This window comes from Oncorhynchus clarkii, chromosome 26 (genome assembly GCF_045791955.1).
Source record: "Oncorhynchus clarkii lewisi isolate Uvic-CL-2024 chromosome 26, UVic_Ocla_1.0, whole genome shotgun sequence".
Lineage (NCBI taxonomy): Eukaryota > Metazoa > Chordata > Actinopteri > Salmoniformes > Salmonidae > Oncorhynchus > Oncorhynchus clarkii.
This window is the reverse complement of record NC_092172.1, coordinates 27,944,441-28,016,529: the sequence shown is the minus strand read 5'-3', so window position 1 is coordinate 28,016,529 and position 72,089 is coordinate 27,944,441. Positions and strand designations below refer to the sequence as shown.

General features: G+C 45.7%; 1 pseudogene; it reads left to right on the top strand.

Annotated features, from left to right (window-relative positions):
* Nucleotides 1–26,903: 26,903 nt before the first annotated feature.
* LOC139385313 (U7 small nuclear RNA) lies at nucleotides 26,904–26,953 on the top strand (annotated as a pseudogene).
* The last annotated feature ends 45,136 nt before the right edge of the window (nucleotides 26,954–72,089 follow it).

Genomic DNA, 72,089 nt, shown 5'->3' with positions numbered 1-72,089 from the left:
TGATTCCTTTGCTCTCTTTATCATAGAGGGTGAGTTATGGAGGGGCTGGACGGAGTGTGCCTGATCATCCTGCAGTGAACTCGACACACATACACACATGCACACACACACGCACGCACACACACATGCACACACACACATGTACATGTACATGCACACGTACACACACGCACACACAAGCTCAGCTCCTCCATTTATTTTTCTCTTCTATGAAACGAGTGGAGGTTGAAAGGAGAACAGGATAAATGGAGAAGGGATAGCAGTGTGAGGCTTACTAGTTCCTCAGGGACAGAGGCCTGTGTGTGGCCCGGTTCGTCTCTTCTGGTGAATTGAATTGCATTCATTCCTGTTATCATGTTTCCTCATGGTTATCTCTTGGCCTGTGTGTGTGTGTGTGTGTGTGTGTGTGTGTGTGTGTGTGTGTGTGTGTGTGTGTGTGTGTGTGTGTGTGTGTGTGTGTGTGTGTGTGTGTGTGTGTGTGTGTGTGTGTGTGTGTGTATACAAGAACCAAGACGTGATATGATTTAAAGCAACACCACTCCAGCTGTAGTCGGTTTTTATTCTTTGGAGATTATCTACATGACCAAAACCCCAGAATAGAGAAACAAGTTCAAAACGTCTATCTTTAGAGTCAAGTTATTGAAAGGAAACCTCAATAAAGACAAGCATTTTTTCTTGTTCCGTTTCCTATCGCCATCTGTGTTGGGGCTTTGTCTGCCGGCCCCTGACAGGGTGCTGCGCTGTGTGTGTTTTCATTTCAAACGCTCACGTCCATCAAATCACCAGGGGTCTCTCCCAAAATACATACCTGCCGCCGGAAAATAACGTGGAGGGAGGGATGGAAGGGTAGTTGGGGGAGAGGTGTTTAGGGCTACTGACTGGCCGCCCATTCCCGTGAGGCTCAGTGGCAGGTAGGCTTTCTGTCGAGATCCTGCTCAGCTCTCACTGAAGCTGAAATAACAAGAGTTTGTTTGAAACCACAGAGGGGGGAGGGGCATCGTCCGTGTGAGCCAATGCAGTAAATCTCTGAGACCCCCCCCCCAACACACACACACATACACACACACACTTGGTGACATGGCGTACCCCACACTCTCTCCCACTTCAGCCGGTGCTGGGGTCACTAAAGCAGAACATCATGACGGATGCTAATTGCAAAACCAAACCTCCAAAATCAGGCGTTTGGGCAACCGTCGAGAGGCGTCATGTGGGAATTGCAGGGCTCCCAGGGGAGTAGGGTGAGCGGTGGAGTAGGTTGGAGGATGGAGGGGGAAGAGGAATGCAAACACAAAATCCTGTGTCCTCATTAAGAAGTTGTGATGAAACCTTTGAGCTCAGTGTTGCATGCCAGCTTGTGCCAGCCAGTGAACGATCTCAGCTGAGATGCCATTTTAGGAAGAGGCCTCTCCTGGTGAACTTTACTGTAAGTCCCCATCCCTCAAAGACATACTGGCTGGAGAAAACCTCTGGGTTTCACATGGTGGTACAACAGTAATGTGTTAAATCATCATTCCACCTTTCATTTTCATGCTATGACCTCGTGTCTCTTCTGGGTTCCCTTTTGACAGAGACCGTATGTAGAGATCAGATCCAACAAAAACACTCCAAACAGCCTACCCGACCGCTCGGAGGCCTCGTTTTGTATCACATTCCAAGGAGAAAACTGGGGGAGGACAAAAATGACATTTCAGAATGTGGGGGGGACATGCCCCGTCCCCAGTGAAAGTTGCACCCCTGGATCCTAGATCCTGTGTATCGACCCCACTGGCCTGTGTACATGTCTCTTTTATTCAGTAGGCTTTACCATGGTGTTTATCTATTGTGTCTCTATTGTGGCACATACACCGACTGACTTACAGTGAAATGCTTACTTATAAGCCCTAACCAACAATGCAGTTTTTTTTTTAAGATTAAGAAATAAAAGTAACAAATAACTGAAGAGCAGCAGTAAAATAACAATAGCGAGGCCATATGCAGGGGTACCGGTACAGAGTCAATGTGCGGGGGCACTGGTTAGTTGAGGTAATTGAGGTAATATGTACATGCAGGTGAAGTTATTAAAGTGACTATGCATAGATATTAACAGAGAGAAGGAGCCATGTAAAGGGGGGGGGGGGGGTGCAATGCAAATAGTCTGGGTAGCCATTTGATTGGATGTTCAGGAGTCTTATGGCTTTGTAGAAGCTGTTTAGAAGCCTCTTGGACCTAGACTTGGCGCTCCGGTACTGCTTGCTGTGTGGTAGCAGAGAGAACCGTATATTTTTATTTATTTCACCTTTATTTAAAAAGGTAGGCAAGTTGAGAGCAAGTTCTCATTTACAATTGCGGCCTGGCCAAGATAAAGCAAAGCAGTTCGACACATACAACGACACAGAGTTACACATGGAGTAAAACAAACACAGTCAATAATACATTAGAAACAAGTCTATATACGATGTGAGCAAATGAGGTGAGATAAGGGAGGTAAAGGCAAAAAAAGGCCATGGTGGCAAAGTAAATACAATATAGCAAGTAAAACACTGGAATGGTAGATTTGCAGTGGAAGAATGTGCAAAGTAGAAATAAAAACAATGGGGTGCAAAGGAGCAAAATAAATAAATAAAATAAAATAAATACAGTAGGGAAAGAGGTAGTAATTTGGGCTAAATTATAGGTGGGCTATGTACAGGTGCAGTAATCTGTGAGCTGCTCTGACAGCTGGTGCTTAAATCTAGTGAGGGAGATAAGTGATTCCAGTTTCAGAGATTCTTGTAGTTCGTTCCAGTCATTGGCAGCAGAGAACTGGAAGGAGAGGCAGCCAAAGAAAGAATTGGTTTTGGGTGTGACTAGAGAGATATACCTGCTGGAGCGCGTGCTACAGGTGGGTGATGCTATGGTGACCAACGAGATGAGATAAGGGGGGACTTTACCTAGCAGGGTCTTGTAGATGACATGGAGCCAGTGGGTTTGGCGACGAGTATGAAGCGAGGCCCAGCCAACGAGAGCGTAGTCTATGACTAGGGTGGCTGGAGTCTTTGACAATTTTTAGGGCCTTCCTCTGACACTGCCTGGTATAGAGGTCCTGGATGGCAGGAAGCTTGGCCCCAGTGATGTTCTCGGCCATACGCACTAATTTCTGTAGTGCCTTGCGGTCTGAGGCTGAGCAGTTGCCATACCAGGCAGTGATGCAACCTTGATGCAACCAATGCTCTTGATGGTGCAGCTGTATAACCTTTTGAGGAACCTCTTCACGACTGTCTTGGATTGCTCGGACCATGTTAGTTTGTTGGTGATGTGGACACCAAGGAACTTGAAGCTCTCAGCCTGCTCCACTACAGCCCCATCAATGAGAATGGGGCCTCTTTTTCCTGTAGTCCACAATCATCTCCTTTGTCTTGATCATGTTGAGGGAGAGGTTATTGTCCTGGAACCACACGGTCAGGTCTCTGACCTCCTCCCTATAGACTGTCTCGTCATTGTCGGGGATCAGACCTACTACTTTTGTGTCATCGGCAAACGTAATGATGGTGTTGGAGTCATGCCTGGCAGTCTTGAGTGAACAGGGAGTACATGAGGGGACTGAGCACACCCCCCTGAGGGGCCCCCGTGTTGAGGATCAACGTGGCGGATGTGTTGTTACCTACCCTTACCACCTGAGGGCAGCCCGTCAGGAAGTCTAGAATCCAGTTGCAGAGGGAGGTGTTAAGTCCCAGGGTCCTTAGCTTAGTGATGAGCTTTGAGGGTGCTATGGTGTTGAACACTAAGCTGTAGTCAATGAATAGCATTCTCACATAGGTGTTCCTTTTGTCCAGGTCTGAAAGGGCAGTGTGGAGTGCAATAGAGATTGCATCATCTGTGGATCTGTTAGGGCGGTATGCAAATTGGAGTGGGTCTAAGGTTTCTGGGATAATGTTGTTGATGTGAGCCATGACCAGCCTTTCAAAGCACTTCATTGCTACACACCTGAGTGCTACGGGTCAGTAGTCATTTAAGCAGGTTACCTTAATGTTCTTGGGCACAGGGACTATGGTGGTCTGCTTGAAACATGTTGGTATTACAGACTCAGACAGGGAGAGCTGCTTCCTGTGCTTGGCCCTCCTATGTTGAACATAATAAACGGCTCTCTATCCACCGGATGTGTACCAACCTCACTAAAAGTGGCAGTAATAAAGCCTCTCTTGAAAAAGCCAAACCTTGACCCAGAAAATATAAAAACTCTTGGCCTATATCAAATCTTCCATTCCTCTCAGAAATTTTAGAAAAAGCTGTTGAGCAGCAACTCACTGCCTTCCTGAAGACAAACAATGTATACGAAATGCTTCAGTCTAGTTTTAGACCCCATCATAGCACTGAGACTGCACTCTTTATAACACTTTTAATGGCATCAGACCAGGGCTCTGCATCTGTCCTCATGCTCCTAGACCTTAGTGCTGCTTTTGATACCATCGACCACCACATTCTTTTGGAGAGATTGGAAACCCAAATTGGTCTACACGGACAAGTTCTGGCCTGGTTTAGATATTGTCTGTCGGAAAGATATCAGTTTGTCTCTGTGAATGGTTTGTCCAAATCAACTGTAAATTTCGGTGTTCCTCAAGGTTCCGTTTTAGGACCACTATTGTTTTCACTATATATTTTTCCTCTTGGGGATGTCATTTGAAAACATAATGTTAACTTTCACTGCTATGTGGATGACACACAGCTGTACATTTCAATGAAACATGGTGAAGCACCAAAATTGCCCTCGCTAGAAGCCTGTGTTTCAGTGGATGGCTGCAAACGTTCTACTTTTTACTGACAAAACAGAGATGCTTGTTCTAGGTCCCAAGAAACAAGGAGATCATCTGTTGAATCTGACAATTAATCTTGATGCTTGTACAGTCGTCTCAAATAAAACTGTGAAGGACCTTGGCGTTACTCTGGACCCTGATCTGTCTTTTGACGAACATATCAAGACTGTTTCAAGGACAGCTTTTTTCCACCTACGTAACATTGCAAAAATCAGAAACTTTGTGTCCAAAAATGATGCAGAAAAATGTATCCATGCTTTTGTTACTTCTAGGTTAGACTACTGCAATGCTCTACTTTCTGGGTACCCGGGTAAAGCACTAAATAAACTTCAGTTAGTGCTAATTACAGCTGCTAGAATCCTAACTATAACCAAAAAATGTGATAATATTATTCCTGTGCTAGCCTCCCTACACTGGCTTCCTGTTAAGGCAAGGGCTGATTTCAAGGTTTTACTGCTAACCTACAAAGCATTGCATGGGCTTGCTCCTACCTATCTTTCTGATTTGGTCTACACGTACGCTACGGTCACAAGACGCAGGCCTCCTAATTGTCCCTAGAATTTCTAAGCAAACAGCTGGAGGCAGGGATTTCTCCTATAGAGCTCAATTTTTATGGAATGGTCTGCCTACCCATGTGAGAGACGCAGACTCGGTCTCAACACTTAAGTCTTTACTGAAGACTCATCTCTTCAGTAGGTCCTATGATTGAGTGTAGCCTGGCCCAGGAGTGTGAAGGTGAACGGAAAGGCTCTGGAGCATCGAACCGCCCTTGCTGTCTCTGCCTGGCCGGTTCCCCTCTCTCCACTGGGATTCTCTGCCTCTAACCCTATTACAGGGGCTGAGTCACTGGCTTACTGGTGCTCTTTCATGCCGTCTCTAGGAGGGGTGCGTCACTTGAGTGGGTTGTGTCACTGACGTGATCTTCCTGTCTGGGTTAGCGCCCCCCCCCCCCCCCCTTGGGTTGTGCCGTGGCTGAGATATTTGTGGGCTATACTCGGCCTTGTCTCAGGATGGTAAGTTGGTGATTGAAGATATCCCTCTAGTGGTGTGGGGGCTGTGCTTTGGCAAAGTGGCTGGGGTTATATCTTTCCTGTTTGGCCCTGTCCGGGGTTATCATCGGATGGGGCCACAGTGTCTCCTGACCCCTCCTGCCTCAGCCTCCAGTATTTATGCTGCAGTAGTTTATGTGTCGGGGTCAGTTTGTTATATCTGGAGTACTTCTGCTGTCTTATCCGGTGTCCTGTGTGAATTTAAGTATGCTCTCTCTAATTCTCTCTTTCTCTTTCTTTCAGAGGACCTGAGTCCTAGGACCATGCCTCAGGACTACCTGGCATGATGACTCCTTGCTGTCCCCAGTCCATCTGTTCTATCCTGCCGATACAATGTAAAACCCACTAGCTGTATGTTGTTCATATCGTCATTCAGCCACAACTCAGTGAACATAAGATATTTCCGTTTTTAATGTACTGTTGGTAGTTTAATCTTGCTCGTAGGTCATCGATTTTTATTTTCAATGATTGCATGTTTGCCAATTGAACAGATAGCAGTGGGGTTTTATTCGCTTGCCTACAAATTCTCAGAAGGCAGCCTGACCTCCGCGCCTTTTTCTTCTTCTTCTTTTCACTCAAATGACAAGGATTTGGGCCTTTTCCCGGGAAAGAAGTATATCCTCTCTAGGGTACGTGAGATGGTAGCGTCCCACCTCTTCAACAGCCAGTGAAACTGCAGGAAGCCCATAATTAAAATTCCTCAAACATACATGTATTTTACACCATTTTAAAGTTACACTTGTTGTAAATCCAGCCATAGTGTCCGGTTTCAAAAAAGCAAACCAAATGATTATGTTAGGTGAGTGCCAATTCACAGAATAACACAGCCATTTTTCCAGCCAAAGAGAGGATTCACAAAAAGCAGAAACATAGATAAGATGAATCACTAACCTTTGATGATCTTCATCAGATGACACTCATAGGACTTCATGTTATACAAGACATGTATGTTTTTTTTCGGTAAAGATCATATTTATATCCAAAAATCGGAGTTTACATTGGCGCCTTATGTTCAGAAGTCACAAAACATCCTTTGATTTTGCAGAGAGCCACATCAATTTACAGGAATACTCCTAATAAACATTGCTAAAAGATACAACTGTTATGCATGGAATTATAGATCCACTTCTCCATAATGCAACCGCTGTGTCAGATTTAAAAAAGCTTTACGTAAAAAGCAACCCATGCAATAATCTGAGTACAGCGCTCAGAGCCCAATCAATATAGCCGCCATGTTATGCAGTCAACAGAAGTCAGAAGTAACATTATAAACATTCACTTACCTTTGATGATCTTCATCAGAATGCACTCCCAAGAATCCCAGTTCCACAATAAATGTTTGTTTTGTTCGATAATGTCCATCATTTATGTCCAAATTCCTCCTTATTGTTCTAGCGTTCGGTACACTTTCCAAACTCACGATGCCCGGGCAGGTCCAGCGGAAAGTACGGACGAAAAGTTTAAAAAGTTATATTACAATTCGTAAAAACATGACAAACTAAGTTTTGAATCAATCTTTAGGATGTTTTTAACATAATTCTTCAATAATGTTCCAACCGGAGTATTCCTGTGTCTTCAGAAGTGCAATGGAACAGAGCTCGCTCTCATGTGAACACGCATGGTCAGAGCATGGTCACCTCATGGCAGACCTGACTCATTCATCTCTCCTTCGGCCCAGTTCACAGTAGAGGCATCAGACAAGGTTCTAACGACTGTTGACATCTAGTGGAAGCCTTAGGAATTGCAACATTACCATTATCCCACTGTATCTTCAATAGGAGCTGAGTTGAAAATCGACCAACCTCAGATTTCCTACTTCCTGGTTGGATTTTTTCTCAGGTTTTTGCCTGCCTGATGGGCTCTGTTATACTCACAGACATCATTCAAACAGTTTCAGAAACTTCAGAGTGTTTTCTATCCAAATATACTACTAATATGCATATTCTAGCTTTTATGGCTTTGTAGCAGGCCATTCACTCTGGGCTTGCTTTTCATCCAGAATTGAAAATACTGCCCCCTACCCCAAAGAAGATATGCTTTACATCGGACATGTCAGACTAGTTAAAGGAAAAAGCTTCTACTAATTCCTGGTGAGTAATCGCTGTTCTGATGTCCAGAAGTTATTTTAGGTTATAAGAGACGGTAGCAGCAACATTATGTACAAAATAAGTTTAAAAAATAAGTTACCAACAATGCAAAAAATGAATTAAATAACACAGTTGGTTTGGAGCATGTAAAATGTCAGCCATCCTCTCCGGCACCATTCTACAACTGTAGATGTATGGCTCATCAGGCTCAGGTAGAATTAGGCTTTAATTTTCATGCCGATCAAAGCTCAAATCAAATCCAGACATGTTTATATGCTTTAGACACATCCGGGTTTTGTAGGGAAATACCAGGGAGAAAAGTGATTTATTTGTAAAATACCGGTAAAATATTAAACCCTAGTGAAGAGCCGTGCTCCTAGTGAAGACCCGTGCTCCTAGTGAAGACCCGTGCTCCTAGTGAAGACCCGTGCTCCTAGTGAAGACCTGTGCTCCTAGTGAAGATCCGTGCTCCTAGTGAAGACCCGTGCTCCTAGTGAAGACCCGTGCTCCTAGTGAAGACCCGTGCTCCTAGTGAAGACCCGTGCTCCTAGTGAAGACCCGTGCTCCTAGTGAAGACCCGTGCTCCTAGTGAAGACCCGTGCTCCTAGTGAAGACCCATGCTCCTAGTGGAGACCCAGGCTAGATTATTTAAGGCCTGATGCTCAGCAGAACAGACTGTTAATTCTCCTGTAAGCCTGTACATACACATATTTAACAAACACACCCGTATGCATGGACACACACACACACTTACACACACTTACACACACTTACACACACTTACACACACACACACACACACACACACACACACACACACACACACACACACACACACACACACACATGTCCAGCATGACGTTGGCAAGCCCTCTAACTCATTCTTTATAACGGTGTCACCAGAAATAATGAAAAGATAATACGTTACCATAACTCCTGTGGTTTGTATTGAAGAAAATCTCTCTAATGCAAAAGCTTAGCACAGCCAAATGGCATGTTATTGCAATGTGTCAGTGATTAATTTCTTCTGTAAAAGGAGCATTTATAAATGGGAGTTATCCTCCGTCACTTAATAGTGTTCAATTAATCACCGTCAGAGCTTAGTTGCTACCAAAATAATGACAATTTAATAACACTAAGTACAGGGGAGCAAGAAGACCTAGTGTTTATAAATGTCAGTGGTCTGGGCCGTAATCCACAGTGAAACATGCGCTAGGCCCAGCAGTGTCTGCTTCTATGTAATGCACCATCCCCATAGTGAGCAGGCTATGAATAACTGTGATAATCACACAACAATGGCTTCATTTATCAACCTACAGTATGAAGAGTGCTAATGTAGTAGCGATTAGGTTGCCTGCCTGGTCTGCCTGCCTTTCTGTTTTCTGGTCTGTTCTGGGTTCTGTTTCCTAGGGCAGGGAAGACGGGACAGGTCAGAACAGAACAGAAGGGGACACAACAGCCTGCCTGTCTATCTGTCTGCCTGCATGTCTGTCTGCCTCCGTGTTTTCTGGTCTGTTGTAGCGTTAGTTTCAGTAGGCAGGACAGGAGAGTCTGTCTGTCTGTCTGTCTGTCTGTCTGTCTGTCTGTTGTAGGGTTAGTTTCAGTCGGCAGGACAGGAGAGCCTGTGTGTCTGTCTGTCTGTCTCTTTGTTTTCTGGTCTGTTGTAGGGTTAGTTTCAGTGGGCAGGACAGGAGAGTCAGTCTGTCTCTTTGTTTTCTGGTCTGTTGTACCGATGGTTTCAGTGGGCAGGACAGGAGAGTCTGTCTGTCTGTCTGTCTGTCTGTCTGTCTGTCTGTCTGTCTGTCTCCTTGTTTTCTGGTCTGTTGTAGGGTTAGTTTCAGTGGGCAGGACAGGAGAGTCAGTCTGTCTCTTTGTTTTCTGGTCTGTTGTACCGATGGTTTCAGTGGGCAGGACAGGAGAGTCTGTCTGTCTGTCTGTCTGTCTGTCTGTCTGTCTGTCTGTCTGTCTGTCTGTCTCCTTGTTTTCTGGTCTGTTGTAGGGTTAGTTTCAGTGGGCAGGACAGGAGAGCCTGTCTGTCTGTCTGTCTGTCTCTTTGTTTTCTGGTCTGTTGTAGGGTTAGTTTCAGTGGGCAGGACAGGAGAGCCTGTCTGTCTGTCTGTCTCTTTGTTTTCTGGTATGTTATAGGGTTAGTTTCAGTGGGCAGGACAGGAGAGCCTGTCTGTCTGTCTGTCTCTTTGTTTTCTGGTCTGTTGTAGGGTTAGTTTCAGTGGGCAGGACAGGAGAGCCTGTCTGTCTGTCTGTCTGTCTCTTTGTTTTCTGGTCTGTTGTAGGGTTAGTTTCAGTGGGCAGGACAGGAGAGTCTGTCTGTCTCTTTGTTTTCTGGTCTGTTGTACCGATGGTTTCAGTGGGCAGGACAGGAGAGCCTGCTTGGTCCGATGCCTACAGGATGATGTCAGAGGTGTCATCGAGGACCTCTGCTCTTTCTCACTGTCTGTCCGTCATGCACACTGACACACACACACACACACACACACATACACACACACACCCACACACACACACACACACACTCACTAGTATTTTGGAGGCATTGTTTAATCAACCCTCTTCATTACAGTTTGACAGGAGACGCCTTGCCCATAAGACAATTGACTGTAACAGCTCTTCCTGTGCACCTTGCAGCCCATCATGTTTTAAGTGTAAGAGTGTACTGTATGAGGCCATCTCCTTCACAGTGTAGGTCCCCAGCAAGTCCGAGTGGAACAGCCCATCATCTGTCAGGCCCATGACAAACTGCTTCCCTGTATTGTACCAATGACACAACTACAACAATCCCTTAAATGATGAAAGTGACTTCTGCTGCCCTAAACAATGCTAACAGCCACACTGTAACTATGAATAGATGTGATGATGGAAAGGGATGACTCCCATCCTAAGGGGAAAAGGTGTAGCTGTAACTGTGATACTTTATTTAGATATTTCACCATCCCTGTTATGTAGTATCTCTACCGTTGTGTGGAACGTTCAGAATGCAATCTGGTAGAACATTGTGCAACCAATTAGGTATTAATTATCAATGTTATGTTAACTTGTTAGCAACTGTACAGCAGAAGAGAGAAAATAGGAACTATGTGAACTGTTTGTCTGGCCTCTCCATCCTGGGTATGACCAATAGCTTGGCAAATGAGAGAGGGAGAGAGAGAAAGAGAGAGAGAGAGAGAGAGAGAGAGAGAGAGAGAGAGAGAGAGAGAGAGAGAGAGAGAGGCTTGTGGGACATGGAGAAAGGTCACATTGAAATGGAAAATCATTCTCCTCCCAGCTACCATGGTAATATCCAGTAATATCCACTGACATCCTGCTCCATGCTTCAAAAGGATGCTGGGTGCAATAGGATCTCTGCTCCACTGACCAGAGCACCCACTGATGGGAGCGGCCATTTGTATTGTCCTTCTATTGTATTGTTGTTGTTTTAATAAAAATATGTATATTTAAAAGAGGACCTCTGCTTCTATTACCATGATTGGGTGAATGAATAAATGAAAGACTGAGCCTCATGCTCTGGCAGTAGAAACACTTATTGTCACGACAGAGGGATGAAACATCTGAAGAAGAGAGATGCTGATAGGTTGGTTTATTATTGATATTTACATTAAGGTTGTCTGTGGAGGAAAAGGTGTGGAGGCTCTGTGTGTGAGGCAACTGTTCTACCACTGGTCGAGCCCAAACACAAAGCACCAATCACACCTCAATCTGAACCAATCACATTCTCCATATCCACACGACCTCTTGACCCTGGTGTAAATAACACAACTTTTAAAAAGCCACAAGCAAACCCACTGTTTTCTAGCCCACTCTACTAACATCTCATGCTTGGTGGGTTCTGTTACGTAAGACAGATTGTAGGGCCTGTGGTTGTAGAAGAAACTGGTGAACTATACCCCAGGCTAGATTACTTTGTGTGACATTAAAGGGCCACTCTAAAAGGTACAACAGTGTGGTAAATAGCCGGCATAATGTAAAGTGTTTAACAGAATTGGCTCTCATTTTCACTTTCACGGCTGGTTGAAGGCACTCAGGCAGTCGAGAGGAGCTCTTTCACATGTTAATCATTGATGGGGACTGTTTAAGAACAAAAAACGTTGTGCAGGACAAGTGTAAAGGGCAGACAAAGCCCCCACTGAACTATTCCCAACTGACACCATGATCATAATAATATTCTGGGCTTCATAAGATTGGCTGTTTGTGAATGTGGCTTTCGGGGAGAGTTTACAAGGGCTGTCTTGTTGTTATTTTTGTGTATAAGCGCAGAATGATTATGTGGCGTGTTTATTCTGGTAACTAACATGTGTTTGTGTGGGCTGGGGCTGTAAGAGGCTGTAAGGCACCACATCTGTTGCTTCCCATTTTGCCTTATGCGACAGGATTTGCAATCATAGCCCTCCTTAGGGTGTGTGTTGTGTGTACACCATCCTCTTTTATTCACGTTTTTATATTCATAAAATATAAATACAATTTAGAAAGTTGCCCAGCCTGACCATTATGGAACATTTGCTGCCAACTATCCAGAAAATGTGTTTCTGGTCTTTTGCTCCTTTAGGGTTTTCACCAGCAGGGAGGAGACAAGCTTGGCCGGGTCCCTGATAGAGATGTATACAGGTTTCATGGGTGTATATGTACAAGTGTGTCAGGTTTATTTCCTACTTCACTGAGAGAAAGTGGGGGGAAAGTAAAACATCAGGATTTTTGGGGTTCCACGTCCCCATGTTCCCATAAGGGTGGGTTAGCGTTTCAGTGCCTAATGCTAATTACAATGAATTCTCGCCACTAACCCTCAACGATGGGTGGAAGTTTGAGGTAAATGTTGGGGAGAGAAGGTATTTGTGACCTGCTGGATTGAAACGGAGACAGATTGCAGCAGCAAGGTGTTGATAATGCTGTAAGATTAATGCCTCAGCCACGCATAATCGCCCTTATCCCCCGTTCTCCCCTCAGCAGATAGAATTGTTCAACTTCCCTGACTCCTGCCCACAGCAAGATGGATGGCACACGTGGTGCTGCTGTCAGAGTGGACACACACACACACACACACACACACACACACACACACACACACACACACACACACACACACACACACATACACATACACACATACACATATACACACACACGGTCATGACTATAATGTGTGTGTGACAGACACAGGGCCCACTAGGCTTTGGAGAGACTAGAATCATAGGAGTCAAGGTTGGCATCTGGACAGCGAGTCACACACACACACACACGCACGCACGCACACACGCTCGCGCACACGCACACACACAGAGTGAAACCAGCTTTCATTCAAAGTGCACTTAATCCCGCCATCTCTCCTCCAGTAATTTCCATTCTCCTCTTTTCTGTTGTGGATCTCTCTGCTCCTCTCCTCCCCCCCTGTGTTTCTCTAATTCACTATGGTCTGGCTTTCTGACATGCGTGCAAATTGGCAAATTACAGGATGGCGGGCTGTCACTAGGCAGATTCATGTGGTCACAAGAGGGCTGAGGGAGGTGTGGAGGCTGGGAGGTGCTAGCGTGGAGGGTTGACACTATGGGGTGGACGTTAGCCCTAGTTGCCCTGTCTTAACATTGTTAACGTGGGCTGGTCTGATTGACACTGGTGATTTGAAAGGGCCAGCCCCCTGTCTCTCTTCTCTGTGTGCTATAGGGATCTAGGAGGGCCTTCCTCCCCTTCCTCCCCCATCCTCCCCACAGTCTCCCCATCTCTCCTTTGTGTCCCCTCCTTCATGTTGTTCTTCCCCTCCACTTCATTTGCCTCAGAGGCACATGCAGAGTTGTCATGGTAGAGGGGAGAGAGGAGGGCACCATGGTTTTCACTCAGGCAGAGTAGAGACACTATATATACAAAAGTATGTGGACACCCCTTCAAATTAGTGGGTTTGGCTATTTCAGCCACACCCGTCGCCTTCATGCAATCTCCATAGACAAACATTGGCAGTAGAATTACTTTACTGAAGAGCTTAGTGACTTTCAACGAGACACCGTCATACCTTTCCAACAAGTCAGTTCGTCAAATTTCTGCCCTGCTAAAGCTATCCCGGTCAACTGTAAGTGCTGTTATTGTGAAGTGGAAACGTCTAGGAGCATCAACGGCTCAGTCACAAAGTAGGACCGCCGATTTCTGAAGCGTGTAGTGTGTAAAAATCGTCACCAGAAATACTGGTGTGCAAAAGAGCTGAAAAGTAAATAAAAAACAATATGGGGATGAGGTAGGTAGATTGGGTGGGCTATTTACATGGACTATGTACAGCTGCAGTGATCGGTTAGCTGCTCAGATAGCTGATGTTTAAAGTTAGTGAGGGAAATATAAGTCTCCAGCTTCAGCGATGTTTGCAATTCGTTCCAGTCATTGGCAGCAGAGAACTGTAAGGAAAGGCGGCCAAAGGAGGTGTTGGCTTTGGGGATGACCAGTGAGCTATACCTGCTGGAGCGCGTGCTACGGGTGCGTGTTGTTATCGTTACCAGTGAGCTGAGATAAGGCGGATATTTACCTAGCAAAGACTTATAGATGACCTGGAGCCAGTGGGTCTGGCGATGAATATGTGGCGAGGGTCAGCCAACAAGACCATACAGGTCGCAGTGGTGGGTAGTATATGGGGCTTTGGTGACAAAACGGATGGCACTGTGATAGACTGCATCCAGTTTGCTGAGTAGAGTGTTGGAGGCTATTTTGTAAATGACATCGCCGAAGTCAAGGACTGGAAATGTTTAATATGAGTCTGGAAGGAGAGTTTACAGTCTAACCACCTAGGTATTTGTAGTTGTCCACATATTCTAGGTCAGAACCGTCCAGAGTAGTGATGTTAGTCGAGTGGGCGGGTGCGGGCAGCGTACGGTTGAAAAGCCTGCATTTAGTTTTACTAGCGTTTTAGAGCAGTTGGAGGCCACGGAAGGAGTCTTGTATGGCATTGAGATGAAGGGGGAGAGAGAGATGGAGGCACGGAGAGGGAGATGAGGGGAGGGAGAGGGAGATGGAGGTAGAGAGAGAGAGAGAGAGAAGTTTCACCGACTGGTTGTGTGACTGTGAACCATGGTGAGGCCACACAATGTGCTTGAAATGAGTTTGTCAGCATCACTGCTGAGTCTATTCACTACAACCACTGTACTTATCCTCACCCCTACAGTATACTCAGTCATTCATATTTTGCAGGCTATAGGCTAGGCTATCCTTGATGTTTGCTATAATTAAATATATACTAAAAACAAAACATGTCTATTTTCCCTCTGGACAAACCCCCCTCTTGCTCTGCAGTGGTTGGAACATGATTTTAGACTGATTCATTATGCCCCTCACAGGCCGTGTGTACGTGTGTGTGCCTGTGTGTGTCTGCCATCTTAATGGCTAGTGTTTAAGGTGAGAGTGGAGGAAGTGGTGGTTTAGGGATGGAACCCTTGTGGAGTTGTTTTAATTAAGGTGGAGACGACACCTCTTCTCCCTTTTCTCTCCTGCTCATCTTTCACCTGGGAGACACAGGGGAACTGTGACACCGGCCCTGCTGGCATGCCTCTGATTAAAGCAGGGCCTCATTTACCACGGCCCGCTGTCAACAAAACACCACTAATGGCATTAAGCCCAGGCCTGGGGGCCAACCGGGGCCACGGTACCGAACCCGTGGCTCAAATGAGAGAAAACAAATTTAGCCTAATCTCTGATACGAGAGCCTAATCTCTGATACGAGAGCCTAATCTCTGATACGAGAGCCTAATCTCCCACTGATATTATCTTGTAGGAGGACTCATATGTTATGTTACGTTACAGGGAGCATAGCCTGTGTGTGTGTGTGTGTCTTGTGTGTGTGTGTGTGTGTGTGTGTGTGTGTGTGTGTGTGTGTGTGTGTGTGTGTGTGTGTGTAGGTGTGTGTGTGTGTGTGTGTGTGTGTGTGTGTGTGCGTGCATGTTTGTGCAGGGGCTGAGGGAGAAGCCTTAAGCAGATAAAGGCTTTTTTTTTTCTCTGGGGCCTGGCATTTTGTGGTGAGGTTAGTTGGTTTGTCTACGATGCTTTTTATGAAGGTGATTTAGACTGCTTTGTGGTAGGTGGATGTTCTCTGGACAGTCTACCTTTCTTCTCAGAAACCTGTCACTGACGCCTCTCTGTCAGATCAGACCTCTTTCCTGTTCTGTCACCACCTGAGGGGGACTGGGCATGAGCCCTGTTCAACCCGGTCTCTCCGTTCCCCATTCTAACTATGACCTCATACATGTCCCCTACTCTTCATCCATCACTTCCTCTATAGTGGCAGGGAATCGGACATTCTACAAATAGCTGTGTTAACCCTTTGAAGGTTAGGAGAACAAGGCCTTTGTGTCCTTAAACACTTAGAGAACACTCAGAGCTGGAATCCTGACCATGAGGGTTGTGTCAGCCCGTCTGTTAACACCACAGCTCCTCTTGTCCATGTCACTACTGTGTGTTAATTTGCCCGGGCACACACACACACACACACACACACACACACACACACGAACACACACGCACACACAGACACACACAGACACACACACACACTGGGCTAGGATCGCTACACAACCCTACCAACCATCGGTAACTCTATTGGCAATAACTCCCTCTCCTGCTGGCCACTGCTCCACCACGGCTCCCACTACACATTTCGAGACGTTACATATTTAACATGAGCAGTAGGGTAGTATAAAGTTTAATGCTAAAGCGAGGTCACTTCTCTTTGGTGCTCAATGTGCTTTTTACAGTCTTCTTATTAGTCGGCCCAGCGAGGAAAACTTCACTGCAGTCTTTTATTGATTTATGTCAATAGCCATTAGGTTGGCATTGCCTTTTCCTCTGTTTAATAGCGACATGCATCAGGCTGGAGGCTGCCTTAGAAGACCCAGGGATAATAATGTGATGATTAATTAGGAAAGTTAGTTTCTTGTAAAGTGACAGCTCTTCTTTAAGCTAGGCTGTAAATTTTTATTGGAGCATACAGCTGACCTCAAATTGGAAATTTGTGTTGGAAGCAGCCTGTCTCTCTCACCATTACTGCTCCTGCCTGTTGTTCATTTTATATCTGTCTATAAAAAACAGTGGGAGGGAGGGGCTACGGGAGGGCAGGGTAGGGGGGCGTGTTCTACACGCGACAACACTCTCCCACTCCGCCCCACTGTCTCCCCCCTCTGGCCCAGTCGATGAGGGGCTCCCTAAAGTTGACCCACCATGTGGAGCCATCAACCCACCTTGGTCATCATCTTAGAGACACATTAAATATGTTCTAATCAATACATTTCCACCCAATGATTTCATCCAGAAATACAGAAACCTCATCCAGAGGTTCTTGTACTACACTTGATTTTCAGGAGTCCTTTTTTTTATGCACACATACATTTCCAAGCAACTATCTTGATGAAAACATCCACTCCTTGATGCTAAAACAGCCATGGGCATGTCAAAGGTATCCCTTAGTGGTGGAGTAACATCAGTATTAGCTGTGCTAGGCTATGGCGCTAACGCTATGCTAAAACACTAGTGCTAACATAGGCTATGTAGCTCCACTCTGTACGGTTGGACCTCTGCCTCTCCCTGACACCACTAGTACTCCACTCTCCACTGCAGGGGTGGCCCTCTCCTTGGGCCTTCCCAGTGTTTATAGAGAAGCCAGTGTAATGTGAAGAGGCAGAGGAGGAAGGGCACACTGTGGCTCCTTGATTACCACCCTGGGGAGCTTTAACCGTGGAACCACTTTAAAGATAATGCCCAAATTATGTTTTCAAACTCCTGGCCGCCTAGTTGGCTGAGTTGAAACAAAATCACTGATGTGAAGGAAATGGGACTTGAATGGCACTGTTTACAGTCGTTGGATGTTCACACATAATAAGCAAATTCCAACATAAACATCCACTTAGTGCATGTAAATCTGAATGCTATTAATAAAGCCCTTTTATCTTCTCCTCTGGAGTGTGGCCCCTGAGGCCGCTAGGGGTAATCTGGCCCTCACTCACTAGCTGACTAACTCTCTCTCTCTCTTCTCTCAAGCTATCCATTTTCTCTTTCACACGATCTCTCTCTCTTTTCTCTCATTCTATCAATTTTGTCTTTCACACTTTCTTTCTTTCTCTCTCTCTCTCTTTCTCTCTCTCTCTCTCTCTCTCTCTCTCTCTCTCTCTCTCGCTCTCTCTCTCTCTCTCTCGCTCCCTCTCTCTCTCTCTCTCTCTTTCTCTCTCTCTCTCTCTCTCTCTCTCTCTCTCTCTCTCTCTCTCTCCTCTGTGTGTCATTCTGGCAAAGCCCAGGCCTCTGGGCCACAGATTCTTATTCCCAAATACCCCATTTGCTCTCTGAGGCCTCTTCTAGAGTACTGAGAGCTCATTCTAGCCCTCCTTTTTACCCTTCCATTCCCCAGACTGTTGTACACACCACAGAGATGTTTGGCCCTAGTAAAACCTGTGATGTCCCCATGGTTGGAGAGGGTTTCACTGCTGCTTTCCTTGGCTCTCTGCAGGCTCTCTCCATCTCTGTCCCCTTCTCTCATGCAGAGGACAGTGATGTTCCTATGGTTCTCACTTACATATTGTTGCTCTACTGATAGATCAGTTCTGACAGAGTGAAGGCCTGTGTCTTTCTCATGCAGCCAGCCGTGTGTGTGTGTGTATCCGTGTGTGTGTATCCGTGTGTGTGTGTGTCCGTGTGTGTGTGTATCCGTGTGTGTGTGTATCCGTGTGTGTGCGTACTTCAGTGTTCAAGCGAAGCTGCTTTTATGTCAGTGCCAAGTGTGGAGAAACAGTATCCTCTTATGAAGGACTGCCTCTTGTGCTGCTCTGGGGTTCCCACTTTCACTCAGCTCTGAAGAGCCAAAAACCTCCATCTGATGCTCAGATTTCTGTTATTTGTCCATGAAACTACAACTGAGAAAAGCCTTACCTGAGGGACCAGTCCACTCATCTCCTCATACACCATGTGGACACGTCAACATGAAGGGCCAGTCTGCTCCTTTGCTGTCCTAAACTACTCTTAATTTATTGCCATTGACCAGCGTCTGACTTTACTTTGCTTCTCTTTGTAAACAAAATGTAGTTTGGTTTCATAAAGTCTTATACAGGAAGTCTGTATGTACAATATCCTGTTTGGGCCAAGGTAGTGCGAACTGAACTGTCAATCTCCCAGAAGCTCCATGTCCCACCTAAAGCAGTTCCATATTTCAGCCCTGAGTCCTTGAGACGCAGAGTAGCAGCTCAGCTCTCTGTGTTGCTGTGTTGGTGTCAGGCGACCATCATAAGTGTGTGTGTCTCGGTCACTGTTGTCTCGTGGTTTGGTCCGGTCTCCAAGCAGATGGCGGCACAGTTTAGTGCGAGTCACACACAAGCAGCACACCGTGGCACAGATTTTCCCATCACAACACATCTTGTAAGGCCTCTGACAGACAGCACACAGGCTCTCTCTCTGGCCTTATCCCCACTTGTCACACGGACGTGCCTGACCTCATTCACATAGGTTAGCGCTCTCCTATTGCCAGAGCTTGACATTTCCTCTGGATACCTCCACTTTCCCTTCTACAATGGCTTTGGTTTAAAGATGAGGCATTTAACCACTTTAAGGTGCTGTGTACCACCGACACGAGCCCTACAGCCGAACGACTCTGATTAACTCTGAAGTGTAATGTTCATCAGGACTTAAGTTTAGCATTCATGTTTTTTCGATTCATTTTATTTAGTGTGATAGCCGATAGCCTTTTGGCTTTCATGAAACAAAATGGCCACCTTTGCATCACTTCCTGCATATGAAATCCAATACGGCTGTGTCAGAAGGTGCTGCAAACTTATTATGAGGTCTGTGGTGTTAGCTCTTTATCACAGCTCTGTTGCTTCATACTCAACACGGAAATACATCATGGCTGCAAGAGGTTGCTTTGAATCTGTACTCTTACTTTTTATTATCACAACACTACACAGAACATATCTAGACACTGGAAATAAATATTTATTAAATAAAAGTTACTTTTCTCTCAATAGCTGCATAGAATTTGATATAAATGGACAAATTCCAGGAATTGTTCTTTTTTATTTAATCTTGGAATACAGCATCACCTTCAGGGGTAAGTGATATATATATATTTTTTTTACATAAAATGCAAACATGAGCTGTGTTATTATATGAAGTAATAGAAAACATCAAATACATATGTAAATAAATAGTGGATATATGATCATACAGTATTTTTACCTTTCTATTATTATGTTAGAATAAGCTGGAATCAACAAAAAGTAACATACTGTATTTTGTAAGTACTGGCAACACGGTCTCATTAGAATATGTAAAATACTAGATACGTAAATAATCACAACAAACATAAAGAGTGAATTCCTACCTTTCAACTGTCACCTTTTTCTTAGAGTACCATATCTAAATGGATGTGTTTTTATAGAGGCCTCTCCCTGAGTCTTGAAAAAAACTATTGTCTGACTGTTTGATTGACAGGGGCGGCATTGGATCGGGCTGGCCAGGACAGAGCCCATATCCTTCACACCAGCTGGAAGTAGAGTAGGGGCCGGCTGGAAATGGCATCTCCCGGGAAAAGCCAACAACTGGCCATCACCTTGGCCGTTCGTCTTCATCAATCAACCTGCGTTTGTTGACCAAGCAACATGATGTCACTATTAATTTCATGCATTTCCTTACGGGGTCCGAGAGAGATGGGGGGAGAGCACTACCCTCTCAGTAGGCATTTCCTGTCCCCTGTTGCATTGTGGGATATGTCTGTTTCCTCTAAAGTGATCAGTTGTACTTGTAATTTCTTCATTACTTCATTCCTGTCTACCCCCCCCCCCCAAGAAAAAATATATTTGCTCTGCTTTGTCAATAGTTCTGTTTGTGGTAAGCAGCTTGTCTGTGTTTGTAGCCTTCTTATGTGAATACTAGTAATGATTTCCATTTATTTTGCGGAGGTATACACTGAATTGAATATACTGAACGGTTTGATCAAATCTCAGATTTGGTGAACAGATACTACCGCCGCTGTGCTCAGATCAGCACATTAGCGTTTCATTTGAAAGAATGGTGTCAGTGTGTTGACAAGCGGATGATAAGTTGGTGGCTTCTAAGGGAAAATGTTTAAAGTGGATAAATGCCTTAGGACTCTAACTGTCTGTCTTATTTTCCTGATTGTAGTTTATTTCTGGTGATTATGAAAAGCTGCTTGAAACAGGCTTTGGGGATGTTGATTTGTTAGCTTCACATGAAAAGGGCCTCTTCGCACCATGATTCCACACAAATACCTAATGTTATCTCATCTGACTCCTGTGTCTGTATTTACTGTTTACATGCATTGCTTTTATTTCATCCCTTTGATTATTTCATAGAATTATATTCTTGTTTTGTTTTTACTCTCTCTCTCTCTCTCTCTCTCTCTCTCTCTCTCTCTCTCTCTCTCTCTCTCTCTCTCTCTCTCTCTCTCTCTCTCTCTCTCGCTCCCACCACTCTCTCTCTCTCTCTCTCCCTCCTCCCCTTTCTCTCGCTCTCTCTCCAACAACTCTCCCTCCCCTTTCTCTCTCCCCCTCAGTCATACTCTCGCTACTGCCCTCTCCGCTCTCTCTTTCTCTCTCTCTCTCTCCCTCTCCAACTTTCTCTCCTCTAGATTTAAGAGGCTTAGCCCCAGCTTAGCGCCCAGGTCAACCTGTCCTTTGCCCTTCATCTGTCAGCCTTTTGATCTGCTGCCAGCCTGGCCGCTCGCTCGCTATGCCCTGCCTTTAACGTGGCGTCTGGGGGTCAGGGGAGGGCACCGCTTCAGGACCCCTAACCCCCTCTTCACCCCTCCCTCCACCTTCACCTCCACCACCCTCAACCCACCACCTTTACAGATGTGGCTGTCTCTAGTGCCCCCCTCCATCCCACCTCAATCCCCATGCCCCCTGCCCCAGTGTACATTATTATTTTATAGTTTGGTTCTGCATTCCTTTACCTCAGCCTGTGGTAGGAGGCAGCCTTTTGGCTTTATTGCTTACACATGTCCCTGCTTCTCTCCCTTAGAGGGGGAGACAAAACACAGAGAGGAGGATGGCCAATGGGGACCGGCGGGCTAAACTCTCCCCACCTTGAAATAATCGTCAGGGGGCCGGAGAGTTGCGGTGCCTTAGTCCTGTGCCAGCGGGGTTTCAATTTGTAGAGGCATAAACAGATACTAAAGCCACAGTAATGGCACAGTGATTTATCAAGCCAGTTCACATCAAATTATCACAGCGCCCCCCCCCCCCCCCCTACTGTCAGGCCTAATAATGCCCCGTGAGCCCCCTCAGCCTGGGCCCTGCCTCATAGCTGCACCCTGGTCACAGTTCATTACTGAGTGCTCAAACATGTGTCCTTCTGTCTGGTTTCCCTCTGAGCGTGACGCCTCACACCAGTCAATGATCATCTTGGACACACACTCATGAGAATCAAGAGGTTTTTTGGTTTAAGTGAGGGTGTGTGTGTGTGTGTGTGTGTGTGTGTGTGTGTGTGTGTGTGTGTGTGTGTGTGTGTGTGTGTGTGTGTGTGTGTGTGTGTGTGTGTGTGTGTGTGTGGTAATTATGGTAATTCATATAATAATCCAGTTTTTATGTTGACAGTATGTAGTATTATAATATCACACACATGTTATCTATACTTCACTCTTTCTCTGCTCCTCACCTGGCATGTATAACAAAAGTCCTTTAAAGTTTTGCTATGGAAAAACAAGAGACAGAAAAAAGTCAAGTTGAATAGTGTACGTGAGTATAGGTCAGGTATGTAACAGAATCTATCTTGAAATAAACAGATTATTTTTCTGTAGTGAAGCCATGTTTCAATTTAAATTTGCACCAGAACACTGTGTCGGCTTTTGATCCTTCTCAGCGTGGCCCAACACATGGACAATATATCTTTCAAAGATAAAGGTAAAAATGTGTTCTGCTCCGTTGACTGATGATGTCATCCAGTCGCGGGGATGTGCTGGAAGCCAAGCCTGGGAGAAAGACAAACTTTCACAAGAAAGGCTATCCAAGGGATCACAGGGGTGATCTCGGAGCTGTTGGTGAAATCAATTACACATTGTCCAAACTGTGATTCCTCCTGTAGGGACTTCATCTCCAGGGCCTTCTGTTGAGGATCATCCACGATGAGGTCTGACATTGTTTTCCCCCTCTCTGGTGTCCACTCCGCTAGTCCTTCACTCTTCTACTACTCGAACCCCTCTCCCCTATCCTCGGCCAGTGTCTCCCTCCCTCCCCTCCACTTCGCTACATTTGTGTGCTGCTTACAATTCAGTGAAGACCCATTCGTCATCATTTGCCGGCGTATCTGTCTTGAGCGCCTGCGCTTTGATCACCTTACATCTGTTCTACATTTAACCTTCTGTAATGCTGTTGCTCAAAAACTATTACCTGGCTTTACAAAGGAGCGGTTTGATTGGAGACCTTGTAGCACGTGTAAATCCAGCATCCTCTTCATTTGTTGTGGGCCGGTAAAATTAATAATCCTTGTTCTTGTACACAGAGGAACGCCATGCTTTCCAATCCCCCGTCTTGATTTCCTGTCTCTGTAGAGGAGAGTCCTCCAACGCTTTCCCATGATTCAGCCTGCCTACTGTGAGCATCTCCCTTTTCTTTCAAGCTTATCTGCCCCTAAATCATCATCATCTTCCATCTCTCACATATAAATCTTTCTATATCCAAAATAGTATTTTTCCCTCCATGCACCTGGAACTACTCAAGATGTACACAACCTGTTGGGTTTTCAGTATGACTATACATTTCCCACATTCCTATCTTCTCCAAACTAAACGTACTTCCACCTGTGTATTTTACATTAATTCTCTGAGGCTTTATCCAATGTATTCCTCCCATTCCTCCTCTCCCTACTGTCCTCTCCCCCTTCTCTTCCCTGTTATCCACTGTATTCCTCCCATTCCTCCTCTCCCTACTGTACTCTCCCCCTTCTCTTCCCTGTTATCCACTGTATCCCTCCCATTCCTCCTCTCCCTACTGTCCTCTCCCCCTTCTCTTCCCTGTTATCCACTGTATTCCTCCCATTCCTCCTCTCCCTACTGTCCTCTCCCCTTCTCTTCCCTGTTATCCACTGTATTCCTCCCATTCCTCCTCTCCCTACTGTCCTCTCCCCCTTCTCTTCCCTGTTAACCACTGTATCCCTCCCATTCCTCCTCTCCCTACTGTCCTCTCCCCCTTCTCTTCCCTGTTATCCACTGTATCCCTCCCATTCCTCCTCTCCCTACTGTCCTCTCCCCCTTCTCTTCCCTGTTATCCACTGTATCCCTCCCATTCCTCCTCTCCCTACTGTCCTCTCCCCCTTCTCTTCCCTGTTATCCACTGTATCCCTCCCATTCCTCCTCTCCCTACTGTCCTCTCCCCCTTCTCTTCCCTGTTATCCACTGTATTCCTCCCATTCCTCCTCTCCCTACTGTCCTCTCCCCCTTCTCTTCCCTGTTATCCACTGTATCCTTCCCATTCCTCCTCTCCCTACTGTCCTCTCCCCTTCTCTTCCCTGTTATCCACTGTATCCCTCCCATTCCTCCTCTCCCTACTGTCCTCTCCCCCTTCTCTTCCCTGTTATCCACTGTATCCCTCCCATTCCTCCTCTCCCTACTGTCCTCTCCCCTTCTCTTCCCTGTTATCCACTGAATCCCTCCCATTCCTCCTCTCCCTACTGTCCTCTCCCCCTTCTCTTCCCTGTTATCCACTGTATCCCTCCCATTCCTCCTCTCCCTACTGTCCTCTCCCCCTTCTCTTCCCTGTTATCCACTGTATCCCTCCCATTCCTCCTCTCCCTACTGTCCTCTCCCCCTTCTCTTCCCTGTTATCCACTGTATCCCTCCCATTCCTCCTCTCCCTACTGTCCTCTCCCCCTTCTCTTCCCTGTTATCCACTGTATTCCTCCCATTCCTCCTCTCCCTACTGTCCTCTCCCCTTCTCTTCCCTGTTATCCACTGTATCCCTCCCATTCCTCCTCTCCCTACTGTCCTCTCCCCCTTCTCTTCCCTGTTATCCACTGTATCCCTCCCATTCCTCCTCTCCCTACTGTCCTCTCCCCCTTCTCTTCCCTGTTATCCACTGTATCCCTCCCATTCCTCCTCTCCCTACTGTCCTCTCCCCCTTCTCTTCCCTGTTATCCACTGTATTCCTCCCATTCCTCCTCTCCCTACTGTCCTCTCCCATTCTCTTCCCTGTTATCCACTGTATCCCTCCCATTCCTCCTCTCCCTACTGTCCTCTCCCCTTCTCTTCCCTGTTATCCACTGTATCCCTCCCATTCCTCCTCTCCCTCTCCCTCTCCCTGTCTCCTCCTCTCCTCCTCCTCTCCCCTGGAGTGGTGACTGTCCCTCTCCTCCAGCATGCTAATCAGACCTAATCAGAAGTGAAATGCATTTTTCTAAGGAAGTAGCTGGAAAATTTCACAATCTGCATTTCTCAGACCAAACTGATTAGAGAAACATTATCCTGCTTTCAGAGTCACTTCCAATCTGCTTTTAATCTGTCACTTCAATCGCCTAATTATTTAGTCAATGACCTGGGGACGCATTTTGACTAAATAATCAAATGTGTGCCATAACATGTTCCTCATTTCTGCAATGATATCTCTGGTTACATGTTATGTTGTTCCTTTGAGCTGAATTGGTAGAGGTGCATGTGCACCTCTTTTTGTGTATGCTTGTGAATGTGTGTGCATGCTTGTGAATGTGTGTGCATGCTTGTGAATGTGTGTGCATGCTTGTGTGTCTCTGTGTATGATTAAGTTAGGTGCCTCCCGCATCCATATGTGTGTTCCTGTTAGTGTGTCTGTGTCTGTAGGTGTGTTTGTTTAGAAGCTGCTGAGCTGTGAATGCTAGGCAGGGCTAATACAGTTTAGCCCTTGGTTGTAAGAGCCTTTGGGGAGCGAGGGAGAGGGCAGGGGAGTCATGTTATTGGAAAGGTCATGATTACAGTAGGGGGTCAGAATAACTCACTGACACTCTCTATACACAACTGCCTGCTTCTGTGCCTGGGGGTGTCGACAACTATATTGAGTATTGACTATATGTCACAGCAATAAAAAGGAAATCTGTTCTCTGTTGCCAAATATTTTACCTTCAAGGAGTGTACAGGAGAGTTAGAAAGTCAGGACAGAACAGAAAGCTTCAATGTCAATAAGGCCATCTTGTTGACATTTTTGAAAAAATACTAGTTTACTCTGAATTACTACAGTACTTACTATAGAATTATGTAGTAAACTGTAGAATACTATACTACACACTGTAGTATCCTTTGATCATGTGTAGTACTTACTATAAAATGTTGTAGTGTACTGTAGTAGACTGTAGAATACTATACGGTCTAAGGCACTGCATCTCAGTGCTAAAGGCGTCACTACAGACCCTGGTTCGATTCCAGGCTGTATCACAACCAGTCGTGATTGGGAGTCCCATAGGGCAGCGCACATCATCTGGGTTAGGGTTTGTAAATAAGTAAATAAGAATTTTTTCTTGACTTGAAGAATTTGTTCTTGACTGACTTGCCCAGTTAAATAAATCAAATAAAAATACATTAAAAATAAATACACACTGTACTATCCCTCGATCATGTGTAGTACCTACTGTATAATTCTGTAGAAAATATGTAGTATACTGTAGAATACTATACTACACGATCATGTATAATTATGTAATAAACTAGTAGTAGTAGTATAGTATACTGTATAGTATACTGTAGTATACAGTAGTATACTGTAGAATACACTTTTACTGAAACGTTGATTAATGTGCACTATCCTCGTAAAAAATAAAATAAACTCCAACTCAATACTATACTACACACTGTAGTATCCCTTGATCATGTGTAATACTTACTATAGAATTATGTAGTAAACTGTAGTATACTGTAGAATGCTGTACTACACACTGTACTGATATGCTAATATTAATGTGCATGTACCCTGCCCATTCCCCTCCCCCATGTCCCAATATGTGCCACCCGTGAGTGAGAAATCTACATGCCAAGTATAGATCATAATTGTGTTCCCTGCAGCTTATGGAAAAAGTGTTCTTTTAATATTTGTCCAGTAGGTTTGCTCAAGGAGAAGCCCCTACTTCAATAACCAGGTTTCCATCCAAACATTTTATGTGAGTAAAGTACATGTCGAATTTCACGACAGGCCTGATGGAAACAGCAAATGTGCCAGGAAACTTTCCAAATGTCGACAAAACAAAATACGCTAGACAATGTGGGATCTTTTTGTGTCGGTAAAATTCATTATGCGAGAAATGGCGGTAGAGTTGAAAATTAGATGTAAATCCATTTATTCGGTATTATGGGAATTTAACCCTAAAAGTTCATTTTATGTGAATACGTCATCCAGCACAACCTTTAACCTGCAAAAAGTCAATTTCATGGAAACACATCTCTGGTGGGAAATGTTTTGTTCTTATGAGGATTTTAGAATATTCCCATGAAACTCTGTCGCCAACTGGATGGAAACCTAGCTTACGTTCTTTGCTTCACGGAAACATGGCTCGCTGCAGAGACGCTATCGGAGTCGGTGCAGCCTGCTGGTTTCTCCACGCATCGCGCCGACAGAAACAAACATCTTTCTGGTAAGAAGAGGGGCGGGGGCGTATGCTTCATGGTTAACGAGACGTGGTGTGGCCACAACAACATACAGGAACTCAAGTCCTTCTGTTCACCTGATTTAGAATTCCTCACAATCAAATGTCGACCGCATTATCTACCAAGGGAATTCTCTTCGATTATATTCACACGTATATATTCCCCCCCAAGCAGACACATTGATGGCTCTGAACTAACTTAATTTGACTCTTTGCAAACTGGAATCCATATATCCTGTGGCTGCATTCATTGTAGCTGGGGATTTTAACAAGGCTAATCTGAAAACAAGACTCCCTAAATTGTATCAGCATATTGATTGCGCAACCAGGGCTGGAAAAACCTTGGATCATTGCTATTCTAACTTCCGCGACGCGTATAAGGCCCTGCCCCGCCCTCCTTTCGGAAAAGCTCCATTTTGTTGATCCCTGCCTACAGACAGACACTAAAACAAGAAGCTCCCGCGCTGAGGTCTGTTCAACGCTGGTCCGACCAATCTGATTCCACACTCCAAGACTGCTTCCATCACGTGGACTGGGATATGTTTCGTATTGCATCAAACAACAACATTGACGAATACGCTGATTGGGTGAGCGAGTTCATTAGAACGTGCGTTGAAGATGTCGTTCCCATAGCAACGATTAAAACATTCCCAAACCAGAAACCGTGGATTGATGGCAGCATTCACGTGAAACTGAAAGCGCGAACCACTGCTTTTAATCAGGGCAAGGTGACCGGAAACATGACCGAATACAAACAGTGTAGCTATTCCCTCCGCAAGGCAATCAAACAAGCTAAGCGTCAGTATAGAGACAAATTAGAATCTCAATTCAACGGCTCAGACACAAGAGGTATGTGGCAGGGTCTACAGTCAATCACGGATTACAAAAAGAAAACCAGCCCCGTCACGGACCAGGATGTCTTGCTCCCAGGCAGACTAAATAACTTTTTTGCCCGCTTTGAGGACAATACAGTGCCACTGACACGGCCTGCAACCAAAACATGCAGACTCTCCTTCACTGCAGCCGACGTGAGGAAAACATTTAAACGTGTTAACCCTCGCAAGGCTGCAGGCCCAGGCGGCATCCCCAGCCGCGCCCTCAGAGCATGCGCAGACCAGCTGGCTGGTGTGTTTACGGACATATTCAATCAATCCCTATCCCAGTCTGTTGTTCCCACATGCTTCAAGAGGGCCACCATTGTTCCTGTTCCCAAGAAAGCTAAGGTAACTGAACTAAATGACTACCGCCCCGTAGCACTCACTTCCGTCATCATGAAGTGCTTTGAGAGACTAGTCAAAGACCATATCACCTCCACCCTACCTGACACCCTAGACCCACTCCAATTTGCTTACCGCTCAAATAGGTCCACAGATGATGCAATCTCAACCACACTGCACACTGCCCTAACCCATCTGGACAAGAGGAATACCTATGTGAGAATGCTGTTCATCGACTACAGCTCGGCATTTAACACCATAGTGCCCTCCAAGCTCGTCATCAAGCTCGAGACCCTGGGTCTCGACCCCGCCCTGTGCAACTGGGTACTGGACTTCCTGACGGGCCGCCCCCAGGTGGTGAGGGTAGGCAACAACATCTCCAACCCGCTGATCCTCAACACTGGGGCCCCACAAGGGTGCGTTCTGAGCCCTCTCCTGTACTCCCTGTTCACCCACGACTGTGTGGCCACGCACGCCTCCAACTCAATCATCAAGTTTGCGGACGACACAACAGTGGTAGGATTGATTACCAACAACGACGAGACGGCCTACAGGGAGGATGTGAGGGCCCTCGGAGTGTGGTGTCAGCAAAATAACCTCACACTCAACGTCAACAAAACTAAGGAGATGATTGTGGACTTCAGGAAACAGCAGAGGGAACACCCCCCTATCCACATCGATGGAGCAGTAGTGGAGAGGGTAGTACGTTTTAAGTTCCTCGGCGTACACATCACAGACAAACTGAATTGGTCCACCCACACAGACAGCATCGTGAAGAAGGCACAACAGCGCCTCTTCAACCTCAGGAGGCTGAAGAAATTCGGCTTGTCACCAAAAGCACTCACAAACTTCTACAGATGCACAATCGAGAGCATCCTGTCGGGCTGTATCACCGCCTGTATCACCAACTGCTCCGCCCACAACCGTAAGGCTCTCCAGAGGGTAGTGAGGTCTGCACAACGCATCACAGGGGGCAAACTACCTGCCCTCCAGGACACCTACACCACCCGATGTCACAGGAAGGCCATAAAGATCATCAAGGACAACAACCACCCGAGCCACTGCCTGTTCACCCCGCTATCATCCAGAAGGCGAGGTCAGTACAGGTGCATCAAAGCTGAGACCGAGAGACTGAAAAACAGCTTCTATCTCAAGGCCATCAGACTGTTAAACAGCCACCACTAACATTGAGTGGCTGCTGCCAACACACTGACTCAACTCCAGCCACTTTAATAATGGGAATTGATGGGAAATGATGTAAAATATATCACTAGCCACTTTAAACAATGCTACCTAATATAATGTTTACATACCCTACATTATTCATCTCATATGTATACGTATATACTGTACTCTATATCATCTACTGCATCTTTATGTAATACATGTATCACTAGCCACTTTAACTCTGCCACTTTGTTTACATACTCATCTCATATGTATATACTGTACTCAATACCATCTACTGTATCTTGCCTATGCCGCTCTGTACCATCACTCATTCATATATCTTTATGTACATATTCTTTATCCCCTTACACTTGTGTGTATAAGGTAGTAGTTTTGGAATTGTTAGCTAGATTACTTGTTGGTTATTACTGCATTGTCGGAACTAGAAGCACAAGCATTTCGCTACACTCGCATTAACATCTGCTAACCATGTGTATGTGACAAATAAAATGTGATTTGATTTGATTTAGATAATAAAACAGAAACACTGTAGTAAATACTACAGTTGTCAGAGTTGTGTGTATAGGTGGCAGGGAAGTCAGGCCCAGGAGAATCAAACTGAATGTAAAGGAGTATTTAATAGCAATAAACTAAACAGACTCCAAACACTAAATGTAACAATAAACAAAGTGGGTACGAGGACCTGTCACACACCAATACAAAACACTGAATAGCAAACAATCTCTGACAAAGACATGAGGGGAATAGAGGGTTAAATACACAACAGGTAATGAATGGGATTGAAACTAGGTGTGTAGGAAGACAAGACAAAACCAATGGAAAATGAAACATGGATCAATGATGGCTGGAAGACCGGTGACGTCTTCAAGGAGAGGCTTCGACTTCGGAAGAAGTCGTGACAACAGTAGTGTCTGCAAAAACACTACAGTAAATGCTACAGTATATACTATAGTATTTTAACTAGTAATACTATAATAAACTTTAAATACTATATTATACTACAGTAACAATGGGGGAAAAAAACACCATAGTAAATACTACAGTAATATCCACACAAAAAAACACTATAGTAAATACTACATTAATGTCTGCAAAAACAGTATTTATAGTATAGTAAACGATAGTGTTTTTTCATGTGGGTCTTGCAAAGAACTAAAATGCTTTTCTTGCAGACTGTGTGTTGCCTCTTTTAGGCTCTACGGGCCAGACTTTGTTTGAGGGAGATTCTATTAGCCTAACATAGCAGACAATAAGTACTTTGAGCATTGAGATTCAGCCCAAGACCCCAAGGACCACAAAAAAACAAGCAATCGGCCATTGGGAGTTATAGGTATTGCTCAAAGGTTACAATTGGTCAAGGTCAAGGGATATCATGTTCACTGGAATAGTTCAAGGGATTGAATGAGTTTTGACTGGTTGATCAGTCTACAAACACAAACAGAGGGAGAACGAGAGAGTACATAATAGAGAGAGAATAAAGAGAAAGAGAGAGGGAGGGCTTTGAACCTACTTACTGTGGGACCGGCCTCTCAAAGACCCAGCGTACCGGCCAGCCGATAAGGATCCAGGAACCCAGCACTGAGCAGGGCAGCTGTCCCTCTTTCATCTCCCTCCCTCCTGTTTTTGTACCCCCTCGCTCCTGTTATCACGGTGGATTCTGTAGAGTCATCACGCTTATTTGTACCCGACACCCAATCTGCAAATAAACCTCTGAAATGTGCTTTTAAAAGAGCATAGGAAAACATTCCACAGTCTGGCCAGACCAGAGGGCAGAGCTCATGGCTCGAGGCCAGAGCACTACAGAGGCAAAGCCAGCTAGTACTTAACACCTTTACCCAGCACCATAGACCCAACACCACCATAGGCCATGAACCCTAGGAGAGAGGGAGCACTTTGACATGGGAAAGGCAACATTGAAGCCAATGCAAAAACATAGTATTCATACGTATTCAGTATTGTCAAATTCACATAATTTGGCCATTACTGTAGTTGCATAATACCAATTTCACAACATTGTAGGGCCGATAAAAATGTAGACATTTTGACAATATCAATTTCAGATTATTGCTTTGTATTTGTTGAACAAAAAACATTAACCTGTATACTTTATATTATTGTGGAAATCCCATCAACTCATATTTAACTTCAGGTGCTAACCCCTACAAAAACAAACAAAAACGACAATGGCAATTTCTGTTACAGCTAAATATTAATCAGTGAAAATATTGACCTGCTGATATTTCTGAAGTCCAAACCCCACAAGGAGAGAGGCCTTTAATAACAGCTGGTGTGGTAATAGAGAGGGGGGGGGGACTGGAGGTGGAGATGGGAGGGGTTGATGGGAGAGCTATTTCAGGAAAGTTGGAGAAGAATACTATTGATCGGGACACTTAGACTTGATAAGGACGTCAGCCTTAAGAGGAGCAAGGTAATCATTAAATCCACCAATTGGCCACTGTGGGTTGTGCTATATATATTTGTTTCGTGTTCCGTCTCTCTCTTCTCTTTTCTTTTGTTGCCAGAGGTGAAAGGGAAATCTCATCTCCATCAGGCTAAATTGTGGAGGCAGCATTATCAGTAGGAAAGACCTGGGGATCTGACAGCTCCCTCTCCATGATGATTAATTACTCCTCTCTGGGCCCGGTGTGTGTGTGTGTCTGTGTGTGTGTGTGTGTGTCTGTGTGTGTGTGTGTGTGTGTGTGTGTGTCTGTGTATGTGTGTGTGTCTGTGTGTGTGTCTGTGTGTGTGTGTGTGTGTGTGTGTGTGTGTGTGTGTGTGTGTGTGTGTGTGTGTGTGTGTGTGTGTGTGTGTGTGTGTGTGTGTGTGTGTGTGCCCCTGCACCTTTGGAAGTGGCTGGAGGCGACGGGTGATAAGTGCTGCCCTTATTACTGGGCACAGTGGGAGAAGAGAAGGGGAGAAGGCCTCCCTCCACCTCCACCTCAGCAGCACGCGCTAAAGCAGCCCAATCACCATTCACATCTACCACACACCAGGCTGGCCTAGAGGAGCGGAGCGATGTGGTAACTAGGCCCTTGTTTATGCCTCTCTTTAGACACTAATGGATCGGTCCGATCATACCCCCATCAGTGTGATATTGGTTTAATCCCTCCTTGCTCTCTTTAATCTCTCTCTCTCTCTCTCTCTCTCTCTCTCTCTCTCTCCCATCTCCTCAGGGTTATATGGTTTTGATCTCCCCTCTAATCACTTTGGCTGTCTGGATTGGGTTTACAGACTCTTTAGAGCTCTCTATTTCCCCTTGCCAGGGGGAGGAGGGATGCCTTGCTTCTCTCACATCTCATCTCACTTCTGAGGGACAGAATTAATCACTTTTGGACATAGAGAACTATAGCAATTTAATACAGTATTAGTAGCATCGTAGTTCCAATCACCTGGTAGGAAATTAGTGAATTCATTGGTTGAAGAGTGCATTTAAATCTACTGTATCTCAATAGACCCATGACTGGTAGGCCTACAGATTGTCTTGTTCAGGTTCAGCTGGTCTATAAGTATACTGTCTCCCTATAGCCTTCACTGTTGTCTGACGTGCATGATCACCCCTCTCCCTGAGGCCGTGTGTATGTATGTATGAGTGGGCGTGTGTGTGTCTGTTTGTGTGCACGAGTGTGTGTGTGTGTGTGTGTGTGTGTGTGTGTGTGTGTGTGTGTGTGTGTGTGTGTGTGTGTGTGTGTTTGTGTGTGTGTGTGTGTGTGTGTGTGTGTGTGTGTGTGTGTGTGTGTGTGTGTGTGTGTGTGTGTGTGTGTGTGTGTGTGTGTGTGTGTGTGTGTGTCAGAACAGGCATATGTAGGAGGAGAGGTTCATTATTGGTGCTGTCTGTCAGTGGTCTCCCTGAAGGCCTGTGAGACAAAGAGAGACACGCTAGCTAGAGAACCGTACTGCTACCCGCCATACATACAACACGCCTGTCACACGCCTGTCCCCGACCATGTCCCCACATGTCATTATGATGTCATCCAGATGGACACATCTGCCTGTTTTGCCCAGAAACAAATCTGCTAACGCTGTGAGAGAGAGAGTCATGAACAACCTGTTTCAACCTGTCTCTCTCCAGCACCAGGGTTTGATTGGTTTATATCCAGCCGCTGGCAGTCCCGGTGGCGGCCGTCATGATGTATAGGGGGAGAATGAGAGACGCCGCGTAGCGAGCCGTGTTAGATCCCCAAGATAACACGCGTTTGGATGTCAATATTGTGTTAAAAGCCAATGTTCTCCCTTGTCCCCTCACATCATTATTAGAACCTCTATAGATTACATTTGTATTCCGGAGGAGGGCCCTGGCTCTGCGGCTATCAGTTATTCTGCTGTGCTGTATAAGCTTATGTTTCCAACAAATGTTTTTTTAATGGCTGTAGCTTGTCATTCAGCTTATTGGCCTGCCATTTGTCCCCTCCTCCTCCCCCTCCTCCCCCTCAAAGAGGAGCGTTGGTTGTCATCATTAGACGGAGATGAGGTGAACCTTTCCAGGGCCTGAGACCTTTTACTCTGGGAATCAAAGCTCGGAGCATCAGAGCAACCCCTCCCAGATAATTTCCCATGTTCCCCCGGCTTTATTTTGTTCATCTGCAGAGCATGAAAATAAAGGAATATGGCAACATTATGGCATTTGATGTCAATATGTATTATAAAATCAATCTAGATGAAGATCTGCCCATCGCTCTAATTAGACGAGGTGACTGGAGATTGATTTTTAATTGCAAAAGTAATTACATGGAGCAGATAGCCAGTGACATTTGATTATCTAGGTGATTGATTAAAAGGCCTGGCTGCTGGGGCACACTGTCAGGCAGCTGAATCTCAGACAAAAGAGAAAATTAAAAAAGTTGTCCCGTTTGTAATCACGAATTTCAAGGGTGAAATTACAAAGCCAAACATCCCCTCAGAGAGCTCAGCGTCCTTCCACTTTGCCTGTCTGCCCCCCTCATCTCTCTGTAGTACAAACACACACACACACACACACACACACACACACACACACACACACACACACACACACACACACACACACACACACACACACACACACACACACACATACACGAACACACACACACACAGAGACACACACACACACAGAGACACACACACCTCAGCAGGCAACCCTCAAAGCCCCTGACACGATAAAGAGGGGAAAGATTATGTGAAAAATGAATGGAGGAATTGTTGGCTTACAAACAGCCCGGTGGGTAAATGATGGGAGCATTCATCTGCTTAACAGCCTCATCAGAACACTGCTGGCGGAACACGGGGAGCGGAACGTTGGAACGCGGAACCTTGGCGAGGTGGGTAGAAAAGCTCTTATCTCTCTCCGAGAGTTCTTCTTCACTCAACTCCATCTCTTGTCATCTGCGAGCAATAGGTGCCTGCACCTGTTCATTGTTGTCTGTCTGCTGATAAGAAACTCAGCTAAATAAACAGCAGAATAAACATCTGATCTCTGCATGGGTTTGGGAAAGGAGGAGAGTATTATTTTCATCTTTTTTTCTTTTTCTCATCTGTCATTCTTGTGGGATGTTTATCTGAGAAAATGAGTGTTGACATGGCAAACGGGTGAGGGGACAGTTGAGGTGTTTGTTGTTTACAGTGACAGGTTCTGTGGCAGTGAGTAGAGTTGAGGTCTGTTAGTGTATACAGTCTGTATTACTGACCACTGGTGCCTTTGTGACAGAGGAAACGCTGACTAATGTGTGTTTTGCTGCTTGCCATCATGTCTCCCCTTCACCTCTTGGTCTGCCCTCTAACTCCAAACATCAACCCACCCTACCCCAGCTGTTGTTAATATAGAGCATACTGTCACACACTCAGTCCCAGTCCTCGTAACATGGCGATACATTCATTCCTCACCCTAGGACATGTCTATAAATTATGCCTAGTTAAGGAATCATTTAGCCCCGGCTGTTAAGCCACTCCTGTCATTTCAGTGGAAGGTTCACTCTTAAAGCCTTCCATGAAGCCATTTATGTCTTTCATTTACAGGACCTAGTTTGTAGGATACTCCTCTGCTTTATGAAGTGGTATTAGGGGGACTATTTAGTTGTCATGGCAGAGAGACTGCTGCTCAGAACAGAGCAGCAGGCAGGCAGAAGCCATGCAGTCACTGGAAAAGGAGAGACCTGGGACCAGAGAGCAAAGTAGGATGATTTCAAAATGAGAGGCGCAGAACAGACTGGTCCTTTTAACTCAAAGGCTCTGCTCTCTAGCCTGGCAGAAGCAGCCGAGCTGAGGCTTCCCTTTGAAGGAGGGAAAGAGAGAGGGAGAAAGAGAGGGGAGGGATGAAGGAAGAAAGAGCAAGGGAGGAGAGGGAGGAAGGGAAATAAGACAGGCCCATGCCAGCAGCCTCAGATAGATATTATTCCCCCTCAGGACGTACAGAGTCTATATTGGCTTAAGCAGCGCAGGCCCTGGGGTCATGGCTGTCTCTGTAGCTTCTAGACCCACACTAACAGGGACTTCTCTACCTCCCTCCCTCCCTTGGTTAGAGGAGGAGGATGAGGAAAAAGGGCAGGTAGCCAGTGTCTGTGTCCCATGTGTCACCCTATTCCCTATAAAGTGCATTACTTTTGACCAGAGTCCATAGTCAAAAGTAGTGCACTTTATAGGGAATATGGTGCAATTTGGGATGCAGCCGTGTGGCTGTCTGCCTGTATGCTGTGTAAATCATCACACATGTGCCTCCCAGCACCATCTATTCAGGCCTGGGCCCTGCTGTGGCTCTGTGCTCTGCTGTGGCTCTGGGCTCTGCAGGCAAACACAAAGCAGCGGCACTTATTACATTTCCATGAAGTTTACCGAATTTGTGGGATCAGTGGGGTGAGGCCGTCAGGGAGCCCGACCCTGTTGCCGCCTGCAGCGCCTCTCCTTCTGTCTCCTGCTGCCGTTGACTGAGGCCCAGTGTGGCTGCAGCAGGCTCCTCCCATCTCTCACATACAGTACAGCGTCCCCCTCTCTCTCCTTCCTCCCCCATACAGCCTCTCCTTCTCCCCCCTTCCTCTCCCATACAGCCTCCCCTTCTCCCACCTTCCTCCCCATACAGCCTCCCCTTGTCCCTCCTGCACCCTGCAGGCCCCACTGCTCACTTCCTGCAGGGGCCACAGAGGGCCAAGATGCAGCAGGAGAGAGGAGAAGGCAGCCATAAAAATATAAATGTACACGCAAATATACACACACACTATATATTTGGACATGGATATCTACAGCACAGACTCATACTGTCGACACACAATTGCATTGCACACATGGATTACACACATACACACACACACACACACACACACACACACACACACACACACACACACACACACACACACACACCTCATCCTTCCAGATGACATGTTTACGCTCCCCTATCCCTTCATACACACCCCAAACCCAAAATGAAAAATGGCTTTATTAGTACATAACAAGAACTGACTTTAGCTGCTGAGGAATGGGAGGCTGACTTTACCAAACCAAAGAACCTTAGCAGATAATCCCCAGCATGTCATGGGCAGTAAACGCTCACAGCGGGCTGTCCGTCATGGGCCGAGGCACTTCCAGATGTGGAACCAGGCTGAGGGGTGGAGGGTTTATGGGGAGAGGCTGAGAGGTGGAGGGATGGAGGGTGGAGGCTGGGGAGGAGGCTATAGAAGAGGCCTGGATGGAGGGTGGTGGCAGGCTGGTGAGGGAGTGAGAGGGGATCTCTAGGTGGGGAGAACGTTGGACAGAACACTGACGTGTTATAGCTGATAATGGTAAAGGACTCAGAGGGACAGGACACAGACATGTTATAAATTCTGGTGAAGGACTCACAGGGACAGGACACAGACATGTTATAATTTCTGGTGAAGGACTCAGAGGGACAGGACACAGACATGTTATAAATTCTGGTGAAGGACTCAGAGGAACAGGACACAGACATGTTATAAATTCTGGTGAAGGACTCAGAGGGACAGGACACAGACATGTTATAAATTCTGGTGAAGGACTCAGAGGGACAGGACACAGACATGTTATAAATTCTGGTGAAGGACTCAGAGGGACAGGACACAGACATGTTATAAATTCTGGTGAAGGACTCAGAGGGACAGGATACTGACATTTTATAATTAATGATCGTGAAGGACTCAGAGGAACAGGACACAGACATGTTATACATTCTGGTGAAGTACTCAGAGGGACAGGACACAGACATGTTATAAATTCTGGTGAAGGACTCAGAGGGACAGGACACAGACATGTTATAAATTCTGGTGAAGGACTCAGAGGGACAGGACATAGATATGTTATAAATTCTGGTGAAGGACTCAGAGGGACAGGACACAGACATGTTATAAAATCTGGTGAAGGACTCAGAGGGACAGGACACAGACATGTTATAAATTCTGGTGAAGGACTCAGAGGGACAGGACACAGACATGTTATAAATTCTGGTGAAGGACTCAGAGGGACAGGACACAGACATGTTATAAATTCTGGTGAAGGACTCAGAGGGACAGGACACAGACATGTTATAAATTCTGGTGAAGGACTCAGAGGAACAGGACACAGACATGTTATAATTAATGATGGTGAAGGACTCAGAGGAACAGGACACAGACATGTTATACATTCTGGTGAAGGACTCAGAGGGACAGGACACAGACATGTTATAAATTCTGGTGAAGGACTCAGAGGAACAGGACACAGACATGTTATAATTAATGATGGTGAAGGACTCAGAGGAACAGGACACAGACATGTTATAAATTCTGGTGAAAGACTCAGAGGAACAGGACACAGACATGTTATAAATTCTGGTGAAGGACTCAGAGGGACAGGACACAGACATGTTATAATTAATGATGGTGAAGGACTCAGAGGAACAGGACACAGACATGTTATAAATTCTGGTGAAAGACTCAGAGGAACAGGACACAGACATGTTATAAATGCTGGTGAAGCACCAGAGGGACAGGACACAGACATGTTATAAATGCTGGTGAAAGACCAGAGGGACACAGACATGTTATAAATGCTGATGAAGCACCAGAGGGACACAGACATGTTATAAATGCTGGTGAAGGACCAGCAGGACACAGACATGTTATAAATGCTGGTGAAGGACCAGCAGGACACAGACATGTTATACATGCTGGTGAAGGACCAGCATGACACAGACATGTTATAAATGCTGGTGAAGGACCAGGGGGACACAGACATGTTATAAATGCTGGTGAAGCCCCATGGGGACACAGACATGTTATACATGCTGGTGAAGCCCCAGGGGGACACAGACATGTTATAAATGCTGGTGAAGGACCAGAGGGACACAGACATGTTATAAATGCTGGTGAAGCACCAGAGGGACACAGACATGTTATAAATGCTGGTGAAGCCCCATGGGTACACAGACATGTTATACATGCTGGTGAAGCCCCAGGGGGACACAGACATGTTATAAATGCTGGTGAAGGACCAGCATGACACAGACATGTTATAAATGCTGGTGAAGGACCAGGGGGACACAGACATGTTATAAATTCTGGTGAAGGACTCAGAGGGACAGGACACAGACATGTTATAAATTCTGGTGAAGGACTCAGAGGGACAGGACACAGACATGTTATAAATTCTGGTGAAGGACTCAGAGGGACAGGACACAGACATGTTATAAATTCTGGTGAAGGACTCAGAGGAACAGGACACAGACATGTTATAATTAATGATGGTGAAGGACTCAGAGGAACAGGACACAGACATGTTATACATTCTGGTGAAGGACTCAGAGGGACAGGACACAGACATGTTATAAATTCTGGTGAAGGACTCAGAGGAACAGGACACAGACATGTTATAATTAATGATGGTGAAGGACTCAGAGGAACAGGACACAGACATGTTATAAATTCTGGTGAAAGACTCAGAGGAACAGGACACAGACATGTTATAAATTCTGGTGAAGGACTCAGAGGGACAGGACACAGACATGTTATAATTAATGATGGTGAAGGACTCAGAGGAACAGGACACAGACATGTTATAAATTCTGGTGAAAGACTCAGAGGAACAGGACACAGACATGTTATAAATGCTGGTGAAGCACCAGAGGGACAGGACACAGACATGTTATAAATGCTGGTGAAAGACCAGAGGGACACAGACATGTTATAAATGCTGATGAAGCACCAGAGGGACACAGACATGTTATAAATGCTGGTGAAGGACCAGCAGGACACAGACATGTTATAAATGCTGGTGAAGGACCAGCAGGACACAGACATGTTATACATGCTGGTGAAGGACCAGCATGACACAGACATGTTATAAATGCTGGTGAAGGACCAGGGGGACACAGACATGTTATAAATGCTGGTGAAGCCCCATGGGGACACAGACATGTTATACATGCTGGTGAAGCCCCAGGGGGACACAGACATGTTATAAATGCTGGTGAAGGACCAGAGGGACACAGACATGTTATAAATGCTGGTGAAGCACCAGAGGGACACAGACATGTTATAAATGCTGGTGAAGCCCCATGGGTACACAGACATGTTATACATGCTGGTGAAGCCCCAGGGGGACACAGACATGTTATAAATGCTGGTGAAGGACCAGCATGACACAGACATGTTATAAATGCTGGTGAAGGACCAGGGGGACACAGACATGTTATAAATGCTGGTGAGGGACCAGCATGACACAGACATGTTATAAATGCTGGTGAAGGACTCAGAGGAACAGGACACAGACATGTTATAAATTCTGGTGAAGGACTCAGAGGGACAGGACACAGACATGTTATAATTAATGATGGTGAAGGACTCAGAGGAACAGGACACAGACATGTTATAAATTCTGGTGAAGCCCCAGGGGGACACAGACATGTTATAAATGCTGGTGAAGCCCCAGGGGGACACAGACATTATATACATGCTGATGAAGCCCCAGGGGGTCACAGACATGTTATAAATGCTGGTGAAGCCCCAGGGGGACACAGACATGTTATAAATGCTGGTGAAGGACCAGCATGACACAGACATGTTATAAATGCTGGTGAAGGACCAGCAGGACACAGACATGTTATAAATGCTGGTGAAGCACCAGAGGGACAGGACACAGACATGTTATAAATGCTGGTGAAGGACCAGCAGGACACAGACATGTTATAAATGCTGGTGAAGCACCAGAGGGACAGTACACAGACATGTTATAAATGCTGGTGAAGCCCCATGGGGACACAGACATGTTATACATGCTGGTGAAGCCCCAGGGGGACACAGACATGTTATAAATGCTGGTGAAGGACCAGCATGACACAGACATGTTATAAATGCTGGTGAAGGACCAGGGGGACACAGACATGTTATAAATGCTGGTGAAGCACCAGAGGGACAGGACACAGACATGTTATAAATGCTGGTGAAGGACCAGCATGACACAGACATGTTATAAATGCTGGTGAAGCATGTTAATGGATGCCTGTGTTATCATATTAACAATTAATTTTGTATATGTGGGAAGAACCAGACAGATGGTCCTTTGAAGCTCAGTTGGTAGAGCGTAGCGTTTGTAACACCAGTGTTGTGGGCTTGATTATATTGTTTCATTGTACATAGCATTGGTCAGTTCAGTGAGTGAGGAAAACCAATGTATACATCTGCTTGTTCTTATGTGTGCCTGTGCAGAAATAGCAGTTTATACGCCCACGTTGTCTTTTTGATGTCCTCGTCCAAACCAAGGCCAAAATACAACCATCCTCTCGTTGTTTGGAAGCCAGCAGCATCTACGTGATTCAGACTCTGTGCCACCACTTGTCCTGCTAACACTGTGATGAAAGGATCCACAGACACAGATACAGTCATTCTGTAATTACACATCAGGCAGAAGCAGGCAGCGGTATTTTTCCATTTGTAGATCAATGCTGAACTGTTGACATTGTTGCAGGTTAAACAAGACTGAGTTTATGCAGCCAACATCTTTCATTTATTCCCACTGATGTATTCTAGTCACAACTGTTGTCTGGCTCGCTCTTGTTTCCGCTAAATGAAAAAAAGGGAGACTAGCAACCCGGACAAAGCAAGCCTTTCTTTTTCAATCCGTCCATTCTCTCATCGGGTAGGTCTATACAAGTCACTGTCCTCAAGATTCTTGCTCGCTGTTCGTCAGAGAATGTTTTTGTTTAAAGACATAAGGCAAAGTCAGCTGTTGTGACCTTAAAGAGCAGAGTGTCTCTCTCTGGTCTGCCATGTCCATTTGATCTGGTCAGAGATGTACCTCTCTGATGCCTGTCCTATTAGTGGTGGGCCTTTTCACCGGCCTTTTCACCGGCCTGTGATGGTGGCGATACCTAGAAAGGGCTACATTTCGATCCCGGTGGCTGATAAGGGCCGGCCCGTTGACGGAGCTGATGGCATCTGCTCTGGCTGTCTGTGGTTGCGCTCCAAGACAAATGCACCCTGGGAAGGTGAGCGCTGGCCGTTGTGGTCCTTATCAATCAATTACATTTTACTTTGTCAGATGAATTGTATGGAATTGTTCAGTGCTGATAGGAACCTGTGTGTGTGGAGGTTAGGGGTGTGTATGTGTGTGTGTTGGTTCAGGGATGCCCTTCGTTGCCCTTGGTGCTTTAGATTTGCGTTTTATCACACATCATTTTAATATGGTTACCTTTTAATTCAGTTACACACTCAAAGTAATGGGAAATATATTTATTAAAGGTTTTCCTTTTGCATGATGAATAAGTAATACAATTAAAATGCCATGCTTCCTTCAACACACTAGCCATGGCATCTAACTGTTTGTAACGATAAACAGAACATAGCAACACAAGAAGAGGACATTTTATAAATGTTGAATTCTCACTTCAACTGGGTGAGAGAGTCAGTCCCCTCTCTGCACTCTCTCCATCCGCATTTACAACCACAGACCCCCTTCTTTGCTTATGAAAAGCTGGATTAATGACGTAACGTTCTGCTGATAATGATGTGTGAGACGAGCAGAGCCCTGCCCGGACTTGATTGCCAAGTTGCTGTTGGACCGTGGTCAGACTGTGTTCGTCTTACTAATGAGATGCCACATAGGGAAGACGGAGCGACCGGAGCACCCAAGTGGTCATCGCAAAATAATTCCCCATCCAGATTTAGGTCGTAAAAACAAGAGGATTTCAAGACAGGGAGGCCCAACGCATCCTGCTGGCCTGCCAACTGACCACATCATTCTGAGAGTTCATTTGTCAGGATAGAATTTGGCAGGCCGCTACAACAACAGCTAGGTTAGCTCCAGTCTGGCCAAGGCAGTGTACTGTTTCTATTCCAGACAAAAGCAGCTACTGACTGTCGGTTATGGAGGCCTGTGGTCCGTCCTTATCACGTGTGAGAACGCTGGTTGGCTCAGGGCTCTGACGTAGGGCCTATAGGCTCTGACAGCAGTAGGCTATGGGCTTGTGGCCCTCCATCCTCCTTATCAACCGCGTGGAGGCTGTCTCTGGCTTCGAGCTCTGAGGTAGCAGGCCCTTTAGCACTGCATATGCTGAGGACAGTAGTCAGATGAGTGGAGGTTAATCAGTGTGTGTTTCCTCCTCCAGCAAATCTTCCATCCTCCCCCTTCGGCTGAAGCCCAGTTCACAGTCTCTTAACTTCTTCTCTGCTTCTCTTCTCTTCTCAGCATAGTAGTGTAGTGGGTCAGCTTGATCCCCCCTGTCTTGTCTCCTCTCCTCTCCTCTTCTCTTCCCTTCTCTGCAGAGCAGTGGGTCAGTTTGAGCTCCCCTGTCATTGGGTGGAACTCATTCGGGGGGCATTACAGTGTAAACCAGAAGAAAAAACAAAGGGCTTAGTCAAATCAGATGGCTCAAACAACAACAACAAACGCACACTCTGTAATCTTCTTAGGGAAATGAATGAGGGGGAGCCCCCTTGGCCGAGCGGGGCGGAGGGGCGGATAATGATCCCGGACCGGGGGGATGAAGGGAGGGAGGAGAAAAGAAAAGGAGGCAGTGGATCAGGCAGAAGGTGAGAACGGGATAGGGGGATTTGGAAAGAGGACTCCCACCAGAATCAAACAGGACTAGCCAAAGGGATCTCTCTTTTCCCTCCCATCCCAAACTTCAAAAAGTCTGCCCTAAGCTGGAAGTAGGTGTCAGTAATCCCTCTGTGGATGTAGATCTATGCTGCAGACTCAGGCCTCGCCTTTCATCCTGCAGGCTGCTTGTACAGCATGCTCTACACTCTTCCTCCACCTCCCTCATCTCCATGGCCTGGGAAGGTAAACTTTTGCACTGTGGCCCCCATTGCAGATCACAGGGATCCATCTGTTCGACTCGCTCATTATCTCTTTATTAGTGAACTAACTGCGTCACCCGCTCGCAGATCAGAGCTTAAATATGTAGACTACGGTAGAGCACTGGTGGAGTGGTTTGTGGAGACTGTTGTATGGTTTGTAGATCACAGCCTAGGCAGATGGATGTGTAGGCCTACTTTAGGAAGACCCGAAAAATTGCCAAAGACTCTAGTCACCCAAGCCATAGACTGTTCACTCCTCTACCATCCGGCAAATGGTACCGGAGCATCGGCTCTCGGACCAACAGGTTCTGAGACACCTTCTACCCCCAAGCCATACGACTGCTAAATGGCCAGAATGCTAAATAGTCAATTAATGGTACCTAAACTATCTGCACAGACACACCATGTACATAACTCACTCACACACATTACATTGACACTTCCACACAAAACCCAAACACATTCACATACACAACATACGCACATACATAACGCACACACACATACTGACACAACACAAACACACAGACATACAGATTACACACACGCACACACACTTTTACTCTCATCATTTGCTGCTGCTACTCTGTATTTATTAATATTATTATCTATCCTGATGCCTAGTCACTTTATCCTGCTTTCATGTACATATCAACCTCAAATACCTTATACCTCTGCACATTGATCTGGTACAGGTACTTCCTGTATATAGCTCCACATTGATCTGGTACTGGTACTTCCTGATTATAGCTCAACATTGATCTGGTACTGGTACTTTCTGTATATAGCTCCACATTGATCTGGTACTGGTACTTTCTGTATATAGCTCAACATTGATCTGGTACTGATACTTCCTGATTATAGCTCAACATTGATCTGGTACTGATACTTCCTGATTCTAGCTCAACATTGATCTGGTACTGGTACTTTCTGTATATAGTTCCACATTGATCTGGTGCTGGTACTTTCTGTATATAGCTCCACATTGATCTGGTACTGGTACTTTCTGTATATAGCTCCACATTGATCTGGTACTGGTACTTTCTGTATATAGCTCCACATTGATCTGGTACTGGTACTTCCTTTATATAGCTCCACATAGATCTGGTACTGGTACTTTCTGTATATAGCTCCACATAGATCTGGTACTGGTACTTTCTGTATATAGCTCCACATAGATCTGGTACTGGTACTTCCTGTATATAGCTCCACATAGATCTGGTACTGGTACGTTCTGTATATAGCTCCACATAGATCTGGTACTGGTACTTTCTGTATATAGCTCCACATTGATCTGGTACTGGTACTTCCTGTATATAGCTCCACATAGATCTGGTACTGGTACGTTCTGTATATAGCTCCACATAGATCTGGTACTGATACTTTCTGTATATAGCTCCACATTGATCTGGTACTGGTACCCTCTGTATATAGCTCCACATTGATCTGGTACTGGTACCCTCTGTATATAGCTCCACATTGATCTGGTACTGGTACCCTCTGTATATAGCTCCACATTGATCTGGTACTGGTACCCTCTGTATATAGCTCCACATTGATCTGGTACTGGTACCCTCTGTATATAGCTCCACAATGATCTGGTACTGTTACCCTCTGTATATAGCTCCACATTGATCTGGTACTGGCACCCTCTGTATATAGCTCCACATTGATCTGGTACTGGTACCCTCTGTATATAGCTCCACATTGATCTGGTACTGGTACCCTCTGTATATAGCTCCACATTGATCTGGTACTGGTACCCTCTGTATATAGCTCCACATTGATCTGGTACTGGTAACATCTGTATATACAGTAGCTCCACATTGATCTGGTACTGGTACCCTCTGTATATACAGTAGCTCCACATTGATCTGGTACTGGTACCCTCTGTATATACAGTAGCTCCACATTGATCTGGTACTGGTACCCTCTGTATATAGCTCCACATTGATCTGGTACTGGTACCCTCTGTATATAGCTCCACATTGATCTGGTACTGGTACCCTCTGTATATAGCTCCATTCTTGTTTATTATATTTTATTCCTCTTGTGTTACTCAACTTCACCACAATGAAAGAAGATTCATTCAATTCCCAATGATTGTCACTATTACCTGTCTGTCTCTACTCCATGGTTGTCACTATTACCTGTCTGTCACTACTCCATGGTTGTCACTATTACCTGTCTGTCACTACTCCATGGTTGTCACTATTACCTGTCTGTCACTACTCCATGGTTGTCACTATTACCTGTCTGTCACTACTCCATGGTTGTCACTATTACCTGTCTGTCACTACTCCATGGTTGTCACTATTACCTGTCTGTCACTACTCCATGGTTGTCACTATTACCTGTCTGTCTCTACTCCATGGTTGTCACTATTACCTGTCTGTCTCTACTCCATGGTTGTCACTATTACCTGTCTGTCACTACTCTTTGGTTGTCACTATTACCTGTCTGTCTCTACTCCATGGTTGTCAGTATTACCTGTCTGTCTCTACTCCATGGTTGTCACTATTACCTGTCTGTCACTACTCCATGGTTGTCACTATTACCTGTCTGTCTCTACTCCATGGTTGTCACTATTACCTGTCTGTCACTACTCCATGGTTGTCACTATTACCTGTCTGTCACTACTCCATGGTTGTCACTATTACCTGTCTGTCACTACTCCATGGTTGTCACTATTACCTGTCTGTCACTACTCCAAGGTTGTCACTATTACCTGTCTGTCACTACTCCATGGTTGTCACTATTACCTGTCTGTCACTACTACATGGTTGTCACCATTACCTGTCTGTCTCCACTCCATGGTTGTCACTATTACCTGTCTTTCACTACTCCATGGTTGTCACTATTACCTGTCTGTCACTACTCCATGGTTGTCACTATTACCTGTCTGTCACTACTCCATGGTTGTCACTATTACCTGTCTGTCTCTACTCCATGGTTGTCACCATTACCTGTCTGTTTCCACTCCATGGTTGTCACTATTACCTGTCTTTCACTACTCCATGGTTGTCACTATTACCTGTCTGTCTCTACTCCATGGTTGTCACTATTACCTGTCTGTCACTACTCCATGGTTGTCACTATTACCTGTCTGTCTCTACTCCATGGTTGTCACTATTACCTGTCTGTCACTACTCCATGGTTGTCACTATTACCTGTCTGTCACTACTCCATGGTTGTCACTATTACCTGTCTGTCACTACTCCAAGGTTGTCACTATTACCTGTCTGTCACTACTACATGGTTGTCACCATTACCTGTCTGTCACTACTCCATGGTTGTCACTATTACCTGTCTGTCTCTACTCCATGGTTGTCACTATTACCTGTCTGTTTCCACTCCATGGTTGTCACTATTACCTGTCTTTCACTACTCCATGGTTGTCACTATTACCTGTCTGTCTCTACTCCATGGTTGTCACTATTACCTGTCTGTCACTACTCCATGGTTGTCACTATTACCTGTCTGTCACTTATCCATGGTTGTCACTATTACCTGTCTGTCACTACTCCATGGTTGTCACTATTACCTGTCTGTCACTACTCCATGGTTGTCACTATTACCTGTCTGTCTCTACTCCATGGTTGTCACTATTACCTGTCTGTTTCCACTCCATGGTTGTCACTATTACCTGTCTTTCACTACTCCATGGTTGTCACTATTACCTGTCTGTCACTACTCCATGGTTGTCACTATTACCTGTCTGTCACTACTCCATGGTTGTCACTATTACCTGTCTGTTTCCACTCCATGGTTGTCACTATTACCTGTCTTTCACTACTCCATGGTTGTCCGGTAGGATGAAGGGAAAGCATCAGCAGGGATTTTTTACTGTAGATATAAGGTCTGAGTTCTTAGTGTCACAACTGTCACAAACATCCTTTGGTCATGTTTTGAGATACCTTTGAAATGTGACACCGATGACTATTGTAGTTGGATTTATTTGACACTTCTTTACCCTTTTCCATTTAACAGAATGGGAAGAAGAGAAAATAAATGGAGGCGTGGAATTGAGAAAATAAGTAGGTTTTGTAATGCTTAAAGGGGCCCAGAGCAAAGCCCATTGTATGTGTAGGAGCCCTCACCTCCTCCTCTTCCCTCCTCTGGCTGCATCAGAATGAACCAGGCCTCATCAAACACTCTGCCATCCTCTGGTGTGATAGTGGAAATACATGCACAATATTTCAATACTGGATGATAAACGTATTCCGTCCATGGCATTAGACTTAAACAGCTGGAGAAGCCCTGGAAATAAACAGAATCGTAACATTTTGGACTGTATTGTGGGAAATACATTCATGGTTATTTATTGTGCCATTCAATCATTCAATCAAACATATTTATAAAGCCCTTCTTACATCAGCTGATGTCACAAAGTTCTGTACAGAAACCCAGTCCAAAACCCCAAACAGCAAGCAATGCAGGTGTAGAAGCACGGTGGCTAGGAAAAACTCCCTAGGAAGAAACCTAGAGAGGAACCAGGCCATTAAATTGCATAGCCAGTTATAGAGATTTAGCTGTTGGTATATCTGCTGTTATAGCTGCTGATTTAAAAGAAACAGAAACGCACACCTATTTAGTCGAGGTGCTGGCTAGCGGAGTAGAAAACTTGAAAATAAAAGAGAGCCGCACACTCTAGGAGCTCAGATGCAAAAATGTAATTACCAACGTTTCGACAGCCAAGCTGTCTTCATCGGGTATAATCACAAACACTGCGGGATGACTCGTTTATATAGTGTCAAAAGACACAGGTGTCTGTAATCATAGCCAAGAGTGGCCTAATATCATTGGTTAATTATCAAATATTAAAATGGCATACAAAGAACAGCATACAAACAACAAATGGATAGCATACGATCATACATTCATTTGACTACACAAGCTTATAAACAATTACACTGGCAAAGTTACAATAATCACAAGAATGGCTTCAGATCAAAGTCTACGTTGAGACCGAAGGGAGCAAGGGTCTTTAAATTAAAGATCCAGGCAGCCTCTCGTTTTAACACTAAATAATCGCTGCTGATTTAGCTGTTGATTTAGGTGCTGATTTAGCTGTTGATTTAGCTGCTGATTTAGCTGTTGATTTAGGTGCTGATTTAGCTGTTGATTTAGCTGCTGATTTAGCTGTTGATTTAGCTGCTGATTTAGCTGTTGATTTAGGTGCTGATTTAGCTGTTGATTTCTCTGCTGATTTCTCTGTTGATTTTTTGTGCTGATTTAGGTGCTGATTTAGGTGTTGATTTACCTGTTGATTTATCTGCTCTTATAGCTGCTGATTTAGCTGCTAATTTATCTGTTGATTTAGGTGCTGATTATCTGCTGATTTAGTTGTTGATTTATCTGCTGTTATAGCTGTAAATGTATCTGCTGTTATAGCTGTTGATGTATCTGCTGTTATAGCTGTTGATTTAGCTGCTGTTATAGCTGTTGATTTAGCTTCTGTTATAGCTGTTGATTTAGCTGCTGTTACAGCTGTTGATTTAGCTGCTGTTATAGCTGTTGATTTAGCTGCTGTTATAGCTGTTGATTTAGCTGTTGATTTAGCTGCTGTTATAGCTGTTGATTTAGCTGCTGTTATAGCTGTTGATTTAGCTGTTGATTTAGCTGCTGTTATAGCTGTTGATTTAGCTGCTGTTATAGCTGTTGATTTAGCTGTATCTGCACTGCTTCTGATCTACATTTCTACAATTCACTGACATTAGTTCCCTTATCTGTGAGTCATTTCCAAGGCGGGTTGGTCAGTAATGCTTAGCTCCGTGTGGGCCATGGCTAGGGGTAAAAGCTTGACCTCTTGGTAGGACACCAAAGTGACTTTCATTTCAGGACCCTCTGGTTTATCCCCCTCTGAGTTTACTGATGGGAAAACACAGTGGGTAAAGGGAGTGAATTTAGATTAAAAGGGCACGTTTGTCATAATTGAGTGGGATAATGTAGTCTACCTTGTAGTGCTAATCAATGCAGGTAATGTAAATATACAATATCCGTATAAAAACACAATCATTTGCTCTTGCGTATATTGTTTTACTAAAGATATGAAATAATGATATCGTTTCACTCAATTTGTGAAAAGATGCACTAAACCTGAGTGTGCTGTTGTTTTGGTTGTTGTTGTTGTTGTTTTATTTTCATTAACGCCATTATCAGGCTGTCTTCTTGTGCGGTTTGGAAGGCTGACTGGGCCCACTGTGCAACACTACACTGGTGCTGACATGTTTGAAACAAGCATGGATGGGCCCACAAATACACACACACACTCTCCTCTGTCTCTCTCTCTCTCGCTCTCTCTCACTGTACAGGACTCAATCACTAGTACAGCACCCCTCATAGGCTAAGCTAGCTACACCACACCATCTCTCTCTCCAAAGGCCTCTTGATTTCCCAGCATGCTCTGTATCACCTCCCACACCACTGTTGTCCTCACATTTCCTTTCAAGCCTGGTCACAGTTGTTTTATATTTTCATCTGGCCGCCCGAGGATATTTATCTGCAGGAGTTTAATGTGGCGGTCAACTAACTGAAGCGCTGCTGCTTTGTTTTTCAAACAGTAACAGTTGCAGGGCCAGAAAACACCAGCATTAGCCTGGCTAATTACTGCATCCAGCTCCATCTCACAAATGTGCCGGTGAAAACCCAGACCATTAATGTGTGTAATTATATTGTAATTGCGTGGTAATTATACTTCTAAAGCACACTCACCTCCTCTCAGCCCCAAAGGCAGGTATATTCCATGATGCCTGTTCCCCAACAGATTAGAGCAGGAGATTTCTCTACCATGGAGAAAACGGATTAAAGACTGTCGCAGTATTCTTCAAGTGTATCCTCTCCTCACTTCAGTTGTACATTTTTGGGGGGTTTTGTTTGTTTTCAGATGCGATTTCACAGAACGGGCGCATAAACATGTACACAATACTGCTGGGGATGGAGGAAATTATTTTTCAAGAGACCAGGGGAAATCCATTCACCAGGTAGCTGAGTGGGACTGAATGTGTGTTTATGATTGAACATAGATTTTTCTCTGTGTTAACATTTTTGTCTACATGTGTGTTTGTGTAACTGCATGAGCAAGTCAGGGTTTCAGTTCGCCGTAATAGCCGGCTTTTGTCCAATAAAAATAATTGAAAACACTAAATTTGTGCTGGCCAATTGTCCGGGAGAAGAAGAACAAAATCCCATTGCCTCTCTTTCTAAATTTCTAACAGAAATTGTGCAGTGCCCTTTTGACAACGGTATTTTCCCACTAATTGCATTAAGGAACAAACATTTGTGCGTAGCCTACTGCCTTGTGTGCATTGCTGCGCTTATAATGTGAAGAAACACATTATATGTTCTGTTAATATGAATGACCATATTCTAAATGTGATTTCTGTCATTCTGAGCTCCGTGGGTGGATGCCTTAATCAGGTTACGCACCCAATGCAAATGGATCTGGTCAATTTCTCAAATATCCAGTAAATTAAAATGTTGCAGGTCATATGTAAGGCACCACATTTTCCTAACGGAAACCCTGGTGTGTGTGTGTGTGTGTGTATGTGTGTGTGTGTGTGTGTGTGTGTGTGTGTGTGTGTGTGTGTGTGTGTGTGTGTGTGTGTGTGTGTGTGTGTGTGTGTGTGTGTGTGTGTGTGTGTGTGTGTGTGTGTGTGTATCTGTCTACATGCTATTAGCATTGGGGAGGGGAGGTGTCATTGCTACTTGAATAAACTCAACTGCTGTGCACTGCACTCATTATGTATCCCTACTGTGGTGCTTCATGAAGACATATGGCCAGAGACTAACACTTGATGTGACTTCCTGCATCCTACTGCCTCTGTGCTTGTCACCCACAATCTAACCCAGTCTAATCCCTGCTTTAATTTACTCCAATCGCAAGCCAAGCAGCAACTAACACTGTCCTCAGGGGTCCTCTCACTTGTGCTGCCGGTGACAAGGGATATAGAAAAGCACAGTTCCTCATCGGGCCAGCTGACAGGGAGCAGTTCCGCCGGGGAACGCACCTCCTGTCTCCTCCCGCCCCTCAGCCTCTTTTAACGTCACTCACCCACTTTGCCAGTTCTTGGGAGAGGGCTTTATTAACATGTTGTTCTGAGGGGCTGTTAGGCCCAGACTGTTTGGCGGCGGATGGAGGAGGATGGAGGATGCAGCTATTGATTGCTGATGAGAAATAGACCCACTGGAAAGTATTTTTCTACTTTTTTTCTATCTTTGCCGAACCTCTTCCTCCTTATTTTTCCCAGTCTTCTAATTTCCCCCAGCCAGGCAGGAATGGTAAGAGGAGAGAGAGCAGGGAGAGCAGAGGGAGAGCAGGCCGTTGTTGACGGGCAGAAGTAATTGCTATCAGTCTGTCATTAGGCTCCCAGTCTCTCTCTCTCTCCACAGGCCTGTGCTCAGCTTTGCTTACAAATAAGACACTTAGGAGACGAGTGGAATTCTCTCCCCCAAAGCTGTGATGTATTGGATTTTTTACGGTCTGAGCAGCTCCTCCAAATGCCTTTTCATTCCCTCTCGTCCTGAGTACCATTTTCTCTCTGTCCGCTCCACTCTCTCTCTCTCTCCACTCTCCTCTCCGCCTTTCAGAGTATCATTTGCAATTTAATGCTCACCTGGGGTGAGCCTTGACAATAGACTCCAGCGTGAAATGGTTTCGGCCCTGCCTGCATGCCTAATGAGGTTGATGTTGAGCTATTTAGGTCATTGTCCCTCTACAATATCTACTTAATGCAACTCCATGGGAGTGGATTGTTGGAACGGTTAAAGATTCTATTAAGTCTTTACAAAAGCCATTCCATTCTGCTGTCCACTATATAGTAGCAGGGACACTTCAGCAGTTAGATTTCACCTTGTTGAAAAGGCTGTTGCTACAAAGTGTAGCAAGAAGGTGCAATGTTATATCAGAGGGGAAGACTTTTATATCGTTCCACTTTGAACTAAATAAAGTAGAATCTTCACGATTGTCGAGTATAAAGGCACATTTTGTATTCAGAACTGAAAACTGACGTTTTTGAGTTTTTTTCTCCCAAAATATTTGAACAGATATGCTTAGTTTGAAGTTCATATTAATCATCACACAAAATGATGTCACACAGCAGACATGGCAACACCGACTATTAATCACAACAGAGCTCATGAACAGAACCCATGACAGCTTTTGGAATCAGGAGGGGGAAAAGTTGAAGGGGGCCCTCTTTGAGTGAGAAGCCCTCTTTGAGTGAGAAGCCCTATTTCAGTGAGAAGCCCTATTTGAGTGAGAAGCCCTATTTGAGTGAGGAGCACTTGATATGAAAACTGTGTTGTTGTGCTTTGTACCAGTCTGTGGGAGTTTTTAACCAAGCCCATATGGTGGTAGCCACCAGCTTTCGAGAAGGCGGGTGGGTTGGGAGGGTTAGCCAGGGCCAGGATTTCACACAGTCAGTATTGAGTGGGATTGAGGAGGCAAGCTCTTAAGCTGTCTTTTCAGGCGCAGCAAAAGCCCTCCATCTGTCCACCCCAAAAACTAGGGGCGAGTTTACTCAGCTCCCTGTTGGCTGATTGGGCCTCCTGAAGCAGAAGTAACAGCATCAATAGTGTAAACCCTTGCTACTTGAGAGTATTACATTTCTTTTCATGCTTGACTTAATCAAAAGTGGGGAAGTGAAATGTACACCTTTTTGATGTTCTTTTTTCCCCGCTGACTAAGAGAGGGCCATCTTAACCCATTTGATCTTCACAAGCATCCCACTAAATGGCCAAATATGCCAAGCAGACGGAAGCAGACGGTTGGCAGTTGCCAGTTTGCGGCAGGGTCACTATTGGAGCACTCCATGTGGTGGGGCAAGCACCTCACAGAAGGTTCCAGTCTTCACTGAGCCACGCCAAGATTCTGTCTGTCTGTCTGATGATGTCCCACTGTCCCTCTTCCACCATCCATGAGGATAAGCTAAAAGCTAACCCAGCCAGTCCCATGCTGACTCTCTATGGTCCACCGGAGAGAGTGTGAGATGTCTGTCCACAGTGGAACATCATGATGAACGCCTGTTAACTGTGGCTTCCTAACAAAAACACACAGACCAGACAGCAACTGCCATCCAAGTACTGTGGCTTCATAACAACACACACACAGCAAACACCAAACACCACCAGCCAAGTGTCATCATCACTATGATGTATATATTTGATGGCATTAACATGGGTAGCAGAGTCCATATCTACTCAGTATGCAAATATGCATCACATGGATTGTGCTCTCTGGGTAATGTGAAGATCAGGATTCCTATCAGCAGTAAGTAAATATATAATTATCTGATAGCAACCCTGTTTAGGCTTGAGAGAGAGAGAGAGAGAGAGAGAGAGAGAGAGAGAGAGAGAGAGAGAGTGTGTGTGTGTGTGTGAGAGAGAGAGAGAGAGAGAGAGAGAGAGAGAGAGAGAGTGTGAGAGAGAGAGAGAGAGTGTGAGAGAGAGAGAAAGAGAGAGAGAGAGAGAGAGTGTGAGAGAGAGAGAGAGAGTGTGAGAGAGAGAGAGAGTGTGAGAGAGAGAGAGAGAGAGAGAGAGAGAGAGAGAGTGAGAGAGAGAGAGAGAGAGAGAGAGAGTGAGAGAGAGAGAGAGAGAGAGAGAGAGAGAGAGAGAGAGAGAGAGAGTGTGAGAGAGAGAGAGAGAGAGAGAGTGTGAGAGAGAGAGAGAGAGAGTGTGAGAGAGAGAGAGAGAGAGAGAGATTGTGAGATTTGTGAGAAGAGTAAATGTTTTGCCTGCAGTGTAACCTCTCTAAGCTGTACTTGGAGCTACATGGTGGAGACATGCGGACGTGTGGAGGCGACGTGGGGACGTGTGAAGATTGGTCTCGACAGGGATCTGGAGAGCAGTTGTCTGGTAGCATTGCATGGCAAGCGGTGCAAAGTGACAGTTGCTCTAGGAAGCCAGGCTTTATTGAGACTGTGGTAGAGTGTGGTGTCTGTCTGGAGCCTTTAGCCCATGCTAAGCCCAGGCTAAGACCCTGCAGCATCTGACGGTATGGCGGTGGGTGAACTAGGCCCAGGCTCCAGGCCCTACCGGGCCCCGTGGAGCTCTGTTTGCAGCTTTTAATGAAGCCGGGGGCCTGCGACACAGCCTGGTCCTCCGCCTGGCTCTCCACTTGCCAGGCCCTGCCCTTCCTCTCTCCCCAGGACCAGCTTGGATCCAGCCAACACTGCAGACCAGCAGCTCCATTAGTGCTTGTTTATTTGCCAGATATCCCCAATGCAGCAGCTACCCCCTTCCTTAGTCGTCATGTGAAACACCCCCCCCGTAAACCGTTGTTGGTTATTCATTTAGGTCCAATTTTCTCACTCGCTCGCTGTTGAAGGCCCCAACTTGGAAAAAAAATCAGTTTGAGATAATTAAATGCTTGTGGCCCTGTGGAAAACAATGTTTTTTTGTGTGTTGAATATAAATTACCATTACTAGCGCCTCCCTTGCAAATGGGAGTGGAGGGTGTTGGGAGGGGGGGGGGGGGGTGTTACTTTGTGTCAGTATGAAAAGAAGGGGCCCCAGTCCAGGCAGCCAAAACCCTGCAGAGGAACTTGTCTGGGGCCGTGATGTTCCGACAGCTCCACTGTGACAAGATACATAGTTTCCATTCAGCTCCAAGCTGCTTATTGGTTACTATAGTTTCACTAATGCCCAATTGAAGGCGATGCCTAATCTCAACAGAATGGGTTAAAAGGTGCCGATGTCCAGAGCCACAAAACCACATGTTGAGAGTCAAGGGACCAAGCCCCACAAAGCACAGCTCCACCAGCTTTGATGTGGGGCTGGAGATGGAAGAGGGGAGAAGACTACACACTGGCCCCGCGGTTACAAACGCCTAGAAGGACCCGCTGACAATGGCCGACACTGAAGAGGGGGTCAGAGTTCGACAAAAGGGGGGTGCATTGCAGAGCCAACCCCAAAATCATGACACCTCTCCTATTCCATGATTTACAACTTTCTGGCTATTCCACTAACTGTTCCTCTGGACGACTCTTTTTTCTGATGCTCTGTGTTGGGAGTCCATGATGGGGGAGCGGGTGAAGGAAGGTGGAATAAACAGGCAGGAAGAGAGAGGAGGAGAGAGAAGGAGGTGGGAGGAGGCAGTGGGGCGTGGGCTGAAGGCCGCTGCTGTGTTTAAGGCCTCTCACATCTAGAGCACACTGCTTCTCTTGGAGTGGTCCAGAGCAGAGGGGAGGGGTCCTGGGCCTGGGTCACTCACTGTTTCAATAGACTGCCTCTCAATGCCCATGAGGAGTCATTGAAAAACTAATATTGTTCAGCATATCCCAGGGATTAGGTCTTATTGGTGCAACAAGTACGCAATACTGCAATGTTTATTTTTCATTTCTCTTTGTTGTGGCCTCTAATTGGTGCTCAGTGTGGAAACTTGTGGAGCGTTCATTAGCTCTGGTGAACACAAATGAGTCATGAGTATATGATTAGCCCAAAAGGCTCTTTTGGAAATACTAAATATATCTTTAGATGGCCTGCTTTGGCATGATGCTGTGATGCTGCTGACTTTGTGATTAGTTAACATAATTTCACCTAATCTACAAAGCTATTTTTGACATCACATTCTGAACAAAATTAACAAAGACATTTGAGATATAAATTCATTTCTGATGCACTACTATACAAACACATTGATTGTCAGATTGTTTCTATGGAGCACCAGATGATGTGAGTCATTGGCGATGCGTCTGTTCATGATGTTTAGCTATGATGGCCATCTCATCAGCATATGCACATACTGTATGTTTACACGCCCTCTCATTTATTAGGGGACTATTTCACATCTACATCGCCCATAAAAAAACCTAATCAGATTCATCTCTCACTCTCCCGGCCATACAACATTACTATGGCTTCCCCCATTGTGTCAGTTTATGGCAGATTTTAAATCAATTAAGTATGTAATTTGTAACAACTGCTCAGACTGGTTCAGGCCTAAACAATGGCAGTGGGATAACTGTCCTTTAGTGAAGCATCAATGGGCTTACAATGTGCTGAATTAGCTGGCATATTAATGACCAGCAGCAATACCCCTCCATTCTTCTCACTCAAATCTTCTTATGCAAATGGTTCATGAATCGTAGTTCAAAGCAGGTCCTTTTAAGTAAGTCCTACAGAGCCCTACACCCCATCTACAGAGCCCTACACCCCATCCACAGTCAGCACACTGGGGTCCAGCCCCCCCGCCCCCCCCCCCCTCTCCCTCTCTCTCTCGCTCTCTCTTGCTCTCCCTCTCCCTCTCTCTCTCTCTCTCTCACTCTCTCTCTGAACATTATCCAGTTAGCATTCACCTCTGCTGCTTACTGGCATGGTTGGGCCAGGGTGGGTAGGGGGGGCAGGAGAAGGGCGGTGTGAGGGGTTAATCCCACCAATTGTGACAGTGTGTTCCAAATGTGGTGTTCAGCAGGGGGGAAAGCAGGACCCATCCAAGTTCATGCCCCAGCTTGAAAGAGATAGAAAGACTACTGGGTTCTGAGTTTGGAGAGATGGAAATAATCCCTTCAGAATTTAGTTAAAGGGACGCTGGTCTTTTGTGTTGGCCAAGACACATTTAAAAGGCGATGTCATAATGGTTGGATTGAAATGATACATTTTGAACACAATAGATGTGGCTTCTTTCCATACACAACTTAAAACCCCTTTGTCCCCATTATTGGGAAAGTTGTTTGGATACATGCATACACTCTGAATTAGAATAAGTTGTTGTAAGACAACCTTTTATAAAATATTGAACATGATCAAACGCATTGTGCTCTCCTGAATGATGTCACTGTTGGGTGGGTGCAGAAAAACCTTGTGTCAATTATTAGTGATCTCACTGAGTTTAACATAATTCATCTTCCATAAAGCAAGAACAGATGGTTTAGGGTTATGGTTACTCATTACCTTGCGGTTACCATGTACAACACTACTGTACACACTTTTTAGCTGCAGGCTATGCTCCTATTTTTGTCAGGCAACATTTTCCGTATGATTTATGATTTTATTAGGACCCCCATTAGCCAACGCCAATGGCGACAGACACAGCCTTATTCTTACTTTAAAACAAAATCTATACACAATACCCCATAATGACAAAGAAAAAGCAGGTTTAATTATTTGGGTGCTAATTTATTAAAAATAAAAAACACATTTCCATAAGTATTCAGACACTTTACTCTGTACTTTGGCAGCAACTAAAGCCTCAAATATTTGGTATGACACTACAAGCTTGGCACACCTGTATTTGGGGAGTTTCTCCCATTCTTCTCTGCATATCCTCTCAAGCTCTGTGAGGTTGGATGGGAGCATTGCTGCACAGCTATTTTCAGGTTTTTCCAGAGATGTTCGATAGGGTTCAAGTCCGGGCTCTGGCTGGGCCACTCAAGGACATACTCCTGCGTTGTCTTGGCTGTGTACTTAGGGTCTTTGTCCTGTTGGAAGGTGAACCTTCACCCCCAGTCTGAGGTCCTGAGCACTCTGGAGCAGGTTTTCATCAAGGATCTCTCTGTACTTTTCTCTGTTCATCTTTGCCTCGATGCTCACTAGTCTCCTAGTCCCTGCCGAAGAAAATCACCCCCACAGCATGATGCTGCCACCACCATGCTCCAAGGTAGGGATGGTAGGTGCCAGGTTTCCTCCAGACGTGATGCTTGGCATTCAGGCCAAAGAGTTCAGTCTTGGTTTCATCAGACTAGAGAATCTTATTTCTCATTGTCTGGGAGTCATTTAGGTACCTTTTGGCAAATTCCAAGCGGGCTGTCATGTGCCTTTTTCTGAGGAGTGGCTTCCATCTGGCCACTTTACCATAAAGGCCTGATTAGTGGAGTGCTGCAGAGATGGTTATCCTTCTGGAAGGTTCTCTCATCTCCACAGAGGAACTCTTCGAGCTCTGTCAGAGTGACTGTTAGGTTCTTGGTCACCTCCCTGACCAAGGCCCGTCTCCCCTGATTGCTCAGTTTGGCTGGGCGGCCAGCTCTAGGAAGGGCCTTCGTGGTTCCAAACTTCTTCCATTTAAGAATGCTGCAGACATTTTTTGATACACCTCCCCAGATCTGTGCCTTGACACAATCTTGTCTCTACAGACAATACCTTTGACCTCATGGCTTGTTTTTTTTATCTCTGACATACACTGTCAACTATGGGACCTTATATAGACAGGTGTGTGCCTTTACAAATCATGTCCAAGCAATTGAATTTACCACAGGTGGACTCCAAGTTGTAGAAACACCTTAAGGATGATGAATGGAAACAGGATGCACCTGAGCTCAATTCCGAGTCTCATAGCAAAGAGTCTTATGTATTTCGGTTTTTCAATCTTAATAAATTAGCAAACATTTCTAAAAACCAGTCATTATGGGGTATTGTGTGTAGATTGTTGAGGATTTATTTTTATTTAATCCATTTTAAAATAATGTTGTAAAGTAACAAAATGTGGAAAAGGTTAAGGTGTCTGAATACTTTCCTAAGGCACTTTCTGGGGTCTGACACAAAAATACATTACAGACAAAAACACTTTACAAGTTAAATATATTTAAAAAAAAAACATTAACATAGACATTGCAGACTTATGTAAAAACAGTTTGTATTTTAGTTTACAACAAATAATAATGTATTTTCATAACGTCAACATTAAAACTACAAGTTCTTATTACACTTTTTGCAGTGCGACTTCCACAGCAGCACATGTGGCATCAGACTCAGTGTGGCACTCCTTAACACTCAGGCATTATGTTAGACCAACATTAGACATGCTACAGCAAAAACACTTAAATAAACTGAAACAAATGTTCCGCTTGGCCCTCACCACTAAAAGCCCTCTTCTATTCAGATGAAACGAGCGTGTCTTTAAAATGCCTTCTACCCTTATGTTTGTTTTCTTTAACCACTTTCATTTACTTTGTTCATGACATCTGTGATATATATGTTGAATATGGGACTCAATATGCTCACAGGGTGGGAGTCAAAGGCTCCATTGTGCCTGTGCCTGTACTGTGTACCTGTAGCTCTCTCCCATTTCCATTTGGACGTGAAAGTACAAGCTCTCTAAGTACTTTAATATCCCACATAAATAATACAATCATTTATCATGGGCATCAGCCTTCATGTAGGAACAGCCTCTCCATACACTTCTTTACAATTCCTGACATCATGTGTTTGCTTGGCATTTCCCAAAAACTGTTGCCTGTATGTCCAGAGGCTTAAAGCACATTTATCCACAAAGTTCACTATTCAACACATTGTTCACCTTCCCAGGGAGTTTCCAATTAAATACAAAGCCTTAATTTATGAATCTAACTCCTCTCTGAGCACACATGATACCCATTTGAGAGGTATTATTTGTTGTTGTGGGATTTCTCATGGACTCGTTGGGACCGGGCCAAGGAAGGGTTCTGCAAGGCTGGGTGGGACAACAAAGGCCTGGGACTAACAGTATGGTGCAGTCAGAATGCTGATCTGGAGCATCCCATGGCATCACATTGCAAGAGCACAGCCTCTAGTAAAGGATATTGTTGAGTTGGGCAGGAAGTTCAGTCAATACCTGTAGGTGAGATAATTATTAAGAAGAAAGTCACTCAATATGGATATGAGGATTTATTTAAAAAAGATTGGAGTATTTAAAAAAAAGGGAATTTATAACTAGACTGCTGTTGCTACTAAATTTGGTCAGTGTAAGTACCGATTTAACTTTACTTATAATTAAGCATTTTAACGGTGTACGGATTTAACACTTTCAGCCATGGTTCCACTATCCTTCACCCCTCTATTTCTCTCTCTCTCTCCATCCCTCCCTCCCTCCCTCTCCCACTCTCCATCCCTCCCTCCCTCCACCTCCCTCTCTCCATCCCTCCATCCCCATCCCTCTCTCCATCCCTCCCTCCCTCCCTCTCCCACTCTCCATCCCTCCCTCCCTCCCTCTCCCACTCTCCGTCCCTCCCTCCCTCCACCTCCCTCTCTCCATCCCTCCCTCCCCCTCCCTCTCTCCATCCCTCCCTCCCTCCCTCCCCTCCCTCTCTCCAGTAGGGTGCTGGATGCTGCATGGTCTTGCTGTGAATTTCCCTTTCTTAAGTTGCTCATAATGGCCGTGTGAAGTCCCTAAGAGGGACTGTTCCACCGGGTGACAGATTCTCCCTGTCTGTCCGTGAATTTACCCCTGTGATAATTTGTCTTTGTGCTGACGGCTCCGTGGCTCCACGCGACGACATGGAGGCAATGGACGAAGGGAGAGGCGGGGGGTGGGGGGCCCATCCCCATCACCTGCCATCTCTGTGGCCCTCTTGACATCCCGGAGCCCCCCCTCAGTCATTCTCCTCCCCTCCCAGTCCCCCATTTTCCTGCCCACTACTTTCATCTCTCTCTCCAGCAGGAGCTGTCTCCTCACTCGCAGAGCAACCAAATAATGGAGCTTGTCACAGGCCTTGTTCTTTGTTTTTTTCAGAGTCTAAGAAAAATGCAAAGACTCCATTGTAGTCATTAATTTTCCCATCCTTTTCCCCTGGGCCTGTAGGCTGGGGTTTGACCCATTTCAAAAGGAGGACTGGCATGGAGGACAAATTCCTTTTTTGCTTTTCAAGAAAGTGAATTCTTGATGTCACACTTTTGTTTTGTTTTGTGTGTCAGTGTGTCAGTGTGAGAGAGTGTGTTTGTGTGTGTGTGCGTGTGCAAGTGCATTTGTGAATGTTTGAGGGTGAGTGTGTGTGTCCGTGTACACATGTAGCTGTCTATACATGTCTGTCTATTGTGTTAGTGAATTTGTGAACGCATTCACTGTTACAATATTTTGCTCATGCAGTGTGCTTCTGTTTATGACTGTCTGTCACGCCCTGACCTGAGATATCTCTGTTTTCTTTATATTTTGGTTAGGTCAGGGTGTGACTAGGGTGGATACGCTTGTTTTTGTATTGTCTAGGGGTTTTGTATTGTCTAGGGTTTTTGTATGTCTAGGGTTTTGTAGGTCTCAGTATTTGTATGTTTATGGTGGCCTGATATGGTTCCCAATCAGATGCAGTTGTTTAACGTTGTCTCTGATTGGGGATCATATTTAGGTAGCCATTTCCCTTTTGGTGTTTGTGGGATCTTATTCTATGTTTAGTTGCCTGTCTGCACTATTCATAGAGCTTCACGGTTCGTTTTGTTATTTTTTTAGTTTGTTCAGTGTTCATTCTATTAAATAAAGAAGAATGTACGCATACCACGCTGCACCTTGTTCTCCTTCATACGACGAACGTGACAGAAGATCCCACCATAAAAGGACCAAGCAGCGTGTTCAGGAGGAATGGACCTGGGAGGAGATCCTGGATGGAGCAGGACCCTGGACGCAGGCTGGGGAGTATCGCCTCCCGAAGGAGGAAATAGAGGCAGCGAAAGCGGAACGGCGACGTTACGAGGAGTTATACCAGCGAGGTAAGCCGGGGGGGCACATGGAGCAGGACCCTGGATGCAGGCGGGGGAGTATCGCCTCCCGAAGGAGGAAACAGAGGCAGCGAAAGCGGAACGGCGATGTTACGAGGAGTTATACCAGCGAGGTAAGCCGGGGGGGCACATGGAGCAGGACCCTGGATGCAGGCGGGGGAGTATTGCCTCCCGAAGGAGGAAATAGAGGCAGCGAAAGCGGAATGGAGACGTTACGAGGAGTTATACCAACGAGGTAGGCCGTGGGGGCACATGGAGCAGGACCCTGGACGCAGGCGGGGGAGTATCGCCTCCCGAAGGAGGAAATAGGGGCAGCGAAAGCGGAACGGCGACGTTACGAGGAGTTATACCAACGAGGTAGGCCGGGGGGGCACATGGAGCAGGACCCTGGACGCAGGCGGGGGAGTATCGCTGTCCGAAGGAGGAAATTGAGGCAGCGAAGGAGGAAATTGAGGCAGCGAAAGCGGAACAGCGACGTTACGAGGAGTTATACCAAAGAGGTAGGCCACGGAAACCCCAAGAAAAAAATATTGGGGGGGGCCACACAGAGTGGTGGGCGAAGTTGAGGGGTGAGTCTCCAGTGCGCCTCCACAGTCCAGTATGACCTGTGCCTCCTCTCTGCACTCGCCCTGAGGTGCGTGTCATCAGCCCTGCGCCACCTGTACCGGTCCCACACATCAGGTCTCCAGTGCGCCTCCACAGTCCAGTACATCCTGTGCCTCCTCTCTGCACTCACCCTGAGGTAGGCGTCATCAGCCCGGTGCCACCTGTACCGGTGCCACGCATCAGACCTCCAGTGCGCCTCCACAGTCCAGTACGTCCTGTGCCTCCTCTAAGCACTCGCGCTGAGGTGAGTGTCATCAGCCCGTGCCACCTGTACCGGTCCCACACATCAGGCCTCCAGTGCGCCTCCCCAGTCCAGAGCTTCCGGCGACAGTTCCCAGTCCAGAGCTTCCGTCGACAGTTCCCAGTCCAGAGCTTCCGGCGACAGTTCCCAGTCCAGAGCTTCCGGCGACAGCTCCCAGTCCAGAGCTTCCGTCAACAGTTCCCAGTCCAGAGCTTCTGGCAACAGTTCCTAGTCCAGAGCTTCCGGCGACAGTTCCCAGTCCAGAGCTTCCGGCGACAGTTCCCAGTCCAGAGCTTCCAGCGACAGTTCCCAGTCCAGGGCTTCCGGCGACAGTTCCCAGTCCAGAGCTTCCGGCGACAGTTCCCAGTCCAGAGCTTCCGGCGACGTTTCACAGTACGGAACCTCCAACGACGGGCCACAGTCCAGAACCTCCAATGACGGGTCACAGTCCGGTACCTCCAACGACGGGCCACAGTCCGGAACCTCCAACGACGGGCCACAGTCCGGAACCTCCAGCGACGATCCCCAGTCCGGGGTCTCCAGCGACAGTCCCCAGTCCGGAACCTCCAACGACGGGCAACAGTCCGGAACCTCCAGCGACGATCCCCAGTCCGGGGTCTCCAGCGATGGTCTCCAGTCCGGGGTCCCCAGTCCGGGGTCTCCAGCGACAGTCCCCAGTCCGGGGCCTCCAGCGAAGGTCCCCAGTCCGGGGCCTTCAGCGAAGATCCCCAGTCCAGAGCCTCCGGCGATGATCCACGGTCCGGTTCTACAAAGGCGGAGGGATCAGCGTAAAGAGGGGGGGGGCGGCGTCCAGAATCAGAGCCGCCGCGGAGGGTAGATGCCCACCCAGACCCTCCCCTACAGGTTCAGGTTTGCGGCCGGGAGTCTGCACCTTTGGGGGGGGGGGGGGGGGGTACTGTCACGCCCTGACCTGAGATATCTCTGTTTTCTTTATATTTTGGTTAGGTCAGGGTGTGACTAGGGTGGATACGCTAGTTTTTGTATTGTCTAGGGGTTTGTGTTGTCTAGGTTTTTGTATGTCTAGGATTTTGTAGGTCTAGGTATTTGTATGTTTATGGTGGCCTGATATGGTTCCCAATCAGAGGCAGCTGTTTATCGTTGTGTCGGATTGGGGATCATATTTAGGTAGCCATTTCCCTTTTGGTGTTTGTGGGATCTTATTCTATGTTTAGTTGCCTGTCTGCACTATTCATAGAGCTTCACGGTTCGTTTTGTTATTTTTTTAGTTTGTTCAGTGTTCATTCTATTAAATAAAGAAGAATGTACGCATACCACGCTGCACCTTGTTCTCCTTCATACGACGAACGTGACACTGTCTGTTTGTGTTTATTGATGTGTGTGTCCTGAGCGAGCGTGAGACTTCCAGGTGAATCTCACCAGACAAAGTCTCAGGGAGCTCATCAATCACCAGGCCCTGACAGTCATTTTTCCTGTGTCTGTTACAGATGTGAACATGCTTAATTATTTGTAGTGTAATTAGTTCATGAAATGTCAGGAAATGTCATCGCGGCCTGACAGTGCAGGGCAGGGCCCTGTGACAGGGAGGGAGCAATGGGAGAAAGTGTCAGTGGGAGCCCATTGAGGTGGGGTAGCTGGGGTAGAGGTCAGGAGAGGGCGTGTGGTAGCTCCAGGGTGTCTGGAGGTCCTCTGGACCTGCTGAAAGAACAGGAATATGTCGGACTGATAGCTAGCAGAGTGGGAAACATCTTCTTTATGCTAGTAGTAAAATGGATACTGTGTTTCTCATTAGGTCTACCCCTCTGTTCTTGTATGGATGCTGATTGAATTGAGAAGCACCATACATTGAACACAATATAGGTGAACTTTCTGCAACCATGCTAAATATACTAGTTTGAAAGGATATATGGTTATTCCTCAGTTTGCCACATGCATTTCTGATTTCAAAACACATGATGTGTTTTGATGACAAATTGACTGGGATTTCAGCCTGTGTATTGAGAGCCATCATCTCAGTATCTTCATTTAATGTTTGGTGTAACACGACAACTCTGAATAGCCCAAACAGGCCTGCACAGGACGCCTCACAGTGCTTGTTATTCCGCGCCAGACTCTGCTATGATATTGTGTTGGAGGCTTGTAGAAACAAACCGTTCGGCCCTGATTGAGGAAACTCATCAATGGTTTTAAAAGAGACAAATAGGAAGCCCATGCTGTTTGGCTGTGGCAACCTTTGTACTCTTTTCAAATTCAGCTGTTATCTGGAATGTACCAGCTGTCCTTGCAACACGAAAACTGCTGCCTTTTCCAAACATGATCCTGTTTTTTTGCTGTGTGGAATGGGGATTGGGTGGACTGGGTGAGCAGGGGCCACGGGCCCTTGGTGTATGTCTAGAGGGACCCCCAGGAGGGCTCTGATGGAAAAGACTGAAGGGAAGGAAAGCAGCAGTCTGAGGCTGGTGGTTTGCGACTGGGCATGGTACTGGAGGAGGGTGTGTGTGTGGGTGTGGGTGTGGGTGTGTGTGTGGGTGTGCATGCATGTGTGCATGAGTCAGACATCAATAGACATTGGAGGTAGTCACAAAAAGAAACACACACTTGCGCCCACAATCACACATACACACTATACTATGGAGCATGTCAAGTACAAACCCAGACCAAAGCTAACCCTCCCATGACACCTGATAACCTGAGACTATGATAGATGATAGGAGGTACTTTGATGTTCCTTCGTGCTTATCTAAATAGAGCCTATAGAAATGCCCTTCAAGACACAAGCCCCTTTTTGCAGCACAGTCAATAACACACACCTGAACTTCCACATCGGACTACTGTATGTCAATATGTCCCCACCGATCACTGGAAACATGGGGGTTCTAGTTCATTGTAACTTTGCCCTTGTATTTTTGAATGGAAGGGTGCGTACATGCACACATTCTTGGTCTATGTGTGTGTGTGTGTGTGTGTGTGTGTGTGTGTGTGTGTGTGTGTGTGTGTGTGTGTGTGTGTGTGTGTGTGTGTGTGTGTGTGTGTGTGTGTGTGTGTGCGTGCATGCGTGCGTGCGTGCGTGTGTGTGTGTATTATATATTATTATGAGATTGTACACTCAACAAAAATATAGACGCAACATGCAACAATTTCAGTTACAGTTCAAATTCATGAGGCCCTAATCTATGGATTTCACATGACTAGGAATACAGATATGCTTTTAGTCACAGATAACTTTTTTTTAAAGATAGGGGCATGGATCAGAAAAACAGTCAGTATCTGGTGTGACCAACATTTGCCTCATGCAGCGCGACACATCTCCTTCGCATAGAGTTGATCAGGCTGTTGATTGTGACCTGTGGAATGTTGTCCCACTCCTCTTTAATGGCTGTGCGATGTTGCTGTATATTGGCGTGAGCTGGAACACGCTGTAAGACACTTTGATCCAGAGCATACCAAACATGCTCAATGGTGACATGTCTGGTGAGTATGCAGGCCATGGAAGAACTGGGACATTTTCAGATTCCAGGAATTGTGTACAGATCCTTGAGACATGGGGCCGTGCATTATCATGCTGAAACATGAGGTGATGGCGGCGGATGAACGGCACGACAATGGGCCTCAGGATCTCGTCATGATATCTCTGTGCATTCAAATTGCCATCGATAATATGCAATTGTGTTCGTTATCCGTAGCTTATGCCTACCCATAACATAACCCTACTGTCATCATAGCCACTCTGTTCACAATGTTGACATCAGCAAACCGCTCGCCCACAGGACGCCCTGTACAGTTGAAACTGTACAGTTGAAACCGATTCATCTGTGAAGAGCACACTTCTCTAGTGTGCCAGTGGCCACTGAAGGTGAGCATCTGCCCACTGCAGTCGGTTACGAAGCCAAACTGCAGTCAGGCCAAGACCCTGGTGAGGACGACAAGCACGCAGATGAGCTTCCCTGAGATTTGGAGATCCTGGGCATACGTGGGCATACGTGGTATGCGGTTGTGAGGCCAGTTGGACGTACTGTCAAATTCTCAAAAACGACGCTGGAGGCGGCTTATGGTAGAGAAATGAACATGACATTCTCTGGAAACATTCCTGCAGTCAGCATGCCAATTGCAAGCTCCCTCAAAACTTGAGACATCTGTGGCATTGGGTTGTGTGACAAAACTACACATTTTAGAGTGGCCTTTTAATGTCACCAACACAAGGTGCACCTGTGTAATGATCCTGCTGTTTAAGCTTCTTGATATGCCACACCTTTCAGGTGGATGGGATTATCTTGGCAAAGGAGAAATGCTCACTAACAGGAATATAAACAAATATTTGCACAAGATTTGAGAGAAATACGCTTTTTGTGCATATGAAACATTTCTAGGATATTTTATTTCAGTGCATGAAACATGAGATCAACACTTTACATGTTGCATTTATATTTTTGTGCAGCATAAGTATGCAAAAGGCTATGTGTGTAGAGTTGCTGCTTCAGAGTGGTGTACAGTACGGCCTTTGACTGTTTGTATATCCATGTTTGTTCTCAGTTCATTTGGTGTCTTTATCTTGCATTAGGCTAAGTGTTGATCCTCTTGGTCTGAAGCTGTGTGGTCTGTAGAGGCCTCAGGTTGCAGGGCCCAGCCTCAGCTGCCTCACTAAACCACTTAACTCAACTAATGAATTAGCCTATTAATCAGAGCAGGACCCTCTCCTGATCCTAAGTACTTGTGTATACTAGGAGAATGACACTTTGACCTCTATCCCTGAGGGGCTATTTCAACCATCCTCACACCGGAACATTAAATAAATACTATTTCAGCAGCATATTAATTCCACACATGCCCCATCCATAAGTAATTAGTTATGCTTACTGTATAGTTGTGGTGTACCGTGGGTACAGTGTGTGTGTGTGTGTGTGTGTTTGTGTGTGTGTTTTAATCCATTTAAACCAAGTCCAATCTAGCCCTTTTCCTCTCAATCTAGTCTGCCTGCCTTATCTGTAGCTGCTGGCCACAACAATCATCAGAGGTTGAGTGAAATGAGTGAAAATAATGTGAAAATATCAAGAGCATCTTTTTCTGTTTCCCCATTTATTCCATCCACTTCCATTGAGCTTTATCACACCCAACACATCTCAACACATCCCCTTCCTCTTTTATTTTTACTCAGATTTTATTTATGCCCACTCCAACTTTTCAATTTCTGACAGATTGAAGTACCCCTATTTAACCGGTTTATTCATCAGTGCCTGCAGGGACAGGGACAGGCAGAGACTGCTGTTCCACCGTTCCAGTCAATAAAAATGAGAGGGAGTGAGAGCTTCTCTTCTCTTCCTAGGCAGGCACCTCTTCTTCCCTCTTCCCCCCTTCCCTTTGTGTGCAAAGTGGCAGCCGTGAATTTAATCGAGGGAGAATGTTGTGATTACTTAATGGTTTCCCAGGCAGCCGTGGACTGGGAGAATTAAATTCTGCATCTGCTTTCCAAGGCGTTAATCTCCTCTCCTCACATTCCGCCTGTTATGATGTGCACACAGGAGATAATGTTTAAACCGACTAAAGCAGAGTAAACCAGCGCAGGCTGTTATTGGCTTTATAATTACATAATTAACTTTTTGTCTATAATCGTTACGGAGGTAATGGCGCTGCTAAAACAGGGGGCCTCTGCCGAGCGAGAGGAAGCCAAATGAAAAATCCATAGAATGGCTTTAAGAGTCTGAGGCTGAATCACAGGGAAGAGAGAGAAAGAGAAGAGAGAGAGAAGAGAGAGAGAGAAGAGAGAGAGAGAAGAAGAGAAGAGAGCGAGAGAGAGAGAGAAAGAAAGAGAGAGAAACGAGAGAAATGAGAGAGAGAGAGAGATTAGAGAGAGAGAGAGAGTGAGATGGTAAGGAGGAGAGAGAGAGAGATGGTTAAGGAGGAGAGAGAGAGAGAGATAGGTAAGGAGGAGAGAGAGAGAGAGAGAGAGAGAGAGAGAGAGAGAGAGAAAGAGATGGGTAAGGAGGCGAGAGTGAGAGAGATGGTAAGGAGGAGAGAGAGAGAGAGAGAGAGAGAGAGATGGGTAAGGAGGAGAGAGCGAGAGAGATGGTAAGGAGGAGAGAGAGAGAGAGAGAGAGAGAGAGAGAGAGGGATAGAGAGGGGTACGGAGGAGAAGAGAGAGAGATGGTTAAGGAGGAGAGAGAGAGAGAGAGAGAGATGGGTAAGGAGAGAGAGAGAGAGAGAGAGAGAGATAGAGAGAGAGAGAGAGAGAGAGAGAGAGAGAGAGAGAGAGAGAGAGAGAGATGGGTAAGGAGGAGAGAGAGATTGATGGGTTAAGGAGGAGAGAGAGAGAGAGAGATGGGTAAGGAGGAGAGAGAGAGAGATGGGTAAGGAGGAGAGATAGAGATAGATGGGTAAGGAAGAGAGAGAGAGAGATGGATGGGTAAGGAGGAGAGAGAGAGATAGATGGGTAAGGAGGAGAGAGAGAGAGAGAGAGAGAGAGATAGATGGGTAAGGAGGAGAGAGAGAGAGATAGATGGGTAAGGAGGAGAGAGAGAGAGATAGATGGGTAAGGAGGAGAGAGAGAGAGATAGAGATGGGTAAGGAGGAGAGAGAGAGAGAGATAGATGGGTAAAGAGGAGAGAGAGAGAGATAGATGGGTAAGGAGGAGAGAGAGAGAGAGATAGATGGGTAAGGAGGAGAGAGAGAGAGAGAGATAGATGGGTAAGGAGGAGAGAGATGTGTCTTTTTTATTTTCTTCTACTTTTTCTCCCTCCTTATTCCCTCCCTTTTTGAGCGGTAAATGAATGGGATTTGAAGCCAGAAAGTCAGTGTGGCCGGCAGGCAGGCAGAGCGTGTGTTATCTGAGTGAGAGGAGGCTCAGCAGCTGGCCAGAGCAGCAGGAGGAGTACTGGGTTCTGCCAGGTGCATGGCAGGAGAGGAAGCCAAACACAGCCGTAAATTACACCTGGCCTCCCAACACAACCAACACCACTCTATTGTAGTGTGATTGAGGCGATTGACCCACCCCACCCGCCAGCTTCAAATGAATTCCATTTCCCACACAGCCATGTCCCCCTCCTTCCTCCTTATTTCTAATTTACATTGTGATCATATATGTCTGAAAAATGATATCGTAAAAAAGATGAATGTACTAATTACCACTTCCTCTTATCTCTGCCTCCCCCAGCGTCTCACTGCCTCTGGACTGCTGCCCCGCACCATGTAAGTATGTCACTTATTTCATCATGACAGCCGTAATGTATTCACAAAAGTGCTGCCATAAATATAGGCGTTCAGGTTGGCCACCTCACACCTCAGACCGAGGGCCTTGCAGCACAGCGGTTCAGTTGCGTCCATGCCGGCTCAAATGAATGGAGAATTGACAAACATTTCCCGGGCCAAATTACCCCTGGTGTCACTGTGAAATTAGGTTCTTGACCCGGCCTCTGATGCATGCTCATATTTCTACATATTTTCCCCATTGATTTTCATGCATGGCGACTCACCATCCCCGCGCGGCAGTGAGCTTATGGGCCTAGGAGAGAGAGGGTTAGGAATATTTTAATACACCTGTGAAATGAGTCTGTACTTGGCATGAATATGCTAAAGTAGAGCTGTCACAGCACTCAGAGTGATATCCCTACACCTTTCACCGACCACTGAGAGAGAGGCAGGAAGAGGGATAACTGACTTTCACCTATGAGGGATCGGGGACCATATGGGCTTACGCTCATTCCTGCCACTGGCAGTTAACAAATAGGCTTATTAACAGTTCAGAGGGGAAGGACATCAGCAAGGTTATGCAACTCTACTTTCCATCCCATTTAGAATAGAATAGAGGAGAGATATGGAATGAGGTTCTGCTTGTATTGTGTTCTGCTTACAGCACTAGGACTATTCTGATTGGTCAAGCTTTCTCTCTAATGTCTAGTCATTCAGGGTGATGGCCCTACTGCAATGTGATGAGTCTCATCACCTTGCTTTGAACTTGTAGTATGACTGTGAATGCCAGTTTTTTCATGATTTAACCAACATCATATCTGTGACTACTGAGGCCAGTATACATGGCAGACGGGGTTAGAAGATGGCTTATGCTCCTCAAGAATTTCAAAGGCCTCAGTATTTGAGCATGTGACTGTCTTTCCCAATGCACTTGGGATTGGAATGAGGTTGTGTGTTTATCTTGTGTTGTAATAGGATGCACCTCTGCCATGTCTTTGGTGTCTCTGGTGACCTATATGGCCCATTGACACTGGGTCAGCAGTAAAGTATCTGTGGTGTGAGAACAAACTTCTCTACTCAGACCCCAATAACCTCCCCTCTGTGCTCAGCATGGTCAATGCTCAATCATATAATGCTAACGATGCTAAAACTAGCACTAGCCCTAACCCCAACCTTTTTTATTCCAACTGCTCCCACGCCCAGCTCATTGGCACTGACCCACATTATAACCCACATTATGTCTGTTGGGGACAAAAACATGGTGAAAACACGATGGTAAGCAATAAATATATGTTTTACAGTAGCCTAATTGAGGCTAAGTCATTTCCTGTTGACAGATTTTTTTTACATTTTATGGCCAGAACTGTTGTACTGTATTTATAATTTCCTGCCCGTTCTTGACTATTGTGACACCATTTACCAGAATGCAGCAGTCACTACTCTTAAACCAACCTTTGGGTGCAGTCTACCATAGCGCCCATCGCTTTATCACAGGTGATGTTTTAATACTCATCACTGCATCCTGTATCAAAAGGTTGAATGGTCCTCATTAAA